We start from the raw sequence: 71,882 nt of genomic DNA, 5'->3' as shown, positions 1-71,882 counted from the left end.
TTCTGGCTAAAAGGATGCCCCCTCCCTAGGCCCTGTGCCAGCGACAGCGTTCTGGCAGAGCGTGGCCCTGACTGCCACACGCAGGCGAGCACGGCCACCGGGAGCCGGGGACTTCTCGCCACTCCCTCGTCCGAAAGGCAGCTGCTGCAGCAAACCCCGAATTAAAGCAGGTGCTTGCTGCACGCCAGCTGACAGCCCTTATGAGACAAAACGGCAAAAGCCGCTGCCGCTGCCGTGCCCTCGAGACCTTCCATTCAAATACGCAGCTTTCCAGGCATCCTACCGGCCCCTGGGCTGCCGACCTGCAGCTGCCCCTGGGCACCTGTGTCCCTGATCGACGGCGCGGGCGACCTCCCCGACGGCGACGGGCCACCTGGTCAACCCTCTCCCTGCGTCCTCGGTAAGGCCTGGGTTCTCCTGTCCTTTTGGTGAGTACCAGTCCCACCTGTGGGATTTTCACTTACCTCTGTGAAGTGAAAAGAAAAGAAAAAAAAAAAAGTAAAGCAAGGCATATTTGAAACGAAAGCCAAAAAGCTTAAGCTCCTCTTGGGAACGCATTCTCCTCCCGGGACTGGCTTTGCTGTGCGAAGAAAAGCAAAGGCAGGAGCTAAAGCTCCAGGCTGCAGTCGCCCCATGACGGGCAGGTGGACGGCCGGGCGGGGCCGGGCCGCCTCCTCACGGGCCGCACCTGGTGACTCATTAGACAGGGCCCGAGGGGCGAGCGGAGCAGTGTGGCCATTGTCACCGCCGAGGGGCAGAAACCCGGGCCCCGACGCCGGGCTGGACCCAGTCTCAGGCAGGCCGTAGGGTTTCGTTGGACTGACGCTCCCTCTCTGAACTGGAGATAATTCCACTTTGCACTTTTGCATCTTTAGAGGCTTAATTAATTGACAGCGATTAAATGCTTTGAAATCAAGAACTGCTAGAATAGATAGCACGTCTCATGAAGAGAGGTCACGGCTCCGGGCTTCCTGCTGAGATGGTGGAATCATAATTCAACACCAGTCACTGGTTTTAGTGTGTGGCCTCGATATTTCTGTCTCTGTGCGCTGCAGGCAGTGGACTGAAAGGGCCTTATTACTGCCTTCTCTTTGTCGGGTGGAGGGACCGTTGTATTCCTCCGTGTTCCCGCTCTAGCCGCCGAGCCCCTGCCCATGCTGGTTCCTGGGCCCGCAGAGCCCTTCCCCACTCTCACCCGTCCCTCCCCCTCTCTTGTGGTCTCTCGGGCCGCCCCTGCAGCCTCAGCGGACACATCTCCCCAGGAAGCCTGCCTGGCCCCCTGGGCACGCCTGCCACCCCCCTTAGCTGAGCTCTCCCCTCTGGGCTCCCTGTCTCACGATCCCGCCTTTGTCCCCTTTTCCTGACTCTGCAGACGGAGCAGGAACCGTGGCTTGGCTGTCCCTGACGGCTGGCACGGTATTGGCACGTGGTAGGTTCTCAGGGACTCTCTGGTGACTGGAGAACTGAGAAGTGCTGGCGGCGTGACTGATATCAAGGAGGGAATAAGCAGTTAATCAAGGAGGGAATAAGGCCCTTTCGTTATTTCATGAGTCTTCAGAGAAACCAAAGCCCTCACAGATTTCAGGGAACCCACTTCCAGGTTCTCAACTTCCTGAAACTGATCCATCCGAGAATATGCCAGCTTCGTGCAGTGTTCATCCCTCACTCCGTCCCCTTGTGCAACTGTCTCTTCAGTGAACAGAAGTAAGACCTTCCTTATGTTGCATCCATAGGGATGATGGGTGTTCACTAAACGTACTGTAGTAATCATTTCATGATGCATGGCAGTCAGATCATTACGCTGGACACCTTAAACTTATACAGTGCTGTGTGTCCATTATATCTCAATAAACCTGGAGGGGAAAAAAAAGAAAAGCTTCCCGTCACTCATCCTGAATCGCTCTGGAGTGTAAACATCTCTAGGACACCAGAAAAGGGACAATGCCAGAATGCACTATTCCTGAGGACACCCTGAGGGCGAGGCAAGGAGAGCGTTAGACGCTTTGACGGGAGCAGTTTACCTGGGCAAGGAGCCCAGGCACCGCCCCATCCCTCCACCTGCATCTGTCTCTGCCCACCGGCTACCTCTCTCCAGCTGAGGCCAGGACTCAAATGCAGAGCTGAGGTGGTCGTCATGGGGACTGATACATCTTCTACCAAATGATGTCTGATTTTGCTGATTGATGTGAGAGCAAAGACTGGCTTTGTCATTTTGGTTTCATGAATTGGATGAGTTAAAATCTGCAGCTCCAAGATTTTAATACAATATGTGTTTAAAGCAGGTAGACAATATAAAATATGCAGGAAAATAAATCTTTTAAAATGATTTAAACATATATTTAAAGATTTGAGCTGTTTACCTAAAAATGTGTGACGAGATACACACTGTTTCAAAATTGTTTTAGGGGCTAAACAGGCAAAAAAGCAAAAAGGTAGGGGCCACTACAGGCGATTCACAGGCGAGGGGCACAAGAGGACAGGAGGACCCCAGACTCCAGAGGCTGGAAAACCCTAGAATCCAGAGGAGGGTGGACCTCCAGCCTCCAGAGATGGGAGGACCTCAGACTTAAGAAAGAGAAGAGAGAAGTAAAACGCTTTTTTTAAAAAAGAAAGGAAAGTTGTTCAAAAGACTGAGAAAAGAATTCCGAGCCTGCAGAGAGGATGAACATGAGAAATCAAGTAATTCGGAAATTAGAAGAACTTGAAAAAGGAAAATAACAAGGATAGTAATAAATTAGTTATTTCTCTAAAAAATCTTGAGGGAAGAAAGCTAGGCTTTTTTCAGGAGTTCTGTGAATTCAGGGGGACCCTCAAGTTGGGTAAGAAAACAATTACTTCTTTATTTTCACTAACCTCTAGCTGAAATTTAACATTTCCTTTCATTATAAATGCAAGCACTGACCCATGGCAGTATTAGCAGTTCCTGTGGTTTGTTCCCAATAGAAATCATAGATATTTTCACACCCCAGTGCTAATTGCTAAAAATATCTCGAAATATTATTTACCCTTATCACTACTTCAAAACTATGGTGGTTATTAAACCGGGGATCTTGTTATTTAAGTCATTAATAAAAAAGCACGTATTTTCTCTATCACAAGTGAGTTTTAAAAAATACTTTGATAATTGTATATCAATATAACTGGTTTCCATGGTAACGCCCTGTATCTTATTTTATGCATTTAAAAATATTGTTCTGGAAACGGATCCATAGATCCCTTTAGGGCCAAAGGTGTCCTTGCCCGCAAGAGTTTAAGAATCCCTGAGTTAAAACCACACTCGGAAAAACTTCCCATGTGTTTCTGGTGTCAGCAGGCCGCAGTGGCTAAGGGGAGAAAAAATAAGCAGCCACGCTGGAGAAGTGGCACGAGGTGAGGCTGAGGATGGGAAACACCCCGAGAGACTTGCCCGTCACCCTCTGGGTCTTAGTGAAGGAGCAGCCTCTCCTGCATTTACCAAACGGACCAGCCTCAAACCAGGTGACCAAGCCACAGCCCCCCATGTTCCAACACAGACCGGGGTCCTGGAAACGCTGCTGGAGAAAGGAATCCCAGCACCCACGTTTCTCACAAAAATCTCAACCACATAGAACCACACAGAGCTGTAGCCCAGCCAGGACCCGGGATGGCAGAAGTGAGTCTGAATCCCGTCCCACAGCCTCCCTTCAGCTTTTGCCGGGTCCAGCCTCTGAGCTAACCAGAAAGGATGGGCATCCACTTTACTCTTAACTTGCACCAGAAAATAAGCCATAAATAAGAGCCTCCGGAAGTCAGAAAGCCTGAACCTATCAAAATAATTCAGTGCAGCCAGCAGCATGAATTACCTACTAACACAAGGTAATTTTGTTCCCACCACTTTCCCCCAGAGGAAACGAGGGAAGCTCATTTTTCTTGCACAAGGGGGAGAAGGGGAAGCCGTTTTTCTCTGGAGGCTGTGGGAAGCGATGGAAAGACCGTGAACTTGGAGGTCAGGGCTGGGTTTGAATTTGGGACCAGGGAGAGAAAATAAACATTTCCACACCCCTGTCTCCCCATCTATAAAGTGCCGCTGACCCACCAGGGGGCAGGAGGATGGAAAAGCCCCTACCTTGTGCCCTTTCTTTCCTCCACAATAAAACAGAGGACTCCTTCCCTAAGAAAGGCAGCAAGAGGTGCCTTCTCGAGAGAAGAAGTCTACAGAACTAATAAAATCGTATGCTTGTTAGGAGCAAGCCCGTGTTTTATTTCATCAAACTTGAAATTCCCTATCAATGCTGCATGCCTCTCTCTTCTGACAGAAAGCTTCCAAGGTTTTCGTCTGGAATCGGTCAGACCTTGGTGAACACCTAAGACTTGCTAATGCCACAAAGCAGAACATCTCTTCCACAAGCCTCTCTTCAGTCGGGGGTCTGCCCTGGGTTTCAGAAACCAGGGTCCCCAGGACTGCCTGGAGTTGGGGGAGGTATCGAGGGGCTCAGAGCTCTTACAGTGGGGGGTTAAGAAGTCTGAGATTCATTGACTGGGGGCTAGCAGAGTCCCCCCTAAATTAAGGCACCACAATCTTGCTAGCTTTTGATCTCTGCCTGCAAACAATGATGTTTTTAATCAGTCATCATGAATTCAGTTTTCTGATTTTCCTTTCAGAGTACAAATTCACAGTAAAATATTTGAGAGTCCCTTTGGCTTCTTTCGTTTGTTTGTTTTTCTCCTTCTATTCAGATGAAAGTAATGTTTACACATCCCAATAATATGTCATATGGGAGAGGACTTCATGCTCTTCAAAGTGGCACCCTGACGGGTGTCTGAGTTCATCTCAGCTCGGCTGTTCCTCACCTGCTCACACGCTTCCAGGCGCCAACACGATCTCCTTCCAGTTCTGGCGATACTGACAAGCTCAAGTCACTCTTCTCTACGATTCAGTTTCTTGTGAAGTGTCTTTGGTTGTGTCGCTTTAGTTCTAATACTTTTGCCAGCAAAGATCTATGGTCTCTTTGAACCCTTTTAGGATTGGTGCTGGGTCAGCTCCCCTTTGATCTTCATTTTCATACTTTATTTGGAAACAAAGCTTTGTTATCCTGTGGAATCCGGAGAGTCTTCATCCTCATTGTGAAACAGGCACTCGGCTTATTTCTGCAGAACTGCTAGATGGTTCTGCTTTCATCCGGAAGCTGTCGCTTGCCTTGCCTTTGCCCTTTGAGACTGGTCCCTAGGATGAGAGGAGATGGTCGGTCGGGTTTAGTTGTTTCCTCCTGTCATGATCTCACTGTGTTGTTATTCCCTATATGTTTCTCTCTTTCTTAAAAAAAAAAAAAATCTTTATTGAGATATGGTTCACATGCCATGCAACTCACCATTTAGAGTGTACAAGTCAGTGCTTTTTAGTGTATTCACAGAGTTGTGCAAACATCACCACCATCAATTGTCAAACCTTCTCATCCCCCAAAAAGGGACTCCACACCCATTAGCAGTCACCCCCCATTTCCTCCCAGCCTGCCCTCACCCCCTGCCACCCACCGGCAACCACTCATCTAGTTCTGTCTTTATAGATTTGCCTATTTTGGATATTTCACATAAATGGACTCCTATAATATGTAGTCTTTTGTAACTGGCTTCTTTCACTTAGCATAGTTTTCAAGGTTTATTCATATTATAGCATGTACTAATACTTAGTTTCTTCTTATTGCTGAATAATATTATATGGACATTTAATTTTATTTATCTGTTCATCAGCTGATGGACATTTGAATTGTTTCCACTCTTGGGCTCTTATGTATAATGCTGCTAGGAACATTCACGTATAAAATTTTTGTGTGGATGTATGTTTCCATTTCTCTTGGGCACGTACCTAGGAGTGGAATTGCTGGGTTATTGTCTATATTTTTAAGAATCATGTTATTCTGGAATCCTATAGGGTCCTTTTTGCCCACTGCTAATTTAAATCTTCTCAGCGCTTTATTAAATGAGTATCCAGAGGAGTTTATGAGGTGGCAGTAACAAATAAACCCCAATATTTCAATGGTGTAACATACTCGGAGTTTGTTTCTCACTCACATGACGGCTCCTGGCCAGTGTACAGCTTTCCCATGTGGTGATTCAGGGTCCCAGGCTCCTTGCAGCTTGTGATTCAACCATCCCGTCTGCTTCAAGCTAATGAAAAGGGGAAAAGAAAATAGAGGAGGCACATCTGCTTCTAAAATACCCTGTTCCAAGTCTTTCCATTCATGAGAACTTGTCACGTGGCTCTATCTCAATGCAAGTGGGGCTGGGGGAAATGTCTCTGGGTGGGCAGCGGCTTCCCAAAAGCAACTTTGCGGTGTGATAGATGGAGCATAAAATATGGGTGGTCACAGACTGACTGTCACAGTGGATTCAGTGAAGGCTGTTTGTTGGCAGCTAGAGGGCAAAGGCAAAGGGCTATTTGAGCCAGGATCCCAACAAGGTCAAGAAGACCTATTTCTATCTCCTTCCCATCTCCTCTTCTTAGAAAGGATTCATCCCTGTATTCACTGAGACATTGAAATATGAGCAGGAACTGTTAAAACATAGGAAGTAATGGTCTCATCAGCTCTGGACCACCCCACTTGTCCCAAATATTCCATCCACCTCCATAACCCCTGCTGCCACGAAGGCACCCCCATATGGAGAAGTCAGCCATTGGTTTTTGCACACCTGGCATTCCCTGAAGTGGTCTTCTGCAGGGAACAGTATAGTCCCCTCGATCTTCTTGGCAGGATTGTCCACGAATGGGCCCCACTGCCTCTGGCGACAGGATAGACAGTTGACCCAAAGTGAACCAGATTAATCCTTTCCCGTGGAATTTGAACCTTCAGTAAAGTGACACAGAAACTGCCATGTCCTGAGAGCAGGGTCCTGAGCTGGTGGTGTCCATTCCTTTATGCCTCTTGGATCCCTGAGTGCTGCTGGGGTCCCAGTGTTTCTGGGGCCTGGTGCCTCAGCTTTGACTCTGTGATTCGCTCCATATCCTCACAATAAAGCCCTACTTAATGAAGTCAGAGCTGTTTCTTGTCATTTGCAACAAAGATTCCTAACCAATACTCTACCCAACACAGAAACCTGGATTCTAACATCTCTTCCAATCTTTTGCGTTCAAGTCCCATAGACTTTCCATCCTGCATAGCTCTCAGATCTGTTTTCTTTCTGATATAACCTCCGTGGCTATATTTCAGGTTCCTACCATTGTTTGCCTGAACTTCACACTACCCCTTAACTACTACCTACCTCCCTGTCCCCATGGAAACTTTTCTAAAATGCAAATAAGGGATTTAAAAATTACAATACCACCACTGATGCAGTGGATGCAGTGAAATTATGCACTCATATATTGCTGGTGGGGTTATAATTTTTACAACATATTTGAAAGGCAATTTGGCCATATGTGTTGAGAGTCATTAAAAAAAAAATACAGCCTTTGACCCAACACTTTGACTTGCAAGAATCATTTTCCTAAAGAAGCAGAGATACAAGAAAGATTTATGCATGAGAATGTTCTCTGAATCATTCATTCATTCACTTATTCAACAAATCTTGAATGCTTACTATATACCAGGCACTGCTATTACTACTTTTAATAACAAAATATTGAGGGAATAAAAGAAATGTCCAGTTAGAGGGAACTGGTTAAATAAATTTAGTTATGGTAGTATGATAGAATACTATGTAGTCATTAAATATCATGCTTTTATAAGAATAGTTAATGACATGGGGAAATCCACATTAAGGGAAAAATGCCAGTTTCAAAGTAGTATATAAAGTATAATCCCAATTTTGAAAGGAGAAATACACACACACCTCCACTAAAATGGCAACAGTGGCTATCTCTAGGAAATGAGATTATGAGTGATTTTTATTTTTTAGCCCATGTTTGTATATATTCCCAATTTGTAACAATAAACAATAGGAGATTGGTTCAAGATGGCAGAGTAGGACATGTGCTCACTCCGTCTTGCAAGAGCACCAGAATCACAACTAACTGCTGAACAATCATCGACAGGAAGACACTGGAACTCACCAAAAAAGATACCCCACGTCCAAAGACAAAGGAGAAGTTACAGTGAGATGGTAGGAGGGGCGCAAATGCAATAAAATAAATAAAATCACGCCTAGAGCCCGTGCTCCACAACAAGAGAAGCCACCATAATGAGAAGCCCGTGCACCACAATGAAGAGGAGCCCCCGCTCGCTGCAACTAGAGAAAGCCCTCACACAGCAATGAAGACCCAATGCAGCCAATAAATAAATAAATAAATAAAATAAAATAAGACAAAAAGAAATAACTCCATAGAGCATTTAAAAAGAAAAAACAATAAACAGGGAAAATACTTTAAAATTCACTTAGAAAGCAGTAAGCAAATATGGTCATGCCTCCATTCTACATAACACCCATAAAGATTCTTCCTCACTCACAGGATAAATGCTCCAGCATCAGCTCCCTCCAGCATCTCCAAACCCCGCCCCTTCCCCCATTGCAGCTAATGGAGTAGCCACGTCCACCTGCCATTCTAGAGAACACCGTGATCTTTCCTACCCCAGGACCCCTCCCCACAAGTCATTCCTCTTTCTGCACAGCCTCTCTCTGTCTTCATTCATTCAACAAGCACTCATGGGGTGCCCCTTCTGTGCCAGCAAGGATACAAGGGTCAAGACGGTAGAGAAAGTCCCTGACTCTCGTGGAGTTCATCCTCCAGTGGAGGAAAACAGGTGATGAACACATACCCTGGAGATGTGTGGTGTATGAGTTTCCTATTGCTGCTGTAACACAAATTCCCAAAAATGTAGTGGCTTGAAACAACACAAATTTATTCTCCTACAGTTCTGAAGGTTAGAGTCCAAAATGGGTCTTACAGGACTAAAACTGGGGAGCCAGCAGGACTGGCTCCTTCTGGAGACTCCAGGGGAGAATCCACATCCTTGTCTTTCTCAGCATCTAATAGTGACTCATGGCTTCCCACATTCTAGAAGCTTCTTCCATCTTCAAGAGAAGCTGAAGAGCATCTTCTCTCCTCTGAACTCCCACCTCCCTTTTATAAGGACTCGATTCCGTCAGGGGCTCCTGGATAATGCAGGATAATCTCCCCATCTCAAGATCCTTAACGTAATCAAATCTGCCAAGTCCATTTTGCTGTGTATGCTAACATAGTCACAGCTTCTGAGGATGAGAACGCGGACATTTGGGGGGGACCACCATTCAGCCTAATACATGGGGCGTGTTGTATATGTTGAGTGCCAGGCGGAAAGAAACAAAACAGGCTCAGGGTGCTGTGGCCGAATGGGAGTGGGTTTGCTCTTTATATGGGGGAGTCAGGGACACCCTCACAGATAAGGTGACATTTGAGCACAGACCTTACCTGCCTTGGTACTCCTGTGGCGGTCCTGGCAAAAATATTCATCTTCCAAGAACGAGTGCAAGTTCCCCTCCTGTGGAAAACCCGATGCCATCCGCCACCTGCCCTGGTGAGTTGGTCTGGCCAAGCGAGTTTCCACACATCCCGCTAGGATAATGCTTGGCATTCTAGGCAATCTTTTTTTTTTTTTTTGCTTATGAAGGGCTTCCCTTATCAGTTGATGAGCTTCTTGAGGGCAGGGACAGTGTATTGTGACACCCCTAACCCTGCCCAGCACGGTGCTGGGCACCGACGCCCAGCCAGTACCTGCTAACTGGGCTTGGAATCAAACGTGAAATCAAGCTCTCCTCTCCTGCACAGCAGTTATACGACAATAGGTGAGCTATCAAATCTCTCCACGACTCTTTTCTCATTTGTGAATGAGATGATGATAATAATAATGTCACCTGCTTTCCAGGATTAATTTGGGAATCCAAGGAGGACAAAAGTATGTAAAATTTCTAGCAACTGGCTTATGGGTTTCTATTTTTTTTAATTAATTAATTAACTTTTATTTTTGGCTGTGTTGGGTCCTCGTTGCTGCGCGCGGGCTTTCTCTAGGTGCGGCGAGCGGGGCCTACTCTTCGTTGCGGTGCACGGGCTTCTCACTGTGGTGGCTTCTCTTGTTGCAGAGCACGGGCTCTAGGTGCGCAGGCTTCAGTAGTTGTGGCACACAGGCTCAGTAGCTGTGGCGCACAGGCTTAGTTGCTCCGTGGCATGTGGGATCTTCCCGGACCAGGGCTCGAACCCATGTCCCCTGCATTGACAGGGGGATTCTTATCCACTGTGGCACCAGGGAAGCCCTGGGTTTCTATTAAATTATATAAAGTTGTGTTCTGATATTGGGGGTGAAGGGCAGTTAATAGAAAAGTAAGTGTTGAAAACTTGTCACTAGTAACTTAAACTTAGGCTGAGACCTGAGCTGGGTGCCCACTAGGTGCAGACACCACCCACCCCGGCTGAGGTTTCTAGCCTGGGACCAGCAGGAACCTTTCCTGTTTCACTCATGTTGCATCTCCCCTGGGGCCTAGAACATATATGTTTAGCTCAGCAAAGATGTGTTGAGCACCTTCTGTGTGCCAGGAACTGTGCTGGGTGCCAGGGGTACACAGGTGACCAGAGAGACCCATGTCTTAGCCTCACAGAGGCAATGTGAACTAAATAGAGGAGAAGTGTCCAGTCTCTGGGGCCGGTGAGACTCGCAGGGCTGTGCTTTGGGCGGTGTGGGGACGTCCGCATTTCCGGCCTTGGTGTAATTTTGAGAGAAGACGGTACTTTCTTAAGAGACCCCTGATTTTCCGCGCAGGCTTCTGTTGACAGCAACACAGCTTTACATCTGTGAAATTCGCTAACGCACAATTCCGCTCTGATGCATTGTAAGGCATTTTATGACATCCGTGCAACTCTGTTAAAGAATATGCTTACAACTGGGAGGAAAGAACAGCAGCCCAGGAGCAGAGCAGTGTGGGCTCTCAGGAAATTTCCATCTTCTCGCTTAGAGCTGTTAACCATCATGCTTGGTGTTTCCCTGACTCTAAGATGCTATTTCTGAGAAAACGTGAGTTTCCTGGTGAAATGCCCTCTGTCGGCTCTGAGATGGATGCCGGCAGGATGTCAGTTTTCTCTGCCCTCCCAGCAAGAGAGGAGGCCCGAGCTTCTGTCCCCTGGAGAAGGTGACAGAGAGAAAGCCTTGTGCATGCTTGTGTTCGCAGATCGTCACGTCATTGGCACTTGTTCCGCGGCTGGCGTAAGGCCACTGAGTGCGCCCTGCCCTTCACCACGGAGGTCACTGCAGTGTCGCCAAGTCCAGGTACCGGCCAAGTGGCCACGGCAACGAACGTGGACACCAGGGGCGCACGGACACATCCGAGCACCGGGACGTCCCTGGTCCCGCCCCGAAGGTGCCGGGGGCAACCTCCCTGCCACCTGCCCGACGCTCCTAAGCTCAGATTTGCCCCTTACTTGCCAACCTCTGGCCTCTTACGCGCTGTGTCCTCTTTTCCTGGGATCAGCATCTTTTCTCCGGGTCACTGCTTAGATTTTTCTTCCTTCCCGTGTGTCCTGGACACTGGCACAGGTTCAAGAACGATGGGAAAGGGTGACATGGCCATGGGGTTTGTGAGGCCCGATCTGGCCTATTTTGAAATGTACATTTGGTTTTAAGTCATAAAAGAGCTATAAAAACCTTACACTAAATAAGGAAAGCTATCCCATTCCGGGGCCTAATCCCAGCCTCGTTCTACCCGGCTTGGCTCCCTCATTATACTTGCATACTACAGTATGGTTTCTATTCCGCCTTCTCTTCCTGTTTTTACACTTATTCTTGCTTCACTGACTTTATTATCAGCAGAATTTTGCAGCGCTTTTTTTAACACAGCCGTAAATACTATTCAATTCAACAAATGCATACAAATGGTTTCCATTAGAATTTTAATCTACTCTCAAAATGAAAGAAAAGCTTAATATAAATCCTTTTAAATTACCAGAACATAAGTGCAGACAGGCACAGCCCCACCTAGACTATGCACAAGGGGTCACATCCCGCTGTCCTCGTTCGTAAATTAATTGAGGTCTCTCGCCACCGTCAACGAACAGTGCATCCTGGAAAGATCATATCTGTCAAGATTTCAGATTGGTTTCCCTCAGACTTTGTAAAAGTCACAGCTTACAATACCTTCATTATGCCGATGAGAATGGCTGTCTCCCCAACTGGAAAGAAATAGGTGTTTTTGTTCTGTTGGACCAAGATTTACAGAAAGCAATTTTCCTCCATGCAGGAGATATGACAAACCTGCTGGAAAAAAATGTCATTTCACAACTTCTTTCATTTCATCACCTTTTTTACGGCTAGATGTAGATTCTGTCCCCTGTGAGAAAGGGCTGCAGTGACATTTAATGGCTAAGTGAGGAAGTCACCGCTGAGTGGAGGGGTTGAGGGACACCTCCAGGAGGTGGTCTGGAAATGTCCCAGCGTCTGCCAGCCCGAGGGAGTGGAAACCTGAGCCCCTCCAGCCCTCGGACCAACTTGAACTTGAGAACTCACATGAGTCCTGACAGCCTTTGGCCAACAGCTGAACTTGCCTCAGTTTCCCTCCTGTTGGCTGAGCCCAAGACCACAGCACACCTGCCCCGTCCTTGGGCAATGGCCACGTCACTCTCAGAGGACGACTGAAGGGCGGAGAGTGGGCTTAGGTTGTTGTGTTGTTTTTTTTTTTCTTTTTTCCATTTCCTCATGTCATAACCTAATGCTGTTCTAGCAGAGCTTCTGCATATTAAATTGCCTTTTAGCAACTGGAAAGGGGGTGGTGTGATCTGTGGAGAAGAGGCCCCTCATGTAAATGTATGATGGGCTGACACTATCCCCGAAGGAGAAAGGGCAAGATGAGCCCGGAGACCAGAGGTCAGCAAACCCCAGGAAACGTCAGTCTTTAGAGCCGCTTCTCTCTCCCAGAGTCAAGAGCCACTGTGCCGGTCTCCTCGCCGGCAGCAGGCCTGTCCCCGCCTGTCCTCTGGGCCGCGGCGGGCGACAAGGCTGAGGGAGTCTAGGGCGGGGCATACGAGGGCTTCTCTGAGGTGTGGGTACCAGACAGAGAGCGAAGACAAAATTAAATCTCTCCCCTGCCAAGGAGGTGCGCCTGGGCCTCGGGCAGCCAGCCGTGCTTCCCCTCTGGGCAGCCATTTGGCTGCTCCCGCCAGGCGGGGCAGGGCCGCTGGACAGCCTAGTAGGGCATCGTGTCTCTGGGCCAGTGAGGAGTTTGCAAATCTTTCTACAAATGATGATCTCTAGCCACGTAAAGTGCCACGATAGCCTCCTTGCTTTACTGAGTGGCGCTGGCTGTTGAAGTGCTTATTTCTTGATTCTTAGCCCATTTGCTTTCCATTAGCAGTAATCCCAAGCCTGCAAAACTCCAATTACTAAGTGATAATAGAAATTCGGCTCTGCCTCGAATTCTCGGGAGCACGGGGTCCAGAGCAAGCCCTGCTCCCTGCACAGTCGTGTTACAATTGTACGTATGCCAACGAGGGCGGCATCTGGCTGAGCCCCGGGGTGAGAGGCCCAGGGAGCTAAGGGGCACTCACGGTGGGGGACAGTCTGCACTGCGGGGTCCCAGGGAGCGGGCAAGGCAGGGCCATCCTCCTGAGACAGCCCGAGACCCTCAGGCAGAGAAAACCAGGCATAACGCAGGGAGCTGAGCATGTGCTTCCTTGGATCCTTGAGTTGAGAGCAAGGATGGCTGGGGACTGAGTGACTGTAGAGAGGGACAGAGCAAGGGGGCTAAGTCAGGAGTGCAGCTCAGAAGGTCCCCCAAAATGATGAGAAAATTCACGATGTGGCCCCCGGTGACCACTCCAGGGGTGGGGCAGCTGTTTTGGTTTTATTTCTCATTGTGGTAAAGCACGAATACCATAAAATTGACCATCTTAATCATGTCTAAGTGCACAGTTCAGTGGTGTGAAGTGTGTCCTCCAGAGTTTTTTCGTCTTGCAAAACTGAGACTCTGTATCCATTAAACAACCTCCCCATCCGCGCCGCCCTCGGCTCCTGGTAACCACCCTGCGACTTTCTGTCTCTATGTATTTTTAGCTACCCTGGGTGGCTCGTATAAGTGCAATCATGCAGTATTTGCCTTTTTGTTACTGGATTACTTCACTTAGCATAATATTCTCAAGGTTCATCCGTGTTGTAGCAGGTGTCAGGATTTCCTTCCTTTTTAAGGCTGGATAATGTTCCATTGCATGGAGATGCCACAGTTTGTTTATCCGCTCATCCATCAGTGGCCTCTTGGGTTGCTTCCACGTCTTGGCTCTCATGACCAGCGCTGCCGTGCACACGGCGGTGGGCGGCTGTTTCGTAAAGGGGTCATTTCAGACACGATAGCAGCACTCGGGTCAGTCGACCGACCCCGTAACCCCATCCGGCTCCTCCTGAAAGGACTGGCCACTCTCTATTATCCTAAGAACCTGTACCCTCTCCTCAGTGCTGTCCTTGACTTATTTCTTCCCGGGGCTCCTATCCCTTTAAATGTCTCCACTTTTGTCTATTTCAGGCCTTCAAGAATAACTATTTTTTTCTCCATTTTTCCCTCAACCTTCAAACTCCTCACCACCCTTAGTCTGTTTCACCATGGAGCCCTTCTGCTGAATTTCACCCAGCACTATCCTTTCTAGTTCTAATTTTTTTCTTCCAATTTTGCTTGACTCCAAGATCCTCTTTTAAATATACTAGAAAGGGAAACTCATCTAACTTGTCTCTATTTCACACCTAGGGAGAAAGAGATCCCAACAGACAAAAAGACCATAGAATGTGAAGGAGATCCTGATACTTACTTTGGTGATTTTTGTTCCTTTGTTTGGATATCTGTACACCTATCCACCTCAGAAACCTCATAATTCATTACTACTATTGTCGTGCAAACGCGAGAAGGGTTTCTCATCCGAGTACGTCCATCCTTATGGTGTAAAAAGTAGCAAAGGAAACAGGGTGCATGTGCCCTTTCTCTCTGGCCCTTTTGTACTTTTCTGAGTGGCTTCTCACTCAAATTGTTCATTGTGACCTGGCCACTTCTTTTTTAGATTGTGTTCTTCCAGTTTTGAGATATAACTGATATACAGCACTGTGTAAGTGTAAGGTGTACAGCAGAATTATGTGACTTACACACATCATGAAATGACGACCACAATACGTTTAGTGAACATCCGTTATCTCCTAGAGATACAACATTAAAAAAAATGTTTTTCCTTGTGATGAGAATTCAGGATTGTCTCTCTTAACAGCTTTCATACACAATGTACAGCAGCAGTATTAATTATATTTATCATATTGTACCATATCATATACATCCCTAGTATTTATTTATCTTATAGCTGGAAGTTTAGATTTTTTTAAATATCAGATCTTATTTTTAAGAAGTTTTTTTTTTTTTTTTGGCCTTGCCGCGCAGCATGTGGGATCTTAGTTCCCTGACTGGGGATTGAACCCACGTCCCCTGCAGTGGAAGAGCAGAGTCTCAACCACTGGACGGCCAGGGAAGCCCCTAAAGCAGTTGTAGATGTGCAGAAAAATTGAGAGAGAAGTACAGAGAGTTCCCATATTATCCCTCAATTCTCTCCCCCTAGAAGCCATGCACACAAATTCTCCTATTATTAATATCTTGCATTAGCGTGACACGTTTGTCATGACTGATAATCTAATATCAATATGTGATTATGAACTCAGGTCTGTAGTTTGCATTTGGGTTCACTCTTTGTGTTGTACATTCTGTGGGTTTTGACAAAAGTATCCAGCTTTATCATTAAGAGTAGTTTCACTGCCCTAAAAATCCACCTGTTCATCCCTCCCTCCCGCCTCACCCCTGGGCACCAGTCATATTTAAAATCACACTTTGCGCCAGTTTTCGGGAGACTTTCTACCGAGAGTCTCTGCTGGCCTCACACATCCTTGTTTAAATCCCAAGAGAGGGAGGGGGTGTCGGCAGGACGGAGTGAACTCTGGTTTTCCTGCTGAGGTTTCTCCGTGAGATGCCATACACGAGGCGATGGGAGCCCTGAGCCAACTTGGGAATCCTTTCTTCTGTGTCATTGGAAAAAATTGTTATTTGAAAAGAAAAAGGGGGGGTGGGGTTATGTATTCTTCTGACACCGTTCCAGGAGGGTGTAATGCAAGTAAATGTTCAAGTGAAAAATGACTGTATTTAATGTATCAAATGATCAGATTTTTTTTTCTCCATGTGGTTCTCAGTCGTAATAAGCTCTTCCCCGCGCCCTCCTGGGACTGTGTCCTGAGTCCACGTCCTCCTGGCTTCCTAGCCCTGAGCAGAGCTTCCTGACATACTGGAGGAAGGATGGGTCCTTAAGACGGGGACTGAGGAGCTTGAGCCCCTGGCTCGTCCCGGTGACCGAGGTTCCACGCAGCCCGTTCCCAGTTCTGGCGATGAGGTCACTGCCTGACAGCCCAGCCCCCTGAGGACAGGTGACCTGCCTTGTTCTGGCGGCTCCCCTCTCGCGGTCCTGCCCGGGTGACTGGGGCTCTGTCACCTGCTGACCGTCTCTCCCTGCTGCTCACTTAGACCCCCACTCCTGGCGCCCCTCACTGGCTCCTCTGAGCCGCCAGTGGTCCCCACCGCGGGCTCGTCCCCTCGCTCGCTCACTGCCTCTTGGAAAACCTGTGGCCTTCCCTCCCTCCCATCATCACCTGCCCCAATTACTGCGCAACTGTGAGTCCGCACCGTGTCTCCAAAGCTGTAGCTGGCCTGTCGCCCCAGCGCCTGCCCCACCCCCGCAGAAGATCTGAGTCCAGGGTCTGGAACTTGGCAGTCCGCCTCCCCTGCAGCTGGCCTGACCGTGATCAGCCCCTACCCCGAGATAAGAAAGCTTCCGAGGGTCCCTCTGTGGCCCGACCGTAGGGGCATCATTCACAGAGAACCCAGAGGATGGGGCTTCCAGGAGCTACACAGCACGACCCCTGCCGGGCAGACTACTGGGCACGATAACAGTAACCGGAGGCTGAGGTCACGGGAGAGCAGGCAGTCAGGGCTGGCCTCTCGGAAGGGCAGGACTTGAGCTGCGTTCAGTGATGGGAAGAGCTGGGGGAGGGAGCTCCCGTCCAGGAAGGAAAAACAGCAAGTGCGGCAGCCTTGACCTGGGAGGAATGTTCGAGAAACAAAACAGAGGCCAGCAGGGTCAGAGCATCAAGAACAGGAGGTTCGGAGGGAGGCTGGAAATGTAGCGGCGGGTGGAAGTTTGCCGAGCCCCGCGTGCCCGCTTTAGCTCAGTGTGACTCAGCCCGGGATCCTGGCGAGGCCGCAGAGTCGGGGAGCCTGCATTTCCATCCCGGTTCTAGCTCTGAAGCTGCAGGAGCCTGGGTACGTGGACGGTTCAGAACAGACGACGGTAAGCTCTGCCGTTCTTCAGCGACCGCTGCGCGAGGCTGCTCTCCCGCGGCCGCAGAGTCACACGGAGCTCCAAGGCGCCGAGCGCACGGGCACCACGCTGGCACCTAAGCGCCTGGCACCTTCCCTGCAAGGCCGCCGCCGCTCCCGCCGGAGCGGAGGCCCCCCAACCGCAGCCGGCGGACACAACTCCCTCGGCCGGCGAGCAAGGCCACGGTCGCGCCCAGGAGCGGACAGGCGGGAGGAGGGGGCCGTCCCAGGCGGGGCGCGCGCCGCACACGGCGAGGCGCCGAAGAGCCTGAACGGAAACATCGTCCCCGCCGCGCGGAGCGAGCGCGCGGAAGCCCGCAGGCCCCGGGCCGCCTGCGCCGGCCCCGGCTGACTTCCCGGCGGGGCCGAGGCGCCCCAGCGCTCGCAGGCGCCAAGTGCACTGGCAGCACCCTCGGGGCTGAGGCAGCTCATGCGCTGCTCGCTCAGCCGGGGCCCCCCAGGCGGCAGGACGGGCGGGGCACCGACTCTCGGGACCCGCGCTGGCTCTGGTCCCGCGTCCAGGCTGCAGAGCCCGGAGCGCTGGGCTCAGGCCCGGGCCTCCCGCTCCGCGCGCACCGCCCAGCCGGGCCTCTGCAGCCCGACGGCTCTGTGACGCGCGAGAAGCTCCTCGCCGAGTCGCCCCCGTGCCGCGCGCCACCGCTCGGGAGAAGGCGCCGCGCCGCTTTTCAACCGATGCTTTTAGATCGCTGTTCGGGGGCTGGGGCAGGCTCGTGCCACGGCGCGGCTCTGTGCCTCTTTCCTCGCCTTTCGCCAGCTGGGCCTGCCCGTTGGAACCCTCCCTCCCGGGGGCTGCTTAATCCAGACGCGCGGTGCAGACGGACGTTCATGCCCAGCAGCGGAGCGCTCGACTTACCGACAGGCGCGCTTTTGCGGGCACGTCTCTGAAGCCAGTGCACCGTCCCCCGCCCCGGTCCTGGGTGTGACGTGGGTCACAGGCTGCGGTCAGCCTGGCTCGGCGAGCGTCACCGGGGGTACAGCAGGAAAGGGACAGGGCAGGGTGCAGCGGACTCGCCCTCCTTAGCTTGTGATACTTGCGAGCTTCGTGGACACTCCGCCGTCCTCTCGCCCAGCCCGGCTTCGCCCTGGGGAGTCAGAGCTGCGGGCGGACGCACCGCGATCAGCTTATCCTGCCCTCCATTTCTGGCTCGCAAAACAAGTCAAGGTCACAAAATAGGCAGAGGGCACGCTCACAGTATGGAGTTCCTCCTGAACAATACTTTCCCGGTTCATTTTATTAAGAAAATTAAATCGTTGATCCATTTGAACTCTCATTAATAGATCTTAATGTTGCTTATTATAAGAATGCGAATTAATCATCGGGTTTTTAAAAAAGTAACCAGCCAATGGCTAACAAATTAAATGTAAGTAATGAAGTCTGATATTCCTAGAGAGGGACCACCGGGGGTGGCACATGAGAGACCCTGTTCTTATTTTGTTTGGTTTTAAACGAGAGGAGCCCTTGCTGGCTGTTGCTGCGCGCCTCCCTGGCCCCTTCCAGAAGGCAGCGGGCCTCTGCGGAGGCAGCTGACCCGGCGGGGCGGCGATCCGGAGGGTGGCCGGCTACCTGGGCTTCGGGGCCGAGTCCGTGACCTCGGCCTCGTTAGTCGTGGCTCGCACCAGCCGCGCTAATCAGTGCCGACCTGTGTCGTCCAAGTGGTGGTGAAGCCTGTCGCTTATCACCTCTTCGAGGGCTGCCGCGGGTAATTAAAAGCTCAAACTCTACCAAGAAGAGGGCCAATCAGCCTCGTGGGAGTTAGACAGAAACACCACCGTTCCCACTCAATGAGAAGGAAGCAAGGAACAAGCAGGCCCAGAAAGCGGTCCCAGTCTTCATTAGAACTCAGGGCATCAAGGAAAAAGAAATGCTAAAGGTCAAGCTTTTAAGATAAAAACAGAGTTTCGGTAAACTTGTTGTCTGGCGCCATGAGTTCGACAGCTTCCCAGTACTTAAAGGATCTTTCGAATGAGATCAGTTGTGATATTTATAAAAGTGATTTTTGGATACTGTAGCATGAAAGGAGTCAACATGTGGAAGATCTGCATAACTCAGTGAACCAGGATTTTCCAAATGACCAAGGCATGTTATAACAGCACGCACGGGTAAAGCATCAATTCAAAGTACAAGATAGACCAGTGGATTTCAATGCAAGATAACAGGAAACGTTCATTGATGTGGCTTCATATTTTACATAGCAGCTATGCTTTAAGAAACTATCACATCAACTTCTGGTGTGGTATCAAAGAAGAGTATTTACAATTTTCTGAAATGGCTATTAAAATACTCCTCCCTTTTCTAACTACCTATCTGCATGTGGCCTGATTTCCTTCATATACTTCCACCAAAATAACGTATCACAACACATAAAAAGCACTCTAGAAATGACAATCCAACTGTTTCCTATTAAGCCAGACATTGAAAAGAGTTGCAGAAATGTAAGACCATGCTACTCTTTTCACAAAGTATGTTTTGTTGTTCTGGAAAATAGTTATTTTCACAAAAGTATGTTATTTATGTTAACATGTAAAGAGTTTATTATTTTAAATCAATTAAAATATTTGTCAAACTTCTGTTTTAATTTCTAACGTGGTTAGATATCAATTGCAATAACCCACGTAAACAAAAGTGGTAAAGGGGCCCTGAGACCAAAAAGTTTGAAAATTGCTGCATCTAAGGAATCTTAGCATAAGGCAGCCTGGAAAAGGGGCTCTCTGAGGAATCAGTGCCACTGTGGAAATGTTCTAGATTAAAGAGGCTAAACAGACATGACAATTAAATGTAATATCAAACCCTAGACTGGATCCTGTACTGAAAATGTTACAAAGAAAGTTATCGGGTCAATTGACGAAACTGGAATATGAATGGTAGGTTAAAGTATTGTAACAATATTAACTTTACTGAAGTCGATAAGTATACTGTGGTTATCTATGAAAACAGCCCTGTTCTTGAGAAACACACACAGTACTTAGGGGCCAAAGGCTATGATGTAACTTACCTTCAAATGTTGTGTGAGTGTATGTGTGTGTGTGTGTGTGTGTGTATGTTGTTTCTCTTTTCTAGCTCTGTCCAAATAAGAAACTAAGATTTTCTACACAAGAGTTTGAAAGTCAATACAAAAGTCCACAAAATTCCTGTGAAGGAGGTATCACTTTTCAACTCAATACTTGAACACCTAGTATGTGAACAGCAGTTGAGTAGAAATTACATAATTAGACCATTATGCAATTTCTCAAGTAAGGCCCGAATCATTAGTAACATCTGCTACCAACCTCCTTCTCCCTTGCAGCCTTCGCTACAGAACTTGGAATGCAAGCACCCTGACAGTCCCCCTTGCAGCTAAGGGGACCACTGACCCACCTGTGGCCAATGAGACATAAAGGAATATTAGCTGGGAGCTTCTGGGAAAGTTTCTGCTTTCCTGGTAAAAAGGACAGGCAAGAGGGGAGAAGTCTCTTGCTTACCCCACCTCCCAACTCCTCCTTCTTGTACTTAATAGGGATGCTTGGCGCTTGACAAAACAAGCTTTAAGACATAATGCTAAAGAAAGCCAAGTAAAAATAAAGAAAAAAGCCTAGATCTTTGCCGACATCATTGAGCTGCTGAACTAACTCCAGCAAGTGCAGTTATTATGTAACAAAAATATATTGTTTGCTTAAGCCGCTGAGAGTCAGGCATCTGTTACTTATAGCTGCATATATCACTGATGACTGCTTCTTCAAGAAGAACAGGGGAAAGGCAGGGGAATGAGCACAAAAGGCTGCACGCCACACATCACTGTGCAGGGGAAGCAATTCAGTAACAAAATGCCCATCTAAAACCCGAACCGAATGGCATTTTTAACAATACCAAAGATGTAACAATTTTCATTAACAAAAGTTAAAATAAAGCATCCCTGCAACAGTAAGCAGTCTATAGTGATTTAAGACCTGTAAAGGTCAAGGCATCCTCTAATCAGAAGGGTTTAAATGGAAACATCATCGCTAGGGTCCTGGCAAGAGCGTATATTATTGCCAACCTCCTAATCCAAAACCATATATAAGAATGCTTTAACTGAAACACAGAAGCTAAAAATAAGACATTTAAATAATAATCTCCCTTCTCTCTCAAAGATAAATGTGCCCGTTAACCCCGGAAGCTAACAGGAAGATTTCTTTCTCTTGCATTCTGTTTGACCATATTTCTTCAGGCTGTTCATGAGGAAATCGGCATGGAAAAAAATGATTTAGGAAGTTGGCTCCTCATCAGCTGCTTCACTGAATTAAAGTGCAATCAGGTCCGTAACTTTTAAATGGAAATATTAAACACATCTATGTAAGGTACGATTCAAAGATGTGGGTGGAATGGAAGGCAGTGGGTACAAAGATACACGAGACACACGTGCTCTCGTGGAGTTAATCATCCTGTTAGAGCAGGAAGAGATCATTGTGAAAAGTTAAATGAAATGTCTCAATAACAGTTCTAGACAGTAGGAGAGATGTCATAAAACTGTGCACGATTCACTGCCGAAAAGATTGTTGCTGACAATAACTGCTGTAGGATTTCAGAGAAGAAATAGATCAGTTCCAGCTGAGGAAGGCCTGGGGAGACTTTACAGAGAAGGCAGGATCCCAGCTCAGTCTTGAAAGAGACATAGAAAGCTGTGCGCGAGCAAAGGAAGCACATGACAAGTCTCTCAGAAAGGCTGGTTTACACACACAAAAAAACGCGAGGAATGTTCCAGGATGTTTGGGTGACTGGTGGAGGGAAGGAGGCAGTCAGGGACCCACGTGGACGATGCCAGGTTGTAGAGGAACATCAGACGGTCAAAACAAAATGGCAGCTGAAAGGTGGAAACAATCCAAGAGTCCATCAACAGACACATGGAGAAACAAAATGTGATGTACAATGGAGTATTGTTCGGCTTTCAAAAGGAAGGAAATTCTGACACGTGCTGCAATATGGACAAACGTTGGACACTGTGCTAGGTGATATAAGCCAGTCACAAAGAAAAAATTCTGTATGATTCCACTTATGGGAGGTAGCTGGATTAGTCAAATTCAGAGACAGAAAGTAGAATGCTGGTTGCCGGGGGCTGGAGGGAGAGGGGAATGGGGAGGTACTGTTTAACAGGCACCGAGTTTCAGTATTGTAACTGAAAAGACTTCTGGAGCTGGATGGTGGTGATGGGTGCACCAAAAATGTGAATGCAGTTAGTTATCACTGAACGGTATATTTGAAAATGGTTAAGAGGGTAACTTTTGCTGTGTATAGTTTACATTTAAAAAATGTATTTAAAACAGAGGAAGACTAGCGGCTGACCGCTGAGGGTGCGGAGCGGACTTGAGGCGGGAGCGCGGGGCGGGAAGGGCGGTCTGTTTGGCAGTCGGCCTCCAAAACTAAGGGCAGCGTCATTTTCAGGCTCCAGGCCTGGGGGATCCGTGGGCTCCACCAAGCAGCTCTGCTACTGAGTGATGCGCAGGTGGCGTACAGAACTCTTCCCCAATTTTCTTTGGAAATACTGAGCTCAATTTAATGAAAAACCTTTAAAATCTTTTAAAATAACTGAGCTTGGCAATGGAGTAAGGGCCAGGCATCTGCGCACACCCGCTTCTGAGCCCTGCCCTCTCCCCACTGGCCTCGCCCAGATGGGTACGGACACTGCAGACAACTCAAGCCCAGAGAAGATAAACTGCAGGTCGCGTCAGCAGGTCCTGGCAGGTGGCGAGTGCTATGTAGCCTGAGACTGGCAAAGCTGGGCTTCACCTCGCAATTCTGTGTCTTCCGACTCCAAACGAGGGAGCACTGCAGAACCCACCTGATGCTTGGTTAGGCACTCAATAACCATTTGGAGATTCATGCAGTCTGAAGCTGCCCTTAGTTTTGGAGGCCGACTGCCAAGCAGCTCGCCCCCTTCCCGCCCCGCGCTCCCGCCTCAAGTCCGCTCCGCACCTTCAGCGACCAGCCGCTAGTCTTCCTCTGTTTTAAATGCATTTTTGGAATTAATGGCTTTTTTTTTAAATAAATGTATTTATTTTTATTTATTTATTTATGGCTGTGTTGGGTCTTCGTTTCTGTGAGAGGGCTTTCTCCAGTTGCGGCGAGCGGGGGCCACTCTTCATCGCGGTGCGCGGGCCTCTCACTATCGCGGCCTCTCTTGTTGCGGAGCACAGGCTCCAGACGCGCAGGCTCAGTAGTTGTGGCACATGGGCCCAGTCGCTCCGCGGCATGTGGGATCTTCCTGGACCAGGGCTCGAACCCGTGTCCCCTGCATTGGTAGGCGGATTCCTAACCACTGCGCCACCAGGGAAGCCGAATTAATGGCTTTTGAATTTAATGGCTTTCGACCGCTCCAACAGTCCTGAAAAATCGGCCTAGCTCTAGGTCTTTCCAGAATTCTTGGGCACCTCTCGTCTACATGGGATAAGCCTTTCCCTCTAAATGTGATCCCGATTCCAAAAAGTCCTGGGCCCAGGGTTCTTTTGCTGGCTTCTGCCGATGCTAATCCCCCATCACCATGGTTCCCTGGCAGGAGGTAAGTGGGCAGAGCACAGGCTCTCCCACAGACAGCCTGGCCCTCCCGCGGAGCTTAAGGAAGCCCTCCTGACTGATGACTTGTGCAATCTACCACGTTCAGAGTAGCCTCACTTTAAAAAGCAAAACCAAGTGAACTATGCGTGTGAAAAGTTCTCACCCGTGTCACTCACAGGAAAACTACCTGCCCTGCATTCTCGGGCTCTCCTTCTGCAACAATCGATGCGCCAACCTAAATTTTTTTTTTTTAATTTTATTAATTAATTAATTAATTTATTTATGGCTCTGTTGGGTCCTCGTTTCTGTGCGAGGGCTTTCTCTAGTTGCGGTGAGCGGGGGCCATTCTTCATCGCGGTGCGCGGGCCTCTCACTATCGCGGCCTCTCTTGTTGCGGAGCACAGGCTCCAGACGTGCAGGCTCAGGAATTGTGGCTCACGGGCCTAGTTGCTCCTCGGCATGTGGGATCCTCCCAGACCAGGGCTCGAACCCGTGTCCCCTGCATTGGCAGGCAGATTCTCAACCACTGCGCCACCAGGGAAGCCCAACCTAAATATTTTTAATCCTCAAGTGGATATAGATGTTGGAAGATCAGAACTTAGGCCTGGAATAGAGGAAGTTTAGATCACTGGTCATATAGGCCTAAATTGTTATTCAAGCTCTTCTCAATTTTTCTTTTTATGCTTGTTCCCTTATTTTGCTTCATTTTTAATTTAGGAGGAAATGGCTAATATCTTAGGTCACTTCCACTGCTGGATCTTGTTGGGCTTCAGAAGTCTTTAAGGATGGATTCTTTGAAAAAGAAGAAAAAGCATAAAATGTGTCAGGGAAATGGAATTCCTATCATTTCCCTCAGAAACTTTGCCTTTTAAATGGAGTTCTCCCACCAACGGTTCAGTGAAAGATGGTTTCCTTATTGTCATTTATTACCCATGACAGGCAGCAAAACTGCCTCAGATACAACCGCCATTCACCACAATTATCTAGCAGACACTGCAAGGCAAAAGAAGGCTCGAACTGCCTTTCTTCTGGAACACTGTTCCCGAAGGCAACAGTTCAGAGCAAACCTCTATTAACTGGAACATCGATATCTATAGAGTTCTCTGGCCAGAAGATTCCACTACTCCTATAGTGATACGGGAAACTAACACGTAATTACTTACACTCCAGTCACCAGGAAGTCAAGCTCAGCAACATGGTCTATATGTGGAAGCCTGATACACCCACACCGGGGGGATCACCACCACATACACAACCCACCGGACTGTCAAAAGACGTGCTTCTTTCTTAGCAAGGATCCTCCCCGTTAACCTCCTCCCAATAAGGAAAAGAAAAAAAATTTTTTTTCACTAAAACTCAATGTAACAAAATGGGACAAAATATAAGATAGTATCAAAGTTAAATAAATTAGATGCACTGTAGTCTTCCCTTGGTATCCTGGGGGACTGGTTCCAGGACCCCCGTGGATACCCAAATCTGCCGATGCTCAAGTACCTTAAATAAAATGGTGCAGTATTTGCATATAACCTACGAATATCCTCCTGTATAGTTTAAATCATCTCTAGATTACTTATAATACCTAATACAATGTAAACGCTATGTAAATAGCTGTACACAATATAAACACTATGTACAGACAGACCTTGGAGGTACTGCCGGCTTGGTTCCAGACCACTGCAATGAAGCAAGTATCACAATAAATCAAGTCACACACATTTTTTGGTTTCCAAGTGCATATAAAAGTTATGTTTACGGTAGTGTATTAAGTGTGTAACAGCATTATGTCTAAAAAATGCACATACCTTAATCAAAAAATACTTTATTGCTAAAAAATGCTAACCACCATCAGAACCTTCAGTGAGTCGTATAATCTTTTTGCAACAGTAACCTCAAAGATCACGGATCACCATAATAAACGTTAATAAAGAAAAAGTTTAAAATATTGTGAGAATTATCAAAATGTGACGCAGAGACACAAAGTGTGCAGATGCTGCTGAAAAAATGGCGCCGAGAGACCTGCTCCAAGAAGGGCTGCCACCGACCTCCAATACGTAAAACACGCAGTATCTGCCTGTGAGGCGCACGGCAAACCCGAGTTTTGCTTTTTGGAACTTTCTGGAATTTTTTTTCTGAACATTTTCGATGTGAGGTTGGTTGAATCCGCAGATGCAGAAATCCGTCAATACAGAGGGCTGACCGTACGGCGTGCTAGCCGCTAGACATATTTACGAATGTGACATAAACAACGACATACTTCTTGCTAAAAGGGCTCACAACTCATTCACAGCAACAGAAAAATCTAACGTATTTTCTATCTTTCAATATCTTTACTGATTTCTTGCTTCTATCTTTTGTTTTTGTTTTATGCATTTTAGAGCAGAGGGCAGGGGGTTTGGAGGAGATAAGAGAGAAAAAATTTGAGGTGAGAAAAGGAGATTTACAGAAAGAATACGGTAGGAAAGCAGCAGATAAGCCAGCACTGGAGACAGAGGGAGGAGGCCTGGGACCTGTCAGGTGGCGGAGATGACCTGTCAGATGGCCACACCTGAGACAGGAGCAGGGCACGCTGGGGAGAGAGAGGGAAGAGAGCCTTCCCGGACATCTTCAATCTGGTCCACAGAGACGCATCGCCCTTCAGCCCTGGGGAAGGCACACGGCATCCGTGCCTCAAACTGCTCTCTGAGCGTTAAAACATATGCAGCGTGCTTCACAGACAACACAGAAATGACAAACGGAGTGTCAGGCACATAAGTATAACATAAAAATGAACATACCTCGGTGTGGCGGATTTTAATAAGATTTTAATAATGTTGGTAAGGAGCCAAATTACAAATGCCCCAGAATATGGAATCCAAAACCTCAGAGACAAAATAAAAACTCATAAAGATGTAAGAGCACTTTAAAACGGTCATGATCTTTAGGATAAAGAAACCATTTTCTCAGCGAAGGTACTGAGCACATTGAATAAAAATGAAATGAGATTAAAGACAAGGTGCACTGCTACCCATACCCCAAATCGAAGTGATTAGGAAGGTGAGATGCGTGTCAGTGAAGGCAGGGCGCCAGGAGCACAAGTGAGCTCCCATCACCAAGAGATGTGGATGGAACTGACACCTCCTCACATCCCTTTCACTTACAGGATAGGAGAGAGCAGCCCTGAAAATGAACCGTGCTGGCATGTGGGGCAGCGGTGCGGGCCTCCGCCCCCGGGCAGGCTGTGGACCTGGGGGCAACGCAGGCGACGGGCTGCCTTCCCCGGGAACGACTCATTACTCAAATAAACTACTGTAAGAGCTCCGCGTCACCCACAAAGCCAGACTAAGAGGCACGAACAACAGAGGTCCCCACCGCGCAGAGGCGCTCCGCGCACCGCCCTGTGGGGAGCAGGACAGCAGAGCCGGAAAGAACGCCCGCTCGGTTGCACTCGTCATCGGCCAGGACGAAGGCGCGCCCCGTCCAGGGCTTCCGGGTGGGCGGCTGGGCGGCTGGGGGCTCCCTCAGCTCTCGAAAGCAAACACTTAAATGCTGCGTCTTGCGGCTCCTTTCCCTTCCCCAAGGGCGTTACATGCGACGCTTCATTCGGGCCCGATGTTCAGATCAGCGTGTCTGCTCATCCCGCTAGGAACACAGCCACAGTTATTTGTCCTCCCAGCACACGTGGCGCTGAAGAGCGGCTGTGAAACGCAGTGGACGACGCACGGCTGACGCACGGCTGACGCCCGTCTGCGCAACCACGCGCGTCCCAGCGAACCGGGAGACGGGAGGGGAGGCGCCGCTCCAGCCCCGTGCGCACCCACAGCTCCTTCATTTTAAACCCTAAATCGACGGTTTCAACAGATGCAGATTCCACGTGACAGGGGGCTAGTCAGGAAGATGTGAGCTTTTACATTCTTTAGATGTCGACTTTTGCCGTCCCGGCTATTAAAAAGTTCTGTGTAACTTTAAGATGAAAGGCATTAGCAGCTTCTTAGAAGAGGATAATCCCAATCTTCTGGAGATTTAATGAGATGTAACTCACTGGAGCTTCTGGCTCGGTCTGCTGTTAATTGAATCAAAGTCAATGACAATCTGGCTGCACTTTGGTGTGAATTTCCTAAAGGTAAGAAACAAAACATATAAAGATATTATCTAGTGAGTAGTTAGAGCCATTTGTTTACTTTGGCTTAACCTACATTTTCTGCGGGGAGGAAAAAAATTTCCAGGTATTCGCTTGATATTTTGTCTGTAAAGGAGCCAATTACAGTGCACCATACCGAGAGAAACACGGACTGGAAAAGACTAAGACAAAAAAAGATGCATGGGGTGGCTTGGTTTGTGTGTTCGTCAGCTAGCTGAGTTCATGAATTATCGGGAAGTCAGAGGATTTCTAACACGTTAGCTGCATGACATGACATCCAATGACGAGTTTCCCCACCAGATTTATCTTACTGTCTAGGAAATTTTTGCAGCCAACTTGGAATCGCTCTAAAGTAAAAAAAGAGTAAATTTTCTTTTGCTCTCAATAGAAAACAACCAGCTCTGGTGAGGAGTCATTTTTAAAATCATGTTCTATAAATGCAGAAGTAAAATAAACCCATGACATTTTTTACTCATTATGTACTTTCTCAAACAGGTAAAAAGAACATACATGGGGACTAAACATATTCTTTAAAAAAAATCAGTATACAGTAAATATCTAATTAATATTATGTAAATAATATGTGTCTCAGAAGGCACAATAGTGCAAGAGATTCATTACATATAACCTATATCCCTAATGAGTAATCCAAAAGGTTAGGTATGTTACCAATTACAAGGACCCCAACTGCTGACACAAATACTGTAAAGGAACTTCTTCAAAAGTTTTCAGTCTAAAAGAAGTTTCTACCAGAAACCAAAGGTGGTTGAACTGACTTGCAAGTAACACGCACCTCCCAGTCTGTGCCTACCAAAGGTAAGCATATAAATCTCAATGACTTCAAATCTCAATTTAAACTATGACTGTAAAAAGAATTCCCAGTGTTCCAACCTGGCAGGTTATTTTCACCTTAAATATTTTATGCCAGAGTTGTTACATCTGCAAAATTTAAAAAGATTTAATGTTAATATTATAAAACTTGTGAATTTTAAAATTTCTCACTACCAGAATAATTAGTTCAAGCCCTGGAAAGCTACTAAAAGTAAAGTGTAATCATTACACAGATTGTCTTCAGATACTTCTGTCACTGCCTATAAAAATCTACCCTTAGGATAATCTTTAGAGCCTTAGCCCATCATATTTAAAAAGATGCTTCCTATATCCAGACAAAACTCTAATCCACAAAAGATACATGCACCCCTATATTCATAGCAGCACTATTCACAATAGCCAAGACATGGAAACAACCTAAATGTCCATCGACAGATGAATGGATAAGAAAGATGTTGTGTGTGTGTGTGTGTATACACACACACACACATACACAATGGAATATTACTCAGCCACAAAAAAGAATGAAACAATGCCATTTGCAGCAACATGGATGCAACTAGAGATTATCAAACTAAGTGAAGTAAGTCAGAAAGAGAAAGACAAATACCATATGATATCTCTTATATGTGGAACCTAGAATATGATACAAATGAACCTATCTATGAAACAGAAACAGACTCGTGGACACAGAGAACAGACTTGTGGTTGCCAAGGGGAAGGGGGTTAGGGGAGGGACGGAGAGGGAGGTTGGGGTCAGCAGATGTGAGCTTTTATATACAGAATGGATAAACAACAAGGTCCTACTGCAGAGCACAGGGAACTATATTCAGTATCCTCTGATAAACCATCATGGAAAAGAATGTATACATATATATAACTGAATCACTTTGCCATACAGCAGAAATTAGCACAACACTGTAAATCAACTATACTTCAATTAAGAAATAAATTTTAAATAAAATAAATAAAAAGATGCTTCCAAGTGTGGAGGTCAGGCATCACAAGTAGAAATTAAACATCAGACAAGGCCAAATGTGTTTTCTTCATCAGGCCTTCCTACTACCTTCTTCTCCACGTGCCTCCCACTCACCTGAAGGAAACCCCGGCCATTTCAAACATGAGCCTCGCGGCTGTCGTCTCTTTGCTGTCGTGGTATTTATCAGACATGAAAATGACTTCTTTTATCCCTTAAAAGGCAAGAGTGAAAGAAACCTCATTATGTGCACATAGAGATACAACAACAGGCATGCGGACAGAAGCCCTGGTGGAGTCTGATTCATCACCTTTCCTGAGGGTGCGAGCACACAACATCCAGTGACTGAAATATGTATCTGCTGCTCTCAAATACAGCAGCACATGGATTCTATTTAATCTGCCCTCCAGCCTTTATGGATTTTTTTTTAATAAATGCAAAGTGAAAACATGTCAAATAGTCAAGCCTTGATCCGATTAACAAATTTTCTTTACTGCAGGCAACCAAATATTCTTTATTCACAAGGCAATGACTCCTAACTCAAGAGGCTCACGGGGGTGGTGGAGAATACTGGCAAAATCAGAGATGAGGACCACCGTGCTGCCAGGAATGGCTCTGCAGACCAGTCCAAGCCAGCTCGACAGAGGGCAGATCTGCTTCCTACCCCTGTCTCACCAGGCAGTTCTAACTTGAGGGCCAAGAATCTGGAGGGCACTTGACCAATCACCCTGGTCCTCCACGAGTCTCAGAAGGGACCACAGGAGGCTGCTCTTCCCACGCACCTGCCGCCGCCGCTGTGCCTAAGGATGGCGAGGAAAACTCGCGAAGGGTCGTGCGCCACCAGTGAGGGAGCCCACGAGATCCCTTAACTGAGACCCTTCATCCTGGTCCCGCCAGACCTCTTCTGCTCAGAGATCCACGGGCTCGTGATAAACAGCCCCGTTAAAGCACACCTCTGGCTAACATGGTAAGTCTTTAAATCTCAAGCCGAGAGCTTTATGGAGATAAAGTGTAGCTGAATCTTAGATGTGACAGTTTGAAAAAGGTGAAATATTCAGAACACAATGGTGCAGATTTATGGTAACCGTAATATAAGAAAAACTTCAAGTTGTACCATTTGAGTCTTATGACATTCATATGCAAAAAGATGTTTAGGTCCTCGTATATCTACCATATATTAGACACAAATTAAAATTTCATACAGAGACTCCCAGCTGACCTTGTTTCTGACAGAAGTTCATTTCTCTCCCTCCCCCCTAATCTATGCACAATATGTCAGAGAATAGTACATTGACAGTAATTATATGCAACGCCTGTGTTGTTTTTTGGCAGCTTGCAGTTTAGGAAGTTGCAAACTAAATTAAAAACATGCTAAGAATCACAGAGGATGCAATTAGTCTTAGAATACCTGGCACCATTCAAAAACAAAACACAGGAAATATCTTGCAAAGTTGATAGTGCAGTTAATTTAGATCTAAACAATAGCGATTTAAGATCAAACACATCTGCGGAGAGCAGGCGGCAATGCAAATGTGACAAATGGGAACGGCCCGGTCCTACCTGCCTGGATGATGAGCTTAGCACATTCATTACACGGGAACAAGGCGACATACATGGTACAGCCTTTCACATCTGCTGAGTTTTTGTTCATAATGGCATTCAGCTCGGCGTGGCACACTGTGGGTTTGAAGGAAAAAGAAAGAAAAACTTAGATTGCAAGCTCATGAAGAATTCGCTAAGAGTGTTGAGGCATTCCGTTTGCCCCTATGAAATAACACAGATAATAGACTCAATTTTTAAAGAAATGATTAGAGACGGAAAGTCCTGAGAAGTGCGGGCCGTGTGGTCTGACAGGTTGGTGATGAGCAGCGAAGCCGGACACCGCAGCAGCCCTGGGTCTGTCGGCACCTCCAGCAGCCAGGAGGGGCCAAGGTCAACTGTCCTCACCCACCCCGAGCAGAGCAAGAGCTCACCGCTCCACAAGACCCTGGGGGTGGAACCACCAGCATGAAACGGCCCATTTGTGTGCTGATCCGCACATGCAGGGATGTTCGCCAGGGCCGCCACGCGGGCAAGGGGCAATTTTAAGAGCAAGAGAATCCGGCAGTGAAGCTGAGCGTTTCTGTCCCCAGGGATCTGGTGCACCTCACGGTCCTCAGCCGGCACACGCCAAAGAAAAATGCCATCGGATAACCAGTGCTTTGCCTTCCCTACGAAACACATCCACCCACTTAACGACCGTGGAAAGTCAAGTTCTTGCTAGACTGGTCAGTGATATAAGGTCACCCCAGACTTGCCTGAATTCAAGGCTGAGGAGGCTCCCTCCTCTCCCGTCCCGCACCTGCTGACGCCCACCCGCCTTCCCAGGCTGCTAGGCTAGGTGTTCCCACCGCCTAATCCACAGGGCGCTCCTTCGAGGGAACCAGCAGTACTCACCTCTCGGACCCACTCCAGAATCCCCTACCTGCTTTCTGAGGCTGCTGTACTGACTTCTAATATCACTACTTACGTTTCCGGGTGCGCTCTCTAAAACTGTTCTCCTTGGGGTGGTGATTCGCAGACGTGTCTGCCTGGTGGAACCCCCCAGGGAGGAAACCGCCATGTCTGTGTCCCCCAGCTGGAGACTGTGATGGTCTGGGGTGTGGCCTGGGCTTTGGCATTTCTAAGAGATTCTCCCTCATGATTCTAAGCTGCAGACACGCTTAGAAAACACTGCCGTGTAGAACCCTCTCATATCTGCAGGGACCTAGCACACTCTAGGCACCGAGTGCTAGATAAATGTTTACTGAATGAATTACCATCTGGCCCTGGTCCAAATCATACAAAGCTTCTAATTATAAACACGGGGGCCTTCGTAGGTCTCCCCCTCTCCCCACCTTATCAACCTCCTACCCCGAGCACCTTCTTCCAGGAGCACTGAGGCTGTCAAACAAAGAATCCTGCCCACCACCCAGTTCTACAAGATCAAGTCATCAGCCGCTGCAGCCGCTGACCTACCGTGCGCCCTGAAAGGAGCTCGGGACGAAGAACAGGAGGGCGCCCTCTGTGCTTTGGGAAAAGAGGCACAACAGGCCCTTAGTTAGATACACATTTCAGGAAAAATTAGGTGTCAATTCCAAGAAAATATTTTTATGAACCCAGATTCTTGCATCTTCCCCTACTTAGGAAAGCACTAAATTCATTAACTGCGATATCTCTTCCTTGTGACTAGTTATACTGTATGCTGACTGCACAAACCCCTTAGCCGAAATCCTATATATATGGACATCCCTCGCTACCTCTTCAGAGCTGTTTCTCAGAGGTCTCTGAGAGGCTGTCTCCTGGCTCTAGTCCTCAGTAAGACCCTGAATAAAACTCAACTCCCGGCTCTTACGTTCTGCGTTTTTCTTTTTGTCGACAAGGCCTTAAAAGGAGAGTGGCCTAAACTCGCGGCTCTTGTATATTTTAGCTCGGATGTACTCAGTCAATGAACTTTTACTGAGGGCCTGCTCTGGCTCAGACCCTGGTCCACCGTCCTCCCCAGGCCTCCCGTCTTCAGGGGACGTTGTAAGTGTCCCTGTGAGTCCTGCAGCAGCTCTGCAATCCTGCAGGTAGAGAGCTGAGCTGGGGCCTCTCAGGAGATGCTGGCAGTGCTCACCTTAGCCTATGAACACCACGATTTAGCTGTGTGTAGAAATGAACAGTCTCTGGCATTGTTAAGAAAATCTAAAGGGAAAAAAAAAGCCGTGCTTAATCAGGTCACAGCCCGTCAGAGAACAATCCTTGCTGGCTGCAGAGGGACCTGAGCCTGGCTCCTTGAGACCTTGTCCTGTCACCCCCGAGGGGTGGGGGGACCCTCAGGGCTGTCAGGGCACTGGCCTCGGAGGGGCCCCCTGGCCCCATTTCCTTCCCCGGTGACCAAGATGTTCCCAAGCTGGGATCAACACTGCTCAGTGTTAAAAACAATTAGATGTACTTGTTTCTTTTATTTCCCCCTTGAGGGCAGAGCCCAGGCTTCTAGGTTCTTTGCAACTCCCTCAGAGCCTAATGCTATGCCATGAACATACGGGTGTTAAATGTTTACTGAATGAATAAAGGAGGAAATTCAGATTCCAATTCTTGATGGCAACGTTGGGAAATACAGAAAGTCCTCTTAAATTCAAATATCAAAAATACGCTTTCCCACCTAATAACTATTTTTTGATGGTGCTGGTATTAATATTCAGAACTACAGTTTCTGAATCTGTTAGGAAACACTATGATATCGTCCTCTTATGAATCTCTAAAAGTTGTCACGTTGACTACAACTATCTTCCTCTAATTCATCCGAGGCAGTTTGGGGCAAAATATAACATTATGTCTGGATTCATTAACGAAAACTATCAGATGAAACAGATTCTCTCGTGCAGCATCCGACACCCCTGTGTAAAGGGTGGTTTATAGAAATAATTCGCTGGACTATAAACAGACCTCCTTTCTCTTAACCACAAGATCACAGGACGGAAAATACAAAGCTTCTTGGTAGAGAAACAAGAGGTCTACTGGGCATTTAGCATGGCTGAGTGCCAGGCACATGTGAGGCTCTGGAAAGGCAACAGGTCACGACCCACAATCCCACACGTTCAAAACCAGACAATGACGAGTGCGAAACTCAGGCGTCCCATCCACACCTCACCGCCCTCGTTCAGCACTGCACACCCCCAGCTCCGAACCTGGCGGACACCCACCCCAGCCACCTGGCACCTGCTTCCCGAGCCTGCACCTGAGGGTCGAGGGGAGGAACCCCCGGCCCCTCCCACCTCGGGACCCCTGCGCCGTGGGTCCAGATCCTCAAGTCTGAAAGGCTGCGCGCTTCCGGCCTGGCTGACCTCTCGGCCCCGCGGCCTCCAGTCTCTGCGGCCCTGACCCTCGCTTCCCCTCCAGAACCGCCCCGTGTTTCTCTCTGGGGCCGATCCGCCCAGGCGGCACCAGGCAGACAGGCCTCGGGCCCCAGACTGTCCTGTGGGCAGACCAACGTGACTGACGACTGTCCGTTCGGCTTGTATAACGTGGGCCAGTCAGGGTGGAGGCTGGGATTCATTCACCTGGTCTGGCATCTCCACTGGTCACTTAACAGGTAACCGCCCGGAGGGGTCCACTCCAGGCCACAAGGAGCGCCCAGCAGCCGGGCCTGCCTGTGATGGGCTTGCTCCGGGGCCAAGCATCCTTCCCTCGTATTCGCGTCCTCTCGGGCAAGTCTGGAAAGACAGCTTTGCGACAAGAGTCAGCCCGGGGTTCACGGCCCGGTCTTGCCACTGAAAGCTGTGCCCTTTGGTTTGCAGGAGTAACAGTGGCTCCAACTAACTAAATAAAGGCAGTTTTTACAATCCCAAGGGAATCCGGTTTTTAGCTTTTTCCCAGTGTGTCCAGTTCCCTTCCTTCATCCTCCAGAACAGCTGACCTTCTCCGAGACAGGCTGTCACAACAAAACATGAGGCTTCTCTCCTGTCGCCAAGGGCCAGGCCCCGCCCTCGGCAGCCCCTCACCCGGCATCTCCGATAATGGGGGCTCCCGCTGTTCCATTTTTCTTCTCCTTTACACACATACACTTAGCCCCCATTCTGAAGAGGCTGCCTTTCCAGCATTTTGGGTCTCTTTTCTTCTTCCTTTCGAGATGAAACTGTCTTATCTACAACTGCTACTCTATTTTTAAAATAATCACCTCTTGGTGTTATGATGCATATAGAACCTCTAGTTTTCTGTAAAACAATGCTTTCTCAACCGTAGGTCGTGAGATCAGTTTAGTGAGTTATAAACAGCATTTTTTCCTCCTTTTTAAGGAAATAGGTGGAAAGAGAAGGGGAGAGATCAGAATGCATGCCACGTGGCAAGGTTAAGGAGGTTCCTGAAAACTGTTTCGGGTGTAAACTATGTAAACATGCTGCGTCGCCATGTAAAAAGCTTAAGAAATACCAGTCTGTGGAAACCTGTTGGCCTCTGTAATGTGCTACTACATGTATACAACCAACTACTAAAAAAACAAAAACAAAAAACTAAGCCTTAATTTATAGCCTCTGCCAATCTTTGTGGTGGAAATACTCCCGCAGGGCTAATTCCAAGCCCCCAACACGTGGTGCGTAGCTGGGGAGAGATGTGATGTGTTGGATCTGCTCCGTGAGCCGACAGGAGGCCGTCCCCACACCCCGCTGGGCGGCCTCGTAGTTACCTAAACCCAGTCCTTTTCTGGCTGCAGTCTCTGGGTTCCCTGCTCTCCTGGCCCTTGATGCGTGACCACCCCACATCCCCTGCTCTAACCGTCTCAGCATCACCAGACCACATCTCTGTGGGTCCCTGTCCTGCTCTCACATTTCTGGGCATTTCCCAAGGTTCAACCCTGCTCTTTCGTTTTCCTCCCATAGTCCTGGACTTTAAGGATTCATCCATCCGTAGACTCTCAGAGAACAGATCTACTTGTAAAACCCTGAAATCTACATTTCTAACCCCAATTTTTCCCATCTTCTCTGCAGGCCTCTTCTTTGGGTGGGCTGAGTCTCCTCTGCAACTTTTCTCACTATGATAAAAACACTCTGTAGATATCTGATGGCACTAAATTAAAGAATACATTTATCTTTGTTGAGTGCTAGTGTTTTTATGATGTGGCTTAGGAAGAGCTGCAGCAAGAACTACAAATAGGCCTGAGTACAAAAACCCACCAAGGAGGGTGGCTCTGCTACTGATCTCGAGATAAGCCTAGTTGCTACATTCATAGCAGGAATCAGGACCAAGTCTTCCCAAGATACACAGTGTCTAGAAAGTATTCAAAAGACAGCTAAATTGTTACACACACACAAGAAGACAAATTTTCCATTTACCTAGAATTACTCATCTTTGGCTGAGCAATAAACAAAAGAAATCTCCAAATACTACATGTATATCTGTTAAGCACAAAGAGTGACACAAGAACCTTCAACGATTCTCAACATTGTTTAAAAGGAAAAGAATCAAACGCTGAAAATATCAGATTAATGCGTATGAAGTTCTTGATTGCTAGAAGGAGAACCTCTGTTTCAGACAGATTCACATGCTTTGGTCTTTTTTTTTTTTCTTTTATATTACTAACTGTCAGAATTCAGAACTGCATTAACCTTGGCCCACTGAGAAGAGACTGCATAATTAGAAAACTGTATTTTTCAAATTCCCTCTTACTAGGGCTTGATTAATCCTTACTGTCTCATGTAGGCGTTTCTCTAGAAGTTTGACAAATTAACAGGATATATTCCATCCTTGGTTAGACTTAAGAGATTCAACATTTTATAGATTTAACTTTCATCTCGTTTCATGTAAGACTAATACAATATCTATTTTAGACAGTAGCATTGTTAAGGTTACTTAAATAGGTTTAAAAAAAAAAAAGAAAAGAAACCTCAGAATAAGGCTAAACAATTGTTAACTGCTGCACAAATAATTTAATAGTGTGATTCTACCCCAAACTGATCGTCATGTGGCTACCAGGACATGATGGGAGGTACTGGGGTCTGATAAAATTTGGGGTCAGGAAAACTATGTTTCTATTCCAGTTAAAGAAACCCTCCAGGTTGTTTAAAATTCCTCGTTTTTAGTAGTACAGGATTTTTACTTGAAGAAAATGACTTCCTGGGGCCTGAGGGCTATTCCACCAAGGCTGACCTGGAAAGTGGGGCAGCCTGGTGAAGCAGCTGGGTTAGGGCAGGTGAAAGGTCCAGACACAGAGCACCTGTGGAACTTAGCCTGACCTGCCCTGCCTTCTGCCAACACTCTCCAGGCTGTACTGTACAAGCCTCAGCGTCCCTGGGGAACGCTCCCGTGCCCTTGACTGATGGCTGTGATGGTTCTCGGGGCCGGGCGGCCACCCGCGTTCTGAGCACGGACACTTCAGCTTGCTGCCAAGAGGGACGGTCCAGACTCGAGAGCCAAGAAGAGTGCGCTCAGGGCCGCGAAAAGGTGGGACGCTCCACCCTGCAATTAATAACTGACACAAAACGGGGTACCCGAGTTCAAGGTTGACCTGTGCATTTAAAAAAATAACGCAACGTTAATTTTTACAAGATACTCCACTTCTGTTCTGATGACAAAGCTCTTGGTCATTACTTCTCGAAATCAGGGTCCACGTGTTTTGACTTCTGGCGTCACACAGGGATCAGAGTGGCTGAATCGGACCCGTCTGTCTCGGAGCACGGGTACCCCCCGCTCTGGGTGCCCCTCAGGTGCCCGCCCGGTGGAGGCTTCCACCGAGGGGCGGGATGTGCACCCACTCCTCTAACAGGTCCATTCAGGGAAGCGCTTCACTGCTTCAGGAGATGGGCTGGAATTTCAACTACTTATCTCTCAATTATTGGAAGACGTCCTGACAGGGCCTCATCTATCACCACCAGCATGCAAAGGACCCACCCTTCAAGTCAAGAGCTGAACAAGAGAGTAGCCTCCAGATTTAACCCTTCCCCAACCTCCCACCCCCAGCACCCCTCAAAGGTCGCGACGTGTTCGCCGTCACGGCTACCCCCAATCCGAAGCAAACACTGCCAGAATCTGGCCCCAAACACCGTCACTCCTCTGCCTCACCGCCGCTCCGCCAAGTTTCCATGTTGGTAAGGCAGTGACTGGACTCGCGATCGAGTTTTCCAAGGATCTGAGGTTACGGTGGGTAGGGGAGAGGGAGAACCGGCTCAGGAAGGGACAACTACATTACTTCTCCGAGACAAGCCCAACGGCACAGGCCTGGTGGGCCCCGCCCGCTCTTCTCAGCCTCTGCCCCTGAGCCCCCGCCACGGTCTTCCTCTCTGACAGCCTCTAACGCTCCAAAGCCTACTTCCCTCCCACGGCTTCTCACGGAGAGCTCTGCCCGTCCCCGCCCCCCCTTACCCCCGCCAGAGGGGCATCCCTTGGCACCGGGCTGCAGCAGGGAGGGAAAGTGGTTTCCAACTGTAGACGCCTCCCAGATGCGTGTCGTTCTAAGTCTTGGTTGCAGGCAGAGCGCCTACAGGCCTGGGCGCTGGCACTGCAGGAGCTGGCGGGTCCCCCCTGCAGAGCCCATGCCCCGCCAGGCAGGAGACGCCCAAGCACGGACAAACCAGAGCCAGGGCTGCAGGCACTACAGAAGAAAGGCCACGGAAGGCGGGAAGTGCGGCAAAAACCCAGGAAACGAGGGCTTAAATGCACTGTTTGTAGGCAGAGGGGAGCTGAATCCGCAGGCAATACTGTTCCTGCAGAAAAATGTATCTGGATTACAGATGGCTTTCAGAACCAAGGGGGCTAAAACCTGGCACCTGCCTACACCGGGGCACCAGGGTTCAAGCTCAGCCTCACTCAACAATGAACAGGAATATGAGTACCTCCCTTCCTAACTCGCAAGGTTACAATGCCGAGCACGGGAGGAAAACGCTTTGTGAAGTAGAGAGAATTCTGCCGGTGAAGCATTGTTGCCAAGTCAGAACTGCACGTGTTTGCTGAGAACAGCGGCGTCCAATCCAGCCGGGTCTTGCTGTGATGAAGACCTGGGGGAGCTGGGAGCAGGGTCCTGCTAAGCAGAGGCGACAGGTGACAGCACTTGGGCCTCACCTGGCCACACCGGAACAGTGGGAACCCCTCTGCTAAGAACGGGACACGACTGCCCCGCCAGCCCCGCCCCCTGCACGGCTAGTGGCTTTTCTGTTCAGAAGATAAAGCGACTGCGCCCCTAGCTTCTGGCATTGAGGGGCGCATAGTTCCAGTGCAGAGGCGTCTATTATTACCGTCTAAGGTTGTAAGTGAACATAAAAACAGGGAGCAGTGCTAATGCAGAGGACCCCAGCCCTGCCCCTGGAAGACGTCTGGGGGCTGCTCTGTTACTACCCTGTGCCCAGAGAGGGGGTCTCTGCTGGGAGCAAACGGCAGCAGAAGGGCATTCTGGCCAGATCTGGGATCCGAAGAGGGTGAGCTCCCTCAAAAGGCAGTCGGCATGGACATGTATACGCTACCAAAAGTAAACTACATAGCTAGTGGGAAGCAGCGCACAGCACGGGGAGATCAGCTTGGTGCTCTGTGACCACCTACAGGGGTGGGATACGGAGAGTGGGAGGGAGACGCAAGAGGGAGGAGATATGGGGATATATGTATACATACAGCTGATTCACTTTGTTATACAGCAGAAACTAACACACCATTGTAAAGCAATTGCACTCCAATAAAGGTGTTAAAAAAAAATAAAATAAAAATAATGTAAAAAAAAAAAAAAGGCAGTCGAATCCTCCAGGCTCTGCATGAAGCCCCAGGCTCAGCTGCCCTGGCCCAGGCCACTCCTGGAACAAGGCTTTGGGCTGGTCCAGAGACGCCCCAGAGCCCCGCTTCCTCCTGCATGGACCCCAGCCATCTCCTCAGACTCTGGCCCTGCCCCCAGCTGCTAGTTCTGTGAATGACCCTTTGCATCCGGTGAAGCCTCAGCCTCCTGGCCTACGCACCTGAAAGAAACAGACCGACTTCACTCTGTATGGCAGACTCTAGGTCCATCCAGCTCACTACAAATAACTCAATTCCGTTTCTTTTCATGGCTGAGTAATATTCCATTGTATATATGTGCCACATCTTCTTTATCCATCCATCTGTCTATGGACACTTAGGCTGCTTCCATGTCCTGGCTATTGTAAATAGAGCTGCAATGAACATTGTGGTGCATGACTCTCTTTGAATGATGGTTTTCTCAGGGTATATGCCCAGGAGTGGGAATGCTGGGTCGTATGGTAGTTCTATACTCCAATAAAGATGTTAAAAAATTTAAAAAATTAAATTAAATTAAAAAAAATTAAAATTGTGATCTTTCACACACACACACACACACACACACACACACACACACACAAAGACCTGCCTCTGAGACCCGCCACCAAGACTAAAATCTGTGACGAACACAGCACAGAAGATGGACCTGGTAAATGTCGGTGCCCCTGACCTCTCCTCCCGGGCTGCTCGGCTGGGCGGACAGGAGGACAGATGTTTTTCCTCCTTCCCTCCTCTGCCCTGGTCCCCATCCCCTGCCCCCTTCTCCTCCCCGCCTCTTGCTAAGGCCGCTGGCAGCAACTCAGGGCACCCAGGGGATCCACTTAGCCCCAGTGGTAGTGCTTAGGGCTAGAGAGACTTCTGACTGTGGTGTTTCCATTACTGACAATAAAGCCCCCAGAAGTCTAATTACTTTGCTTCCCTGTGTGCTAAGGACACACAGTCAGGTCAGAAGGACGAGGGAGTGGAGACAGCGCACTTCATCAAGGGGTGAGCTGAGCCCGCCGCCCTTCCCACTGTCCGCGTGCGATACATACACTGTTTGATGTCTAACACGTACCGAGGAAGCACAGATAGAAGCAGAGCACTCACCACTGCTGGACAGCGTTGTGACGGAAAGACACACTGTCCAGCCTCAAAGCTTCCCTCTCGGGTTAACAGCTTTCAAAGGTGAACCGGGACTGACCAGTGGGCGCTGGAACAGCAGTCAGGGCCTGTGTTCTAACTGATCCCAGCTCTGCAAGGCACACCCCGGGTGACACGCTGATCCCGATCTGGCGTGCAGAACACGGGGCTTACCGGATCTAACTCAGGACTCCCAGGAGAGACCACACTTGCGGCCCTGCCCTGCATTTCCAGGGCGGCCCCGGCTCCCTGCCCCAGGCAGCCCCCTCCCCTTTCAGCCCACGACCGCCCTCATCCTCCGCTGAAATGCTGCAGCGGATCACGTCTCCACCTGGGACTCCACGACCGAAGGTCGCAGGTCGGCTGTCACCCGCCCCTCTGCCCGCACCTGGTGTCCTCCCCTCACTGCTGATCTGTGAGCTTGGGGCCCGTCCCTCTCACACCCTCATCCGTCTCCCTCTCCTGGACCATTCCCAGCTGCACGCAAATGCGTGCTGTAACAACAGGAAAACACATCCGGACCCTCCCCTCGGACAGACAACAGAAACCTCTACCTCGGCCCCCTCCCTCCTGGCCGCCATCCCGTCACCCTACCGTTCTGCTCTCTTCCCAGACACCTCAAAACCGGACCTCTCTCCGCTCTGCCCATTTCCCCCCCTTCTGTCCTTCCTTCAGCTGGCTCCGGTTTGCCTTCCCACCCTCCCGCTCCACGGAGCCGCTCTCTGCAGTGTCAGCGTGACTTCCGACGTGCTCATCCCCACAGGCACCTTTCCACCTCCTGGGACCTCTCAGCAGCCTCGGACGCGGCCGGCCGCTCCCTCCTTCTGGGAGCACTGCTCCGTGCGCTCCCTGATGTCACTGCCCTTCTCTGCAGGCCCTTCCACTTCCACCAACCTCTGTCCGTGGTTCTCAGGGCTCTGGCCAGGGCCCGGCCTCTGCACCCTCTCCCTACGTCACCTCACCCACGCCCGTGATGTCACCCAAAGCTGGCATGCCACGCTGACATGGCTGTCCGCTCGCACACCCAACCTGCCGACCTCACACCCTCCCTGGGAGCTCTTACAGACACCTGCAACCTCAGAGGCCCAGATTTCCCTCGCTCCTCCCCCAAACCTAGGCGCTCGGACCAGAACTGTTTGGAAGGAGTGGCTCTCCCTCCCCAACCCCACGTCACCAGCCCTCGTGACGCTTCCTCCAATGCACCCCTCTCCTCGCCTCCTCTCCACTGCCCTCTCGCAACTGCCCCCGGCTGTATCCCTGTTTCCACCTGCCCCCGAACAATCCACTTCCCACACACCCCAACGTGAGCTTTTACATCCAAACTCCTGACCTTGCGGGCCCCCAGCCTTGCCGTGTTACTCCAGCCTTCACGTGCTAAGCTTGGGCCAAATTGTCTCCTTGGTGCACAATGAGCTAGAGCCTTCCTCCTCCAGGGCCTTCACCCAAGCACCTCTCTCTGTGGAATGCTCTTCTCATCCCCTAACACCCACTACCCCATCTTTACCTGATGGGGGCCCATCAAATCCTTCAGACCTCTGTGTGACAGTCACTTCCTCAGAAAGAAACATTCAATAACATCTGTTTATCCCATTCATGTCTGCCTGCTCCACCATCAGTCTGCAAGCTCCTTGAACACAGAGAACATGTACATTATTTACTGCTGTAGAGCGCCTGGCACAGAACAGGTAAAATAGACGCCCTGTAAGTATGTGCTGAGTGAATGAACGACTACAGGGGAACGTACTTGGAAAAATGTCATGTATTATAAAATATAGTTACAATTTTTAAAAAGGAAGCAAGATGCCTCAAGAACTCACCAACAGAAAACTCAAACTGATATGAGTAGATGACTCATTTGTATTTATTTCAATTTCTAACTCAAGTTAGAAGTTATAACTCACTCGCAGAAGGAAAAAGGACAATGAGGGATTCTGCTTCCCTTTTCCACCTAAACTCAAAATTAATGGCATTTTGAACAAAGCCTTTTAATTGTAGAATTTAAAAATTCATGCTCACTTATCATATTCAATATTTTAAATTTACTACGGCATCTATCATTTGAAAGCAGAGAGATGAAATTTACACCTCCACGCACTGGCTACGACCTGCGCGTCAGACGGCATGAGCAGAGAGAAGATGGGCACATTCCAGCCACCTTGCTTTCACCAATATTCTCCACTTATCAAGGGATTTCCTGAAGCCAGGCCAGTACCCACGTTTCAATAAACATCACCACACGGACTGATTCACAAAAGGATTTCTCAAGTCCTTTCTTTCTGTTTGGTCTTAGAATAACCTCCTGTCTCCAAAGAGTTCTAAGTGTCTCTCCTCTCTTCATATATATTTTCTTCTATTTACGCACGGGGTCTTTTTCTTCATTGCTGTTCTCCAACCTTTTCTCATCCATGTTTGTGGGGCAACCTACATCTGTGTACCATCTCCATCAGTTTATATTCATCTCAGAACTGGAGCAGGTTTGAATCACTAGAAGGAGGGGGGGAATAAAGCCTGTTTCTCTCTATTAATTTGTCCACACGCACAGATGCATATTCCCTCTGTGTCACTGCCATCAACAGCTGTTTACTGCAGCTTTCACCCCAGGATGCTTCCCGAACACCCTTAAAACTCCTTAAGCAGAGAAACAGCGCCCTAATCAAATAAAATCAAAGCTATATTGTTTAATTTTTCCTGAGAACTCTAGAACTGGAGGAGTCCTCAGTGATCATTTATTTCATAAAGATATTGAGAAGTGAACGTCAAGTTGTGTATCTGACAACCCCACAATCCCTGGGTTTATGTACATACACCACCCCTGGAGCCCGGGCTCTGGAGAGTCAGTCTAGGATTCTCTCACTTGAACCTGATAATTGTCATTTTAAGCACCGTGGAGCTTTTCTTAGCCAACATGCATATTAAAGGTTTGTATAGTCCCACGCAAATATAAAACAAAAGTCCTAAGAAGTAAAAGTAAAAAACAATATAAATAGTTGCAAAAATCTCTGGCAACCAGATTTTATTGCATATTTCTGGGAGCAAACTATATACATATATATATTCTACTTTAATACCAGTATTAACAAAGCTTATGAAAGATAGAGTCTTGATGAAAAAAACTCAAAACAAAACCTTAATAATTCAGGCCAATTTCAGAAAAGATCAATCAAAACCAGCATAACTGACAGAACAGATCAACAGAATAAAGATTCCAAGGTTCAAGGAGTGTCAAGTGCTCCCTGGAACCACAGTGCATGGCAACCCTGAGTTTCTAAGCAAAGGCTTATCAAACATAGAGAATTAAAGAAGTTATATTTATCATTCAGATAATTAATGAGCTCACATACTTAACCTAAAATAGGTTGAGTGTGGCCCTGACATTTTGTTGACGCTATTAATCTCTCAACAAACCTTTTATTTAGAGAGATTGTACAAACTTCAGCCCCCTTCCTGGTCATCAATTTGGAAATCACTAACCTTGAATGATTTTTAAGTTTTATTATAAATGTCCATGAAGTAAACTGACTTTTTATAGACAAAGACCAATATGTGTATTTTCATGGGTAGGTTTGATCCTATAGATAAGCATTTGAGCTTTTCCTACATCTGCTCTTCAGGACAGGTAGTTACGATACATTGTTACTATACATCCCTTGTAGACATTCATGGTGAAACAGTAATCTCTAGCTCTTAGAAAATAATTAGCCCTGAATTTATAGATTAAAACGTATAGAGAAAAATCAAACAAATGAACAAAATCATGATTTATTCTTTTCTGAAGGCTGTTTACAAACACTTATACCTGAAAGTGAAATACACTTATGTTAAGCTGGTTAAATTTCAGGGGGCGCCTCATTCATAAGCCGTTGTGTTTCCCTGTTTGTCTAAAACACCACACGGTGAAACCCGAGTTTGCCCCTCTTTTCATAAAAACAATATACTTTATTTTTTTACTGTAAACTTGCTCCAAGGTTTTCCATCGGTTACACTAGTTATTTTGTACAAAAGTCCCTAATTAGGCCCACTGTCAGGCCACAAGTGCTGGATGGCTAGGCAGGGGAGGGATGTTGGGTCGCCACCAGTGAAATTAGAATTCTGCAGGAAAAGAAACAGCAAGTCGTCAAATCCATGGATCTGCCTAACAAAACCAGAGGGCATTCAGTTTCAGCCGGCTGAGGGAACAAATTTGATCTTAATGACTAAGAAGCTCTTACAAGTTGTGAGGAAGTTGCAGCTTAAGAAGGATCAGCCTCCTAACTTCTTGATAAATTAGTTTCTCAAGACTAACCTTTTGGATGTCAAAGAAATATATCACATGCATGGCGGTCAGGAAAATGTCAGTGTTCAAAGGGGTAAGGTAAATGGCTAAGTAATCACTAAAATGACATCTATGCATGCTTAACAACATGCTAAATCTGAAAAATAAAGAATACATTTAAATAAAGAAGCACTGCCACACGCTGGCAAAACTGTTTCAAGCTGCCACGCTAAACTCTTGCCTTAATTAATTTCCAGCATTTTCCTTCCCAGCATTATACTTTTTTTTTTTTTTTTGACCACGCTGCGCAGCATGTGGGATCTCTTAGTCCCCCGACCAGGGATTGAACCCGTGTCCCCTGCAGTGGAAGCGCAGATTCTTAACCAGTGAGAGTTTTCCTGCATAAATATGAACTGACTCTGGAAAAAGTCCCATGTCTCCATGTCTGCCTGGTGCATCGGAGTGCAGGGCTACCCCCCATCTTGGGACATCACGACTATGGTCCCTTCCACGAGTGCGATGCAACAGCCAAAGCAATCCTGGCTTCTTGATTGATTGGGATGGAAGAGCAGGCCAAGCAAAGAGGCCTGCTTCCCCACAAATCCCTTCCCCAATGGGAACCAGCATGGCAGGAAAATGCATTCAAGTCTGATGGGCGTGGGAGCTCTGTTAAAAACATGAAGTTGAACAATGGCTCCCGAGGAAGAAAGAAGCGGGTTCTACGCCAGCACTCTGGTCTGTAAGCCATGTCGTCAAAATTGGTTATGAAAACCTGAGGAAAGAGTGATCTCTGAGTTACCACAAGTATTTCGCCTCCACTTTATAAAATTGGTATTTTGATTAAATGTGCTTCACTCTGATGAACCCCACGAAGAGAAAGGAGCGGAAAGTGTCAGCTGAACGCTTCACTTGGGGTTACCAGCCACCCCGCATAGAAACTAAAGTCTTCCCAAGCTTTTCTACAGCGTGAATTAGATATATCTAATTCTTTTTCATTGTCATTCATGTGAAAAGGTGTCACTGTAATAACGCTGACTTCTTCCTGCCACTTACTGTTACTGACATCATACTATCTTTTGGATTTCTCAGGAAAAAGATGAGATAAAAGGCAGTTTCCTTGGCAGGGGGAATTTTCATTTTCCATATTAATACCACATTATAATCAAATCGTTTCAATGAAGTTTTGATCCTAAGCCTGGAAGAACAAAAACACCCTTTAAAAATGCCTCTCTAGAGACACAGCCCAGAAAAAACACCATCTTCCTACTCTGTTACACGTATTCTGTGTTTACCTCCCCTTCCACAGAGTGTCAATCAAGACTAATGACTTCCAAACTTACAGAATTAATAAGGAGAATTAAGCTATATACGTTAACCAGTAAACTTAAACTTACACAATTCCCAAGCTCCCCTTGGGAGAAACGTGAAGGGAAGCCAGGTGCCAACGGCTTCCTGCTTCACCCTAGGTGCAGGCCACCTGAGCTCTCGACCTCTGGGGGGTCATTTCATCGAAACCTCTGTTTGCTCAAGTGCATAGCGAGAAGAAGAAAATGGGTGGCCCACTGTGCTGCCATCTACCTGCTTCAGAAAAGCCAAATTCCCGTGCCCCCCTCCCCCACAAGGAAGCACAGAGCACTGGCTTTGGCATTAGAAGATGTCACCCTGCCTGTGTGGCATTGTATTAGTTACTTAACGTTTCTGGGCCTTCAGGTTCCCATCCATGAATGAAGCGGGTAGCTTAGACCCCGTGGGCACAAACCCCAAGGTACCACTGAGGTTCTGCCAGGGCTACAGGGATGGTCCACAGACTGGCAAACATACGTCTAGCACTTACATACACTTTTTTTCCAAACATCAGTAAAGTTCAGATTAATGCAAAGTGTTACTGATATCAAATAGTTTTTTGTCATCATGGATCTTCTTACTCAAAAGATACTAATAAAAGTTATGATCTCACTTTTGTGTGGAATCTAAAAAACAAAAACAAGCTCACAGATACACAGAGCAGATGGGTGATTGCCAGAGGGGGGGAGGTGGGTGGGAGAAATGGGTAGAGGGGTCAAAGGTACAAACTTCCAGTTATAAAATGAATAAGTCCTGTGATGTTCAGCATGGTGACTGTAGTTAATAATAATACAGTACTGCACACTTGAAAGTTACTAAGAGAGTAGGTCTTGCAAATCTTCATCATAAGAAAAAAAAATTTGTAAACATATCAAATATTGATACATATGAATCATCATGTCCTATACCTGTAACTAGTGTAACTTTGTATGTCAATCATACCTCAGTTTTTTAAAAAAGATACTACTAGTTTAACTAGCATCATATAGGGGTCTTGGAAGTCTTTTTTGACATTTAAAAGAGGGTCCCCATATATTCAGAAGAATTAGGAAGCCGGTGGTCTGGAATCTCGATAACCTCTAAAGCTTCTCTACAGGGATGGACACAGAGTCATACCTGAGACAGCCCAGCCACCGTTAATATCAGTGAGGAAGGAAAGGGTTATGCCCACCCAAGTCCAGACATTATCACTTATTTTTTTAAATTAATTTTCTTTAAGTCTTAAAACAGAAAAAAAGAATTTGCATTTTTGTCAATTAGCACCAAACATTTCTATTACATCCAAGGCTACCTAAACATTTACTTCTCTGTGACCCAAAATTCCTTCAAAAGACAAGACTGAGTGGACAGTTTACAGCCAGTCATAGTTATTCAGACTTAAAGCCCATCTTTACATGTATTATGATGGTAGTGATACTAAATGCCTTTTAAAAACCATTTAATACGTTCTCCGACTTTTACGGTACATCAAATTATAAGCTTACTCTCATGAAAGAAAACTGTCTACATTCTAACACGGCTACGTGTAAAATGAATAATTGATAAGTAAGGGGCAAAGAGCTTTGAAAACCTAGAGGTATCACATGGATAGTAAAAAATAATGCACACAGACAACCAGTGCCCTGAAACTCAGCAACCATTCAATAGAAGACAATCAGTGGAGCTGGACAAATGCCTGTGTGGGTTTTTTTTTTTTTTTAATTCCTTCTGGAAAGGAGCTCTGAAAGGTACTCTCCAACTTGGACAAAAGGCAAGTGTCTCAGAACAAACACAATTAGCTACTGGAGAGGTTCTGGAAGCGGGGAGTCCGGGGATGGTAAACGTGCTGCAAAGCCTTGGGTTTCTAGGTCACTGCCAGAAATGTGCCTGGGGCTCATGGTGATTGAGGGAGGCACAGGTCCCACGGGAGAGCCGCCGGTAACCAGTGAGGACAGCTCTACGCCGTGCAGACCGCTGGCATCGTTTTGCAACCAGCCTCAGCGTCGCAGACTGACACACCCCAGGAATTCCTCTACAGGCAAGTTCAGCACCAGGACCCAGAGCCCACTGCCCTGACTCAGCGAATAAGGGCTGGGGTCCTTACACACTTCACTGTGGACCTTGAATTCATCAACCCTTTCATTTTTACATGGGACCTTGAACTGTCCGGTGAAAAATCACCTTTGCGTGTGCCTACAAATAACGAATCATTTCCCTTCTTTCTCATCACTGAAAGCTTACAGAATCAAAAGCAGGATGACCACAAGTTTCTAAAATACGCTGGCACATCTTTCCCGCGCTCCACTCAGCTATAAAGCCGAGGCTGAGAAGGCAGTTCTACCCTCTTTTCCCCGGGATCCAACTCTTCCTCCTCCGACAAGGGGGCGAGTTAAATGGACTAACCCGACTATGAAATCCCCGTAATCACTAAACTGCTTTATCCCCTGAGAACCCCGAGTGCTTTGTAGGTCTCCCCAGTCTCATTCCTCAATTCCTTCTCCACCTCCAGGCACGGTTTTTTCTTTTTCTTTCAAAAACGAAGCAGTTGCCCTGAAGCAGCTTAAAAGAAATTTATGGGGCTTATTTAACATGATTAAGGTCCAGGAACGTTAGTAAAAATATATAAATTAGGCTACATGTAGACTTGGAGTTCTTCGTGAGAAAAACTCCAGAGGAAAACCTAGCAGGGAAGAGCCAATGAAACAGAAAGCGTTCACACGACACTTGACCCTTATTTCCTGAAGGCACAGTTTTCCCATCCGGATGGCCTGCATCTACGTTACTTCCAAGAGAGGCAGTCTGTTCATTTCCAGACAAAAAGTCAGGTCCAAACGTTAAGAAAGTTCAGCAACCAGCATATGCAGCCCAACGCGCCTCTTTACAGCATTAGTTGCATATTCTCCAGCGAGTTAAAGGAAAAGTGAGGCTTGGCTGGTCGCTCCCAGATAATCTCTGATAATCTCTGAAGTGAGTCCCCACTGGGGCTCAGATAGGCAACAGATTATAACAAGCACCCTCCTCTAATTTAAAGGTGAAAAGCAGAGTTGGCCAGGCCAAAGGTCTCGGGTTCCACACATCCGGCTCGCGGTCCGGCCAGCGGCCACTCTGGGATTGCGGCGCCCTGGGGAACAGGGGCAGGCGACTGCATCGTCCCCCTCCTGGTGTCCAGCTCACAGCTTGCGTCCTGCTTCCCAGAGATGAGCTTGAGCCACATTTCCTCAGTAGATGGAAATGCACGCTGCTCCTCATCAGAGCAAAGCCCTGGCCAGCGCTTGGTTAGCTGGCCCCGCTCCCAAGTAGCCAAGAAACAAATGGCAGGGCCACCTCCCCCAGGGGCTGTGGCATGCTGCAGAGAAGCCCGCCACCAGCGAAACACGCCGGGCCCGCGACAGAGCCCTGGCCCCAGGGCCAGGCTGTGTGACCACTACCACGCCTCCACTTCTTGGTTCTCTTTGGCACTTAAGGGAGGGAGGCGGGAAATTGGGGTACTTCAACAGGATTTTTTTTCTTTCCGGCTGTCGGTAACTGAAAAGGAAGATGGTGCTTTCTGACCATCTACCGTATTTAAGCACTCACCGAGGCTATGAACAAGCAGAAAGGAACACACAACGTGCCGTACCGTAAGGGTATTTGGTATCCAGTATACTCTCCGCTGTCCTCCTCCATGGCAAGAGGTCATCACTACATCCATTTGGCATTCCATTGTACCCAATGCCCACAATCTTGTTTTCTGCATTCACGATGCAGGCTCCGACCTACAGGAAAACATGCCCAAAGGCTTGGTGACTTTGGGTGGCTGGTCTGCCACTGGAGAGGCAATAAATGAGACCAGAGGCCTACAGAGCTCCAAGATGGGCACGCAGCTTCTGGAGGGGCTAAGAGCTCTGTCTCCTTGGGGTACGAGAGACAGTGAACGATGGCATGTGACAATTTACTCTCTCATAGGAAGAGGTAAGCAGGCAGGAATGCAGCACAAAAGACAGCAGATTTACTCTGCTTTTTGTAAGTTGGCAGGTGTCCACTGACCCTCTTCCTCTTGTAATTTGCTCACTTGTAGGCACCTCCGTGTCTGTGAGTGTCCAAATATTCTCCTGTAAAACTCACTTACCTGGGAATTTGGATCTTTGCTCCTCTGTGCCGATAAGAAGGCCACTGCCATGAAGTACTCAGGCCATTCCAAATAGTCGTCACGTTTTTTACAGGGAAATTCGCTCATGCTGGGTCTAGAAGAAAAACACAACAAAACAGCAGTGGACAAACACATTTTGGTCAATCTGCTTTCCAGTTCAACCCAAGCACACTTCAACTTTGGATCTCCAAACTCAGAAAATTTCAATTTACATTTATCAATCAGAAATCACAGCACATGAACCCCAGACGGTCTCTGGTCTTCAGAAAAGAAAAAAAATAATAAGAAATTAAGTTACTATTTCAGAAGTTTGGATTCGGCTTGTATGGATGTGCATTCCCAGATATTACATCTACTTACTGCTTTCTCATGGGGTTTTTTTGCCAGTTGCTACACATGCCTGCCCTGCGAATCACTGTCAGCCTTTGCCTCTCTCCCTTATCAAATGGAGCCAGCAAAAGAGGGAAAGGGAAAGGAGAACACTTATTGATCATCTACTATATTTCAGACACTGTTGAAGGTTGTACACATCATCTCACTGAAGCCTCGCTCTGAGCTAAAGGTAACTAACATCCCTCTTAGAGAGAGGCTCAGAGAATAGGTAGCTCTCCCTAAACCACACCGGATTATTCTCCATGCCAGCTGGATTCCATCTGGAGCTGTCCCAACTGTGATATTCATGTGTGCCTTCCCTTCCGCCTAGCTTCCCCAGGTGGGGCAGACGTTATCCACTCTGAGTACTGAACCAAAAGAGGAGAAACGATGAAGACTGCCAAGTGCCGTGAGCAAGGCAGGATTTCGGTAACACTGGGCTCTACTCGCGGGCAGGCACAAGCGTCTCTCCAACGGGGAGAGAGCCCTGAAGGGACCTAAAACTTCCACTAAGGGGGTGGGGGCATCCTTTCAAGGGAGACGAACCAAGGGCCAGGAAGGAGGGCAAGGCAGAAGCCCGGTGGCTCTCAGGGAGTAGTCTGGAGAAAGCCTGCACAGGCGGGCTGAAGGAAGGGGAGGCTTTCCCAACAGAGCTGGGCTGCGGGACCTAGCCGTGAAGCGGACGCGACCGTGCAGCACGTCGGTGCCTGCTGGGAACCCGGCGACCCACTGGGCACGCTTCCCCGGTCCTAAGGGGCCTGTAAACCCTCTTAACGCGGAGCGACGCTGGACGGAACTGGTTCGCCACGCGGTTTAAGGGGTAGCATCCGAAATCGCTGCCGGGGGCCCGGAGGGGTGCTGGCTAGGCAGGAGGCCAGGCGAGGAAGGAGAGGGGAGGGAAGGGAACTTACTACCGGCTTCGGGTTGGCGCTCGCTGGTGCCCTGCAGCCCCGCTGCAGAACGGATCCAGGGAGACACGTCTGGTCACCGTCCCGGCCGCAAGCCACGCTCCTCCCGCCCCTCGATGCCGACCCCGGGGCGCACCCACGCGGCCCCGCCGCCCACGTGGCAGCGCCTCTCGGACCCCCCGGAGGCCGCGGCGCCCCCCGCGAGGTTGCCCAAGCGCCGTCGGCCCCGCGCCGTTTCCCCGGCAGCACGTTGGACCGGGAGGCGGCGTCCCCGCGGCCGCCCGCTGCCCCGGCCGCCCCTCCGCTCCCGGCCCGCGACCTGCAGGCCGGCGCCCGTCCCGCCACCGCCGTCCCGCCGTCCCGCCGTCCCGCCCGGGAAGGAAGTCGGCGGAGGAGGCGGGGCCGCCGCGTGGCCGGAAGGTGGCGGGGCTCCACGCCCAGGTCGCCTGCGCCTGCCCGTCCCCGCCGGCCGGCGACCTTCCGGGCCGGCGCACGAGCGGCCGCGCGCGGGCCGCCCGCCCCCTGTGCCGGCGGCGCTGGGCCTTCGCCCTGGCTTCCACGTGGCGCCCGCGAACGCGCGCCGAGGCCTGGGCCGGCGCCTGCACGGTCGCCCCGCCGCCCCGGGCCCTCGGACGGCACGGCTCGTGGCCGCGCGCAGGCCTCCGACTTCCTCGAAACCGCCGCAGTTTCGGGTCTCGGACTCTGAGGGTCGTTTCAGCGGTTGCTGGCGAGGGTTTGGGGTTTTCCTCCCGCTTGAATTTACCGTCAGCTACTTAGAGCGCTCGCTGTAAAGAAATGTTATATATATATACATGCACCTCTGTGAATATTCATGTATGTGTGTGTCTGTATGTGTGTGTGTGTGTGTATATATATATATATATGTATGTATGTATGATATGTCAGTAAAAGACCCGGAAGGGCCTACAGCAGAAAGACTGAGCGGGGCGGCAGGCAGGGGCGAACGCTCTGGGCCCCTGCAGCCGGCCTGCGGCGTCGCCGGAGCGGCGTCACGGTTCCTCGCGGGAGGGGCTTGTTTGCAGGCAGCGAACCGGCTCGGGCGGGGAGGCTCTGCCCTCGAGGCACAAATGCCTCGAAGCTGCATTTGCATGAGCGCTGGGCTTGGCCGGCTTACGCTTCCCACGCCGGTCGGGGGACGAGCCCGAGCTCCCCCTTCCCAACCCCGCCGCCGTGCACACCCCTTCCTGGTGGTCCCCGTAACGCTTGCCGGCTATACGATTGTGCATATCTTGTTACGATTGTTACAAAGATCCGAAAAACAGGGTGCGGGTCAATAGGGAAGACCTGGGGTGACATTTCTGAAGGCAGCTGCTCCAAGGAACGAAATCTGATTTTCTTGAACTTTCTTACTCTCTTCAGACGTCTAGCCCCTAAGTCGCTGGAACACTGGTTACACGGCCGAGAATGAGGGAAGGACCCCTTTCTGTTTCACACGTGGGGCTTGAGGATACTGTCAGGACTGCATAAATAATAGCTACGGTAGCAGTCCTGAGTTCTGATCCGGACGTCCCAGATCTGAGCCTCGACTCCAAACAAAAGCTTGTTAACTATATTCCTTTCACCTAACAGAGGAAGAATGGTCAGAATAAACAGTTGGTTCTATCTAATTTCTCACTACAGAAGGCACATCATTCTTCATCTCCGTGGTCCAGCCTGTAGATTCAGTAATTAAATTATGTACTGCCTTCAGTGGATGCCGGGAAAGCAAAGGGGAAAAATTCTTCATCATTAACTATAGATTTTTTCTTTTCTTTTTTTTTTGGCTTGATAAGACTCAGGCTGGAAAGAGCTACATAGATTAAGATGGTGATTTTTAATGTCAAGTTAACTTGACTTGGCTGTCTCCTTGCCACTAAAATTTATTATATGCTGAGCCCCTGGTTCCCCTCCCCCTCCCAAATCCACTGCTTGGCCCGTGTCACACTCATCTATAGTCTTTGAGCCTTCATAGATCCGTTTCTCTTCTTACCAACCTCCAACCCATGCATCACCAATTGCTGCTGGTGCTTCAACCGCAACATCGTTAAGTTTTCTTCCTTCCTCTGCTCTGTAAAGACTGTCATACATAATTTAGTTACTTCTCATCATTCTCCACTTTGGTCAACTCACACACTCCCCTCTGCCATAAATTCAGGATCCTGCTTGCTGCAAACACATTACCCTGAAGGTTCCTGCATTTCACTGGAAGTCTCTCATCTTATTAGATGACATCATTCGTAATACAGGAAACCCTCCGATTCATGGTCTCACAACTTGAGGTTTCAATTATCCTACACCCACAGCGAACCCAGGCAGCCCAGGAGGGAAAAAAAACGCCTTCCTTGGTTTATCTTGCTCATGAACACCCTGTAAGTCCAAGTGTAACTGTAGGTGTTAAAGCGCTCCTGTTAATACCTCATATTGTGGTTTATGATTAAAGATCTTTCTCCACCCACCACAGACACAGAAGCTCGCTGTGTTTTCAGCCACATCAGTTGTGAGCAGAGGGGCCTTCACACGGGGTGAAGACAATCAGCTGTGTGGAGGATTACTGCCACAGGCTTTGGCTCGGCACCGCTATTTACCAGCCTGCAGGTTATCTGTGTCTGATCTGTAGCACAACCTGGAATACATTCAGTACCTTGAAGGTGGCAGATCCAGGTTAAAGAGACAGAAGTCAAAGTAAGATTCCTCTAGGGTGACCTCACATGGGGCTTTGATGGTATTCATAGATGTCTGCTCTGTCAAGGTACCACTCACCACCTCTCCCATCACCTCTGTTACCCAGGAAAGGATGTGATTTGCAACCCAGAAACAGAGGCAGGAAGTCTGGAAAGTCACCAATCTGTGGGTATCTGATTTGTCATGGGAAAAAGGGCACAGGCCTCGGGGTCTCACCAGACTGATCTCCAGGTCCACTTCTTACTACCCAAATGACCTTCAGAGTCTTTTGTTTCCTCATCTGTAAAATCAACAACATTCACGCATTCGATCGTTTTTTATTCATTCTCTATGTGCTAGGTGCTGTGAATCCCAACGACAACAAGATAAACCCGTTATTGCCCTCCGAGAGCCTACCACCACCACCACCGCCCCGCCCCAGATAAATGCTGAATCAAAGGGCCTCATTGCTGGCTTAGTTAACACAATAAATGCTATTATAAGATAACTCGCCTGTCGGAATACCTTTGTTCTTAGTCCCATGATTGTCAGGACCAAAAACTTCTTTCCATAGCTCAACAACTGCCCTTAGAGGCAAAGGACCACTTTCACTTTTTAAAAAAGAAATCATTGTTTATGTTTCCATGCAGCAGTCCCAACTAGACTGTTTAAACCTTAAGTAAGGGGATGAGTGGACCAGAAAAGAAGTCAATGTAAATTCTAGAAAAAAAAAAAAAAAGTCTTGTCAATATATACATTTTTATACGTGTATTAGAGCAAGAAGTCAGTTACTCATGTTTAATGAAAGTCAGACAGACTGCAAACTGACAGACAGAATATTCCTATCCCCAAAACGTCAGGATTCCTAAACGGGATTTGGGTTATGAGTTGAGGCCCCCAATTATCTTTATCATGACACAGCTTCAAAATGATAACGAAGATCAGTGAGGAAGTGTCAACTCGGCATGTGCGCAGAGCTGGGTGCTTTGCGATTGTGTATCAATAAATGTTGCTGACTAAATAAAAGAATTAATAGGCAATAATTGCTTTACGCCAAATTTTTTGGAGCATCCCACATGTCAAGACAAGTCTTCCTCTGTAAACTCTATTATACCTCTCTATCTGCTTCCTTTTTCTCCTTGCACTTGATGGACCTGGAAAGACATTTAATAAGTAATACACTGGAGCTGGTTGGGTCGGGAACCAAGGGTGAGCTGAGTTGTTTTCAAGACATGCGGTATCTTAGTCCCTGGATTTGAGTCTTGGCCTAAAGTAACCAACCATCTCCAGGACCGGAACGGAAGGCAGCTGGGAGGCTGTCTGCAGTATGTCAGTTCTCCCCATGATTTGCTTTTCCGCTACAGGGCTGAACTTGCAGCCTCTTTCATACATAACTGGTTGAAGATGATGGAAATTACATGTCTTATCACTCCTTAAAAGAAAAAAAAATTATAAAATGTAAATCTAAAAGAAATGGGCAATTTTCTTGTACCACTTTATATTTCTGTGTAAGTTACCAAGTGCCAATCATCCTTACTTTTTAAAATTCAAATTTGTCAAGCAGCATGTAGGCTTTCAATGTTGTACAAGAAAAGATAATGCTTTGTGCGGAACAGTCACTTATGTTAGTTCTGCAAACGTGCCTACCAAAAGAGAATTTAGCAGATTGCTGGTTTTATAGAAATATTAACGATCTCATTAAATTACCCCCTCTACTCTGGGGTCACCATGGAAGGATAATCAACAAGGTATTACGGTTCTGGATAGAGAATTCTTTATTGACATCAAAGTCACCACTCATTTTGTAGCGTGTATTTTAACTGATGTAACAAGGTGAGTGCCCAAGAACCACTGTAAATGAAAGCCTCTGTGTAAACTGTACTGGGAAGTTAATGGCTATCATGATCTGCTTGACATGTTGTGCCTTCCGTCAGCTCACTGGAGCGCTCACTGCGGGTAAACGTCTAAAATGAGAAAGCAAGGATCAAATGAATATTTTAGTACTGCTGCTCACTACGTATGTGTATATTGAGGGTAACATCTGTGGTCTTGCTATGACAACAACAATCAATGCCGTGAGGTGAAAAGTCAGCTTCTACAGGCACAAACAAACCAAATAGGGAAGGAAGCCTATACTATTTGAGTAACCACTGACACTGTTCACAGTAAGAAATTCTAAGCTTTGATGCAGGAGGTGATGGAGAACAACCTGGCAGTGACAAGGTCAAAGTCTTCAAAAGCCCCTTTTGGACCAACCTCTGTCTGCTGCAGTGTTTGACAACCTGGAGGTGGTGCCCGGTGTCTGCCACAGAGCTAGTAATGCTATCTTCTAATTAGTCCTGGATTGAGTTAAATATCAACGAAAAGGAGTGGAAGGATACCTGTGAAAGCATCCTTATGAGAACGGGAGAGATTTAATAGTTTGGTGGTTCCCGTAGCCACTATCCTGCAAGAAAAATCAATATCTATACAGTGTTAGAATCACACCAAGGGGTCCTGGAGCTGAGCCATGTCACTGAAGAACAAACCCGGATTCATTAGAGCAGCAAATCAGGATGTAGTGGCAGGTCAAGCACAAATACAACCTGGGCTCTTTTGTCCGCAAACCCAAGAAGATGTTCTTCTTTCAGGATCCAAGTATTTTTTAAAAGCACAGAATTTACAAAGCTGGAGGTGACCTTAGCAATCACTGAGTCCAGCCCCTTCTTTTTACAGATGAGGAAATAGGGGCCCAGAAAGATGAGTTGGCTTTGCTCCCATTCACATAGCCGATCTGGTGAGATCTCCTCCAGGTACCACACTGCCCGTCCCGAGTCTTAGAGTCAATCACAACTGTTCATTCAGAGCCTCTATGGAAGGCACTCTGCTGAGCCTTCCAGGAGCATAAAGAAAGCTGAATCAGCTTCCTCCGATTCTGTGTCAGAGAGAAAACTACCTAACAGGTTGACCAACACTCAATAGTTAAGTCGCGGTGTAAGATGACAATAAAAGAGCTGTCTAGGGGACTTCCCTGGCGCTCCAGTGCTTAAGACTCTGTGCTCCCAATGCAGGGGGGCATGGCTTCAATCCCTGGTCGGGGAAACTAGGATCCTGCATGCCACACGGCGCGGCCAAAAAAAAAAAAAAAAATCAATTTAAAAGAGCTGTCCAACGTAGAACATGATTTGTTGTGTGTGTCTTCTACCGAAAACTAGCCCTTTCTGCCTACCCAGGAAGTAGCTTATAGACACAGGGATACCCCTGCTCCCTTTGTCACTACTGCCATTAAGTGCAATATTCTGTTTATAACCCAGTTTCTTTTTTGGAGGAAGTGCAAGATATACAAGATGCAAAGAACAAAAGCCTGCACAGACATACAGGATCATACACATTTCAACCTTGAGTATTAGAAGGTGCTCTAACCGTAGCCCTTCACAACCTGGGGAAAAGATCCCATCTGAAGAAATCGGATTGTGTTTCTAGAGCTGTGCTTAAGCTCAGACAAGGAAGAGTGCATGCCATCTCTTTGTATTCACTGAATATTAAATGTTACTATGTCCCTGACATAATCAGAGCCCCCTGAGAACCATGGAGTTTCGGGCAAATAAATATATAACGCACACATATGGGGTCTTTCTGCTTTGTACTTTTTAACTCAATGCTTGTTGAAATCCCAGGGATAACATTGCCTTTCAGATAGAGTTCTACTATCTTTGCACTCACACAAAAAACATCACATGAAATAAATAAATAAATAAATAAATAAGAGTATGCAGGGAGTACACCCTCTCGAACTGGAGAAGAAGATGCCTGGATCTGGCTTAGAGACTGATAGCTGAAAACTAAGTCTGGCTGCTGGAAACCGATAATATCTCCACAATAATGCAGAGACCCCCATGTAAACTCCTTATCTTTGCCTTCCATTCCTTTATGTTTTCATATTCATGGCTCCCTGTGAAACCCAGAGGAGTCCCTTTCTTGAAAGTCTTTGTTAATAGCCTATTCACTCCCTTGCTACTCTCATGTCACATATCACAAATGCTATGTGTTGGCAAAAGGTGAGATAGCAAGTTTACATTTTAGAGTGTAATTTCCTTATGGAGCAATCTGTTTGTTTGTAACGGCCTGCCCCTGTTCCAGCCAGATTCTGTATGCCAGGCTCTGGGACAGAGGAAAGAACTTCATTTTCTAAAAATGGTGGCAAATTCTGTTAGTGATTTTAGTGGCACATTAAGCCGGTTATTATTAGACAGAACTGACATTTCACATGCAGACATATTCTTTACTTGAAAGTCAAGTGTCATTCAAAAGAGAGAGAAATTATTTAGGATTTCTGAAAACATCAAAGAAATCCCCTGCAAACTATCCTCATAAATGCCTCAATCAGTTTAGGAATCAGGGCCAGAACTGATGCCTTTGATTTCTCTTTGATGCAAACAATAGTACAGAATGGCATGGCTTTGGGAAATGCTCATAAGCAGTGGTCGGGCAAGTGGATTCTTCTATATTCACAGCCAGACCCCAGTGCTGATGGGCTGAAACCCAGCTGATGGTGGGTATTATTCATTCACAATGCACACCACAAAGAACTACCCCCCCCTTGCTTCATCCAAACAGAATTGCATCCTCCTGCTGTATATACAGAGATTGCAGCAGTAACTGAGATGCTTGAAGAGTTTTTCACTGCATATGCCTTTAGAGGTACACATTTGGCTCAGCAGAAGCTAAACATTTTTAAGAGCACAGTAAGAAATAGGCCAGAAAACATCAAAGCTTTATAGCTTTTTAGAAAACTTGATGGTCTTGCTGGTACAACTCCCTATGATATGGTTCAGTTGTAATAACAATGGAAAGTGTATCAGTGCAAACTGCTGATGAAACACCAGAAAATGTAGCCAAGGGTCTTTTAAACACATTTAAGAACTGTTCTTTTGAACTGTGCCTCTTAGCCTCAGAAAACCTCTTCAAGATTTTAAACAGGGCTTTGGATGAACTGCAGGGTGAGAAGCTGAAATTATCTCATGCACTGGAATCAATATCAAGCGATATTTCTCTTTGAGAGAAATTCAATCTGACAGAAAAGAGAAGGAGCCATAAGGAAACTGGGAGCCTGGCTAAAATGCTTGCCTGAGAAATACGCCGTAAAGCAGTCCAAACGAGGTGATGCCACCACAGGCAGAAAACCAGAGTGACGGAACAACATGTGATCTGGGCTTCAGAATACTTCATTATCACTACCACAGGTCACTAAGCTTCACAAAATGCATCCGTCAGCCTTGCTAGCCATTTGCAAGCCGCCGCTGGTAGCTAGATGGCGCAGTGACTGACCGCGCAGCCCCCGCGATCCTGGGGAGAGCAGGGTTCAAACGGAGGCCTGGGTGCCCAGACCCACGTTTGCTAGTCTCAAAGTGCTCTCTAGTGGCCAGAGGAACATAAAATGATCTGATGCTTGGAAGCACGTCGGGGGAGGATTCAGACCTAGAGAGATGTCTCGGAAAGGCAAGGTAGAGATGCTGTCTAGTGCAGTTGGCAGCTCCTGGATCCGTGGGAATGTTTTATGAGCAAATTTGCCTTTGCCAATGAACGCGTTTAGGTTTAAACGAATCCTTGTGCACCTGTAGGAGGTTCGTTAGTGAAAGGTATATCTAAATAGAATACAGCGTACATTGAGCTTCAGCGTCTATCGGTCCGTGCGAATGCTCTGGACTGTGCTTCAAAGCATCTTAAGCATAAGTCACTGTTTTAGGGAATGTGGTAAGGTTAGGCATTAGGCTTGGCTGAAGGGAATCATTTCTCAAGCACCTGTGTATTCCAAGCACAGCCCCATATTTTGTCTCGAGTATTCATTTAATCCTCACGAAGAAGCCTCTGATGGAGGAATCATTATCTGGATTTTTTTTTTCCAAATAAGGCAGAGGTTGACAAACTTTTCCTATAAAGGCCAGAGAGTAAATATTTTAGGCTTTGAGGGCCATCCAGCCTCTGTCACATCTCTGTATCCACTCAACTCTGCGGTTACAGTGTGAACGCAGCCAAGGGCAATAGGTAAACAAATGGGAGTGGCTGTATCCCAATAAAACTTTACTTACAGACACTGAAAAGTGAATTTCATGTAATTTTCACATGTCTCAAAATATTGTTCTTCTTTTGGTTTTGTTTCAGCCATTTAAAAATGTAAAAACCATTCTTATCTCACGGGCCATACAAAAATAGGTAACAAAGCCGCACAAAAACAGTGGGCTGCATTGGCCACCAGCCAGAGTTTGCTGAGTCCTGTGATAAGAAGACTGAATCTCAGTCCACAGTTCTGAGAGCGGCGGCATCAGCAGTCAAGCCAGCCTGACTGTGGTCCAGGCTGAATTAGGTGTCGTGGGCCACGCCTCCATTTCTAGAACACCAGTCTTCCCCCTCCTGCCATCAGCACCAGAGTAAATTTGGTTTTTGCTTTTTAAGAAAGAGAAAATTCAAAAGAGAACTTCTCCAGGAAGAGCCAAGACAAAGACAGAGAAAAGAAGAAAAAAAGCATTGAAGGTAGCCACTTAAGCATTAAGAAATATGCACAGGGACTTCCCTCGTGGCGCAGTGGTTAAGAATCCACCTGCCAATGCAGGGGACACGGGTTTGATTCCTGGTCCGGGAAGATCCCACATGCCACGGAGCAATTAAGCCTGTGCACCTCAACTACTGAGCCTGCGTTCTAGAGCCCACGAGCCACAACTACTGAGCCCGCGAGCCACAACTACTGAAGCCCGTGCACCTAGAGCCCGTGCTCCACAACAAGAGAAGCCACCACAGTGAGAAGCCTGCACACCACAACCAAGAGTAGCCCCCGCTTGCCGCAACTAGATAAAGCCCGCGTGCAGCAACGAAGACCCAACGCAGCCAAAAATAATAAATAAATTAAATAAATAAATTAAAAAAAAAAAAAGAAATATGCACAGCGCCCTTCCTGGAAGACCACCATATAAGACGTTATGGAGGTTTCCAAATCAGATGGAAGGCACAGTTCCTGAATTCAAAAGACTTGGTATCCTATAAGGAACACATTAGAAAATCATGGAAACACACATTTTAAAACTTGGGTGTGTCTATCCAATCACCCTTAGTGGGAGGGAAATACACATAACAATAGGTGCTTCTAGGAGACAGACCTCCAGGGAGCCCAGGTCTCCTGCTTTCAAAAGTGTCAGGCATTAAGTAGTCTGAACAATTTCAAGCCACAAAACCCAAGTACGATAAAGAAAAAAGTAAATTTTCTTATCTTTCTAGAATTTAGATTAACTTTTACTTTGTGCTCTAATGCTGTCTAGCAAAAGAAATGTAGACTTGGTCTTTTCAGGTTTAAAATCATACTGAAAATAACTAAGTAAGCCAATCATACGTATGAGCACAAAGGTAGAGAAACAGATTAATGGAACAGAAAAGAGAATCTATAAACAAGCTTACTTATGAATGGAAACTTTATAAATTACCAAGTTAGCAACTGCAGAGCAGTGGGGAAAAAATAAATAGTGCTGGATTAGTTGAAGGTCCATATGGACAAAATTAAACTTGACCACTACCAAACATGTACACGAAAATTAATTCCAGGTGGAGTGCTGATCCAAATGTGAGGGTAAACAATAAAACCTGTAGATCAGTGCTGTCCAATAGAAATTTCTATGATGGTAGAATGTTCTATAATTCTGCACTGTCCAATACATTAGCCACTAGTTTCACGTGGTTATTGAGCACTTGAAATGTGGCTACTGCAACTGAGAAACTGTATTTTAAATTAAATTAAATTTTAGTTAATTTAAATTTAAATAGTTATATATGGCCAGTGGCTACTATTATGTTAGCACAGATCTAGAAGATAATTCAAGATAATACTTTCATGACCATGTATTAGGAAAAAATTTCTTAAATCAGACATCGAAGAGTACTTAATGAAAATTCAGAACTTCTGGGACATTATGCTAAGTGAAATAACCCAGTCACAAAAGGACAAATACTTTACAATTCCACTCATATGAAGTATCTAAAGTAGTCAAAACCATAAAAACAGACAGTAGACACGTGGTTGCCAAAGGCTGGGGACATAAGGCAGGGGAAATTATTGTTTAATGGGTACAGAGTTTCAGTTTTACAAGATGAAAAGATTCCAGAAATCTGTTGCACAACAGTTTACATATGCTTAACACTACTGTACTGCACACTTAAAATAGTTAAGATAGTAAATTTTATGTTATGTGTTTTTTACTATAATTAAAAAATTGGTAACTTCTGTTCTTCATTGAAAGAGTGGAAAAGGTAAGTTACAGCTAAGAAAAAAGCACATTATATAACTGATAGAAGATTTACATTTGGTATATACAAAGAATTCCTACAAATCAACAAGAAAAAGATAGTCCAATAGAAAAATGTACAAGGGACTTTTTGAACAGACATTTCACAGAAGAGGATATAGAAATAGCTGATAGATATACGTAAGACGAGCTCAATGCCATTAGCCTTCAGGGAAATGAAAATTAAAACTATAATGACATACCATCATCCTCATGCCAGACTGGCTAAAACTTAAAAGTTGACAACATCAAGAGTTGACTGGAATGCGTAGGAACTGGCAGCTCTCATACACTGGCCGGTGGGAGTGTCCATTGGTAGAGCCACTTTGGACAACTGTTTGGCCTTATCTACAACTGAATATATGCAACCCTATGGCCCAGCAATTACATTTCTGGGCATATACTGTAGAAAATATACACATGTGCATCAAGAAACATATCTAAGAAATTTCATTTTCATTATGATTCATAATAGTAAAAAAAACGAAACAACCCAAATGCCCATCAACAATAAAATGGTAAATTGCAGTCTATTCATACAACCGAATATTATGCAGCAATAAAAATAAGTGAACTACTGCCACCCATAACATGGATGCATCTCACAAACATACCGAGCTGAAGAAACTCTGCGAGTTATTTAGCTGCTGTCCTCCAGCTGCAAGCCCAGCCTTCCGGTCTGTGCTTTGCAGCGCTGAGGCTGGGACTCTGCGAAGCACAGTCCTGCTTTGCTAGCTGCCTCCCTGAGCGGCTCTGCCGACAGGGGGCGCTAGGCACTGCAAGGCTGGAAGAGGAAAATGGACCTGCTCCTTCCTGCAGCATCAATTATTTCCTATTTTCTGTTTTTCCTTCTTCACAGAAAGAGCATCATTACATCCCCTCAGAGGTCTCAGCTTCAGCTCCACAGAACCCCCCAAACTTGGTCTCCTCAATTTTAACAATTCCAGCGTCTCCCCTTTTGCATCCTGAGGTTGCTACTTCCTGATTAGACTCTAGTGTCTCTTTTTGCCTTCTCGGTTCTCCAATACACAGTTAACAATTCATTATATTCAATTAAATTGTCTCTGTTAAAGTGACTGGTGTGGCTTCTGTAACCTGGTGCTACCAAACACAAAATAATACTGTATGATTGCATTTGTGTAAAGTCCACAGACAGGTAAAATACTGGCACCTTTAGAGAGAAGGGAGAGGACTCATCATTGGGAAGATGGGGTGAGGGTGGGGACTGAGGCCCCTGGGAAGCTGAAAACGTTCCGTCTGCTAACCTGGAAGGTGACTACACAAGCGTGCGCCCACGTGAGAATTCACTGAGCTGTTCATTTATGCTGTGCGCTTTTCTGTATGCAGTTTTTACTTCAATAACAATTTTTTAAAATGAAACTCTTTTATGCATAAGAAAAGAGATGCTGGAAATGGAAAAGGCACTTTTTCTCCTAGTGTAGACTACTGGCCGGCATCAGGATTACCTGAAGTCATCATTTAAAATGCAAATGACAGGATCCCACCCTCAGAGGTTCTAAGTCAGTGGGTCAGGACCTGAAGCTTTAATGGGCTCTCGAGGAGTATCTTACACAAGCCAAAGTTTGAGAATCACTGATATTGACTGACCTGAGTCTCTTCCAGGTAGCTCTGATTCATTATCCTCCCACTGTACTTCTATGAAACCAAACATTGGCTTTGTTTATCTCCAAATTCCTGTTGACTAGGAATTTCTTGTGTATTTATTTTAATAAGGTTCTGGTGTAAAGAAACCTCTCATGAAGTTGAAACATGACTAATAATCTGTATCTCCTACTGAAGAAAAGACTAGAGGTTTGGAAATCCTCAAGAGATTTAGGTGTAAGATTGACCCAAGTGATGAACACTTCGAGAATCTTCTGGTAGCCTTGAAGCATCTCTGGAAAGGTGCAAAAACATAGTTTGAATACAGTTTTGCGGAGTTCTCAGTCACCCATCCATAAACCTCACAGGGATCCATGGGTTCTCGGTTAAGGACCTCTGGCTGTGGAGACTCAAAGCTCATGCTCGGTATGAATTTTATCTCAGAAGCATGTAAGACACTGAAGGTTTTTGGGAGAGGGTGTTATGCTCCAAATATTTGCTGATCTGTTTTGAATGCCTCAGAATGAGAAGCTCAACAAGGGTCAAATTCTGGTTCTATTCCTAACAACTATGGGAACCTGTTCCCATTTCTTAATTTCTTTTCCAAGTTCCTCACTTGCAAAATGGCCTTAACACTTGCCCTGCTTTCTTCGCAGGGCTCTTGTAAGGCTCAGATAAGATGTGAAAGTCTGTGCATAGAAAAGCACGAGGCACCGTATATGGTTATTGAACACCCAAAAATTGGCCTGACATGGGTTATATGTGCAAACATCTGTCAAATATTTATACAAATACAAGGCACTATCCATAGACCACGCACCAGGGGAGTAAAGCTTGCCTCCAGATGTGACAATACAAGAAATAGGTGGGGCTTCCCTGGTGGTGCAGTGGTTGAGAATCCGCCTGCCAATGCAGGGGACACGGGTTCGAGCCCTAGTCTGGGAAGATCCCACATGCCGCGGAGGAACTGGGCCCGTGAGCCACAACTACTGAGCCTGCGCGTCTGGAGCCTGTGCTCCACAACAAGAGAGGCCGCGATAGTGAGAGGCCCATGCACTGCGATGAAGAGTGGCCCCCGCTTGCCGCAACTAGAGAAAGCCCTCGCACAGAAACGAAGACCCAACACAGCCAAAAATAAATAAATAAATAAATTAATTAAAAAAAAAATATGTGAAGCCAAGAAATATGGAACAACTGAGATGTATTTAAAAGAGGGAAAAAAGGAAAAAAAAATAACTCACAGGTGAAAATCAAAGACCCAAGGGTCAACAAAACATACTTATGCAGGAATCACGGTCATGAGGGCATCTGAACTCTCCAAAGGGGTTCCCCAGGCGCCCCCGTAGAAATACTGGTCCTGGGGCCCTGGACCTCTTTAGGCTCCATCCTGTGGCCAGTAGCTGCTCTTCCAATAATCACACTCCTCTCTTTATGTTTTCTACTCTTACCGCCTGGAAACGTACTTATTTCAGTTAATGTAATTGATCTCAACTTAGCTGTTGTAGCGTCATTTTGTAATCTATCACTACAGATGACATTTTCACTACTCTAGATTATTGTAAACCATTGTCTACAGAACATGAAAAACCCAATCCAACTTCCTGCCTCTTGTAGACACAGCCTTTATCATTAGGCACAAATCCTTTCCATCAATGTTTCTGTCAAAAGACCGATCAAAGGAGGGTGAGAAAGGGTCATGGTCCACGTTCCTCCCTCTAATTTGGCAACAGCGTTTGGCTGGCAGGCAGAAATTTTCAATATTTTTGTTGTATTGCTCTTGGCCAGGTTCTACCTTCCATTATTTTTGATACTCTCAAGGCTATGATTTTAATATTTAAAAAAAAGTTTTTTTTGAAAAAAGTTGGAATAATTTTTCTTTTAGTGTGGGAAAGTATTATACGAATATAACCAAAGTTAATTGCTTCATGCTTGGAGTAGAAGATGAAGCAAACAGACCTCACACAGCTTCAAAAGAACTTGAATTACTTTCTTGAATTCAGACCTGTTATCATCAACTGAGATAATAACTGAAAATCTACCAGGATTTTTCTCTGACAATAACAAACATTGTATGGAATTCATTAGTATGTGAGTCATCAAATAGAGGATTATACCTGGGAAAAATAAAATAATAAGTTTAGTGATCACATGAAAGCCAGTGCAACATATGCTAAGTCATATTTTTAGTATCAAGGCTTGAAGCCAGAGAGAATATTAATAGATATGTGTGTTCTTTTATTTATCATAAACTGATATCCAGTGACATAATCACTAGGCTCACCAAAGCTTCCTATCTCCAGAAGGGAGTAAGCATTCTAGCTGTGACTCAGAATAATACGACTGACTGTTGTGGAGTCTGTCTCATTACTTTATAACCAAATTACACGTCCTCTTGAGATGGTTGATCTTTTTCTTTCATTCGCCTTACTTAAAAAAATATGACGTATTAGTTGTCACTGCACAAGTTTTATTTTACGTGTGCTTTTCAGAATCTTGAAGAATATTCTGTCCAACCAGAGCTCCTCTTTTTCTGCTAAGCTCTACACTTTCAGTTAACCTCACTTTCTAGAAATTGTAAAACTAGCAATGCAATTGGCACACTCTGGAAATGTCTTACATGTTTGGAAACACCAACATCTTCATCATTATCATCATCATCGCCACTAAGATTTACTGAGCATTCACAAGTATTACATCAGTTAATTACCGTAACAACTCGGGAGAAATAGAGTTATACCCATTTCACAGATTAGAAAACTGAGATTATAGAAGTTAAGTAACTCATGCAAAGTCACACAGATAGTAAGTGGTGAAGCCAGGAGTCAAACCCAGGCGTTTTGTTTGACTCTGGAGCCTGCCACTATGCTACGCTGTCCTAGTTTCTACATTGTGCTGTCATCAAAAAGGGATGGACATAGAGTTCATAAATACTATGGAATACTAAACAACCAGAAAGAATCCTATATTTGAAAAAACACTTAATAGTTCGGAAATTTTCATAATATCTTAAAGAAAAAAGAGAAAAATTTCTTGAGTGCTTACCGTATGCCAGACATTGTGGTAAGCTGCTATATATACAATTATTTCTTTTAATCCTCATGTTGACTGAGGACATAATTCGTTCTGCTATTCTCTCCGTTTTTAAAATATGGGAACTGAGTCAGAGATTTAAGAATCTTGGCCAAGGTCACACAGCTAGTAAATGGCGGAGCCAGCAAGCATTTGAACTTAGCTTTCCTTTCTTCAAATTTATGCTCCAGGTCGGACTCCACGGCCTATCCTTTAATCACCCAGCCTCTCTCTCCCTCCATCACACTTGCCTGAACAGACCCAGATTCCCAGCAGCTCCAAGTCTGCACCCAGCAGTTGAACTCTGCCAGATTCACACAGCTGGGCAAACTGGCTTCACTTTACACGTCACCATCCCACACCCCAGATGGGCTGTCATTACAACCCAGCAACCCCGTGCTTGTTTGCCAATAAGATTATTGTTCTTGTCTCCAAGAGAACCATTTCTTCTCTCAAACCTTCTGCCCTTCCTAGTGGCTTCCTCACATCTCCCATCTACTTTACCTTCTCCTTGGTTGAGAAAATAGGACCTTCGCACCATCTGATTTACAAACTTACCTGCACTTGGGCCATCGTCCATGTTTCCCTTCCTTTGGCAGCTGAGCAAACAGCTTCCTTTCCTATCAAGGGCAATCCTTCATGTGTTTTCTGGATCTCATCCGTTCTCAAGGAATTTGCTCCTTAGTTTTCCCTTATTTCATCTTCAATTTTCCCTTAGCTCATTTCCTTAAAAAACCCAGAATCTTCCATCTTTTAACATCTCAGAATATTCTAGGCAAGGCCAAGTTAGGGTGAATGATGGGACCTCTTTTTATTGGAATCAGCTAGTGTCAGGGTTAGTCCGCTAGGCTCAGACCAGACTTACCTGCATCTGTTACAGCCTGACCACACGAAAGGACCCCCTTTGCTCCCGGAGCACTGTCCTTGTTTGCCATCCAAGAGAACAGGAACGGCATGTGCATCACCTCTTCTAGAAACCAGGTGCTCTGGCTGGATATGATGTGTTCTTGCTGAGGTAGGGTGTCCTGGTGTGGGAAACACCGTGGTGATGCAGTGATCTCTTATAAGAGGTTTATATTCTAAACCACTTGGAATAATTCCGGGGGCTCCAGCCTCACAAAGCTGATCCCACTAGAGGCCAATTGTCACATAGATGTTCATGAGATAGGTGAGAGACAGGATAAGGACTGTTGTCCAGGTAACAGTGGGAGACTGTGAGTACGGACCATGCGCTTGGGCTTTGGCTGTACACTCTCAGTATGCCAGCACATAACGACTATCGTCCTTCAACCTTTCATTTATTGCTGGGCAATAAACTAAACGTACTGTCTGGACAGTCACTTCCCTGGAGAGGGTTTATTCCAGTAAATTATGTAGATCTTGAGGCTCCAAGCCTCTTCAAGAGTTCCAGGAATCTCTGCCAATCTCTCTGCCCTCCCACTTACCATTACAGATGGTGAAGTTCCTGGATCCGGAAAGCTGTTACCCTAGTTTCATCTGACACATTGCCAGTCTGACTGCCCATGGATAGACTGATATGAAGGAGACAAAGGAAGAGTTTCAGAAAAGTGAGATTGATCACAGAGTCAAATATGCCAGGCTATCGATCTTAGCAAGAGAGAGAGTGGTCTATCTTATAGACGCTCCAGTCAGAGGGATTTGAGAAACCTAATTCTTACAGAGTACTAGTGGTCTTCCCAAGACCCTCCCAGGAATAACCCAATTCTCCATGCCCTTGACCATACAGGAAAGTCCGGAAGGATGAACTCCAACAGGAAGGCAGAGGTGCAGAAAAGGGGAGAGAGAGAGTCAGGGGGAAGAAGCTCTCCTAGATATAGAGCTCGGCTGACCCTGAATGAGATGATAGGAACCAATGAGAAAGGAAGGAAATGCTTCACCTGCCCTTTGAAACTGTTGTCCTCAAAGTGTGGTCCATACACCTGTGCCTGTCTTTGAACTATTTGTTAAGTGTATGTGGCAAGTACAGAAATAACGGTTTAGAAACTTCAAAAACAATTTGACAGAGTAATTTTCTGCCTGTTGAAAGTTGGGACTTGTATTTTGTATGTCTTTATTCTTTTCTAGAAATTCATTTTTATCCTATTTTACAAAACTATAGATCTGGTAGAGGTTGTGGGGGGCAATTCTGTTTTGTTTTGTTTTGTTTTTCGGAAATTATTTGAGAAGCACTGCTTTAGATTCATGTTTGTAGTTAAGTCATGGTAAGAGCATCTTCCTTTTGGTGATAAACACACCACCACCTGCCCCCCTGTCCTGCCAGGCTTTACCTGAGAGCCATCCGCATGCCTCAGGCCAGAAAAGGAACAGAGTCTCTGGCGAAGGAGAGGATGAAGATAATAGAAGAAAAAGAAAAGAATGTTATTTATTATCTATTTATGATTTACATTCTACCTTATTTTCTTAAAGAATTGGAAGGACAACGAATGGGATATGTTTGGGAATAAACTACCTCCTGGGCAGGAAAAGGGATTTAGAGCCAGGAAGTGAGGTATCTCTTCCTTTAAGTTCAAAGAGAGGTATAAGAAGGTAAATGAGGAGACAGCTGAGAAAAGAGGAAGCAAGCATAACCGTTTGTATTCATTTGCTAGGGTTGCCATGGCAATTGCCACAGACACGGTGGCTTAAACAACAGGAATTTATGTTCTCATGGTTCTGGAGGCTGGAAGTTTAAGATCAAGGTGGCGGCAGGGTCGGTTTCTGGTGAGACCTCTCTCCTTGGCTTGCAGGTGGCCACCTTCTTGCTGCACCCTCACACGGCCTTTCCTCTGTGTCCTCGCATCCTTGGTGTCTCCTCCTCTTCTTAGAAGGGTACCAGTCATATCCTTAGGGCCCCACCCTTATGACCTCACCTTCACTACTTCCTTAAAAGCCCTACCTCTGAATACAGTCACCTTGGGGGTTAAGCTTCATCATCTGTATTTTTGGGGAAAACAATTCAGTCCTTGACAGGACCGGGCCTCGACCGCTACTCAGAAAGCTGTCCTCAGTGTGGGCTACAGGGCAGCAGCGGGACGTACGGCAAGCTTGTGTAGAGAGGAAGAAGGACACATTCCCGGCCTGCAGTCGTACCATATGCATTTCCTCACCATTCATTCTTGGTCATCTGGTAATTCACTTCACTCCCTTGCTCCCCTGCCATGTCACTGAGAACTCAGAATCTGTAGAGTGTGAGAAGTGGATTCTTTCTTAACTCTGGTTCCTAAAGTCATCAAAATGAAACCAAAATTAATTGAAATTGACAAGGCAGGACATTGTATAGGGAAAACTCTTAAAAGTATGGCTAAAGACCAAGTAGCTGAGGTCTATAACTTGCTCATAAAGTAAGTTTAAAAGGGTCATTGTAGTGGAATATTACTCAGCCATAAAAAAGAATGAAATAATGCCATTTGCAAGTCCACATGGATGGACCTAGAGATTATCATATTAAGTGAAGTAAGTCAGAGAAGAACAAATATCATATGATATTACTTATATGTGGAATCTAAAAAAATGGTACCAATGAACTTATTTATGAAACAGAAATAGACTCACAGACAGAAAACAAATTTATGGTTACCAAAGGGGAGAGGATGGGGGAGGAATAAATTAGGAGTTTGGGATAAACAGATAAACATTACTATGTATAAAATAGATTAACAAGAAGGACCTACTGTATAACACGGGGATCTATATTCAACATCTTGTAATAACCTATAATAGAAAAAAATCTGAAAAAGAATATATATATATACATGTGTACATATATATATTCCATATATATATTCCATGTATATATACATTCCATATATATATTCCTAATCACGTTGATGTATACTAGGAACTAACATAACACTGTAAATCAACTATAAATAAATAAATAAGTAAAGGCAGGCGATTGTAGCAGATGGCGTCTGTGCCCTGGCCATCCCCCTCAGCCTTAACATTGTGAAGCACAAGCACCCAAAGACCTGAGGGCTTTCTCCAGTCCCAGAGCCAGCTCTGCCTGCAGGCAGGGGAGGGTGGAAGTTCCTGAGAATTAAGCAACTCAGCCCCACCCCAGTGGCCCCCAGCTGGGGACTGAGAAAGTATTCTGTTCCACACTGGCTCCCAGTGGGATTAAGCTCTGCAACCACAGCGATGATTAG

The 71,882-nt window shown here is 46.8% G+C and overlaps 1 protein-coding gene and 1 long non-coding RNA gene across 2 annotated transcripts; one reads left to right on the top strand and one right to left on the bottom strand.

The window, feature by feature from the left end:
* Positions 1-26,604: 26,604 nt before the first annotated feature.
* DCTD (dCMP deaminase) lies at positions 26,605-52,459 on the bottom strand. Its single transcript, XM_036838957.1, has 6 exons — positions 52,103-52,459; positions 50,799-50,913; positions 50,310-50,445; positions 31,306-31,422; positions 29,863-29,959; positions 26,605-27,914 (listed from the first exon to the last, which is right to left on the bottom strand). Exons 2-6 carry the CDS (start codon positions 50,904-50,906, stop codon positions 27,836-27,838), a joined length of 537 nt encoding a protein of 178 aa, XP_036694852.1. The 5' UTR covers positions 50,907-50,913; positions 52,103-52,459; the 3' UTR covers positions 26,605-27,835.
* A 1,901-nt stretch (positions 52,460-54,360) lies between these two features.
* Positions 54,361-54,938, top strand: LOC118887741. The gene is made up of 3 exons (XR_005018140.1): positions 54,361-54,468; positions 54,561-54,781; positions 54,888-54,938. It is a non-coding gene; the product is annotated as an uncharacterized LOC118887741 (long non-coding RNA).
* Positions 54,939-71,882: the final 16,944 nt, after the last annotated feature.

The sequence above is a fragment of the Balaenoptera musculus genome, chromosome 21 (genome assembly GCF_009873245.2).
Source record: "Balaenoptera musculus isolate JJ_BM4_2016_0621 chromosome 21, mBalMus1.pri.v3, whole genome shotgun sequence".
Classification (NCBI taxonomy): Eukaryota; Metazoa; Chordata; class Mammalia; order Artiodactyla; family Balaenopteridae; genus Balaenoptera; species Balaenoptera musculus.
Note: the sequence above shows the minus strand (reverse complement) of the source record. Positions and strands in the feature narration are given on the sequence as shown.

What these genes read in the sequence shown, in the direction of transcription:
- DCTD (XM_036838957.1), bottom strand. Translation starts at nt 50,906, where the DNA reads ATGAGCGAATTTCCCTGTAAAAAACGTGACGACTATTTGGAATGGCCT. An exon ending in GCAAAGATCCAAATTCCCAG is followed by an intron (nt 50,446 to 50,798) that starts GTAAGTGAGTTT and finishes GTTTTCCTGTAG; the next exon opens with GTCGGAGCCTGCATCGTGAA. An exon ending in GGATACCAAATACCCTTACG is followed by an intron (nt 31,423 to 50,309) that starts GTACGGCACGTT and finishes TCAAACCCACAG; the next exon opens with TGTGCCACGCCGAGCTGAAT.